This window comes from Stomoxys calcitrans, chromosome 5 (genome assembly GCF_963082655.1).
Source record: "Stomoxys calcitrans chromosome 5, idStoCalc2.1, whole genome shotgun sequence".
NCBI lineage: Eukaryota > Metazoa > Arthropoda > Insecta > Diptera > Muscidae > Stomoxys > Stomoxys calcitrans.
In genome coordinates this window covers 104,436,242-104,488,261 of record NC_081556.1, presented here as the reverse complement: position 1 = coordinate 104,488,261, position 52,020 = coordinate 104,436,242, and the positions used below count along the sequence as shown (strand labels likewise).

General features: G+C 40.8%; 3 protein-coding genes across 3 annotated transcripts; all 3 read right to left on the bottom strand.

Annotated features, from left to right (window-relative positions):
• Positions 1-971: 971 nt before the first annotated feature.
• Positions 972-11,705, bottom strand: LOC106094281 (probable peroxisomal acyl-coenzyme A oxidase 1). The gene is made up of 8 exons (XM_013261484.2): positions 11,544-11,705; positions 10,610-10,769; positions 8,557-8,849; positions 8,092-8,497; positions 1,785-2,291; positions 1,610-1,715; positions 1,292-1,447; positions 972-1,232 (listed from the first exon to the last, which is right to left on the bottom strand). Exons 1-8 carry the CDS (start codon positions 11,671-11,673, stop codon positions 972-974), a joined length of 2,019 nt encoding a protein of 672 aa, XP_013116938.2. The 5' UTR covers positions 11,674-11,705.
• Positions 11,706-15,415: 3,710 nt separating this feature from the next.
• Positions 15,416-29,569, bottom strand: LOC106086807 (probable peroxisomal acyl-coenzyme A oxidase 1). The gene is made up of 8 exons (XM_013251618.2): positions 29,376-29,569; positions 23,970-24,129; positions 20,652-20,944; positions 20,180-20,585; positions 19,610-20,116; positions 19,442-19,547; positions 15,803-15,958; positions 15,416-15,740 (listed from the first exon to the last, which is right to left on the bottom strand). The coding sequence occupies exons 1-8, from the start codon at positions 29,503-29,505 to the stop codon at positions 15,480-15,482; spliced, it is 2,019 nt and encodes a 672-aa protein (XP_013107072.2). The 5' UTR covers positions 29,506-29,569; the 3' UTR covers positions 15,416-15,479.
• A 1,199-nt stretch (positions 29,570-30,768) lies between these two features.
• LOC106086803 (probable peroxisomal acyl-coenzyme A oxidase 1) lies at positions 30,769-48,210 on the bottom strand. The gene is made up of 7 exons (XM_059368847.1): positions 48,018-48,210; positions 42,912-43,071; positions 39,076-39,368; positions 34,391-34,835; positions 34,212-34,317; positions 31,231-31,386; positions 30,769-31,173 (listed from the first exon to the last, which is right to left on the bottom strand). The coding sequence occupies exons 1-7, from the start codon at positions 48,196-48,198 to the stop codon at positions 30,913-30,915; spliced, it is 1,602 nt and encodes a 533-aa protein (XP_059224830.1). The 5' UTR covers positions 48,199-48,210; the 3' UTR covers positions 30,769-30,912.
• Positions 48,211-52,020: the final 3,810 nt, after the last annotated feature.

Here is a 52,020-nt window from a genome sequence, read left to right as displayed (position 1 = left end):
AATTTTCATTCGATTTGGCTGAAATTTTGCAAGACGTGTCTTATTTGAACTTCCAATAACTGTGTCAGGTGTGGCCTAAATCAGTCCATATCCTGATATAGCCCCCATTTAACCGATCTTCCGATTAGGCTTCTAGAGGACGCAATTCTTATTCGATTTGCCCGAAATTTTGCATGAAGTAAAAGTGCAATTTTACCCATGAACATTCCATTAATGGAAAAGAGACAAACTTCTCACAAATCAATAAGTACAGTCCGATTCAAGTTTAAGCTCAACGATATGGGACCTCCTTTTTATAGCCGAATCTGAACGGCGTGCCGCAGTGCGACACCTCTTTGGAGAGAAGTTTTATATGGCATATTACCTCACAAATGTTACTAGCATTAGAAGGGGAAAACCACCGCAGAAAATTTTTTCTAATGATCTCGGCAGGATTCGAACCCAGGAATATAACTTGATATAGCTACCATATAAACCTATCACCCAATTTGACTTTTTGAGCTTCTGGGAAGCGCAATTATTTCCCGATTTGCTTGAAATTTTGGAGGTTGTGTTTTTCTATGACTCCTAACACCCATGCAAGTACGGTCCATATCGGTCAATAACTTGATATATCTCATATGTATTTGAAAATTTTATTCAAAGAACTTGAAAAATGCGATCCGTGGTGCAGGGTATATAAGATTCGACCCGGCCGAACTTAGCACGCTTTTGCTTATTCTTGATTAGATTAGACTTCTGTGGCCTCACACACTTATCCTCAAACTAAGTCTTATCCTTCAACTAAGTCTAGTTGTAAAAATTTTTGCCAGAATCCATGGTGCTGGGCTTCCAAGATTCATCCCGACCGAACTAACCACGTTTTTGATTGTTTCTTGTAATTTTGTCTCCTTGATTGTTTCTTGTAATTTTGTCTCCTTGTGTAATTTTTATTAACAAAATAAAAAAAATTTTAAAAAATAGGTGTTTTCTTATAAATTCGATTTCATAAATGGCTTCAAATGTGTATGAATTACTTCCGGCACTGGCTTCTTATTCAATGGACTACGTTTAGCCTCCTCAAAGATACGTTCATAAACATTGCCATCATAGCAACCTAAAGTAGATTTCAAAGTTTTATCATGGTAATCGAAGCCATCACAAATGGCCACAGCATTTAGGCGTACAAATTTAAGAACATTCTCTAAGCGTTCCTGTAGAGAACGTAAATTGTCATCGGAAAGCTCAATCACCTGGAAATATGTAAAAATATTGAAATATGTCTTATGGGGGAAACTTGTCATTGACTTACCCTCAATATCTCATGCATATACTTCAAAGCAGTTGAGACCAAAAACAATTCCAAAAGATCTTCTAGAACTTTGTTCAGGGCAGGGCTACGTTTTTCCGAATTGGGTCCCTTTACTTCTTCAAAAAAGGTTGATACAACAAAACAAATGCCGTGTAGCTGGAAGGTAACAACGGGGAAGAAATTGAAATTTTATTGAAGATATGAATGGAATATAACAACTATAACTCTGAATGGCAGGATATTTGATTTTATTTGTGTTTGAAAAGAAATTCGTTCATTTTTTTTAAATTTTTAGTTTTTTAGTATTCAAAAACCTACCTCTGCTGCCTGTGTTAACTCAATGCCTGTATTGTTGGCAGCTTCTCCCTCTGTTTGCCCAGCCTTTCGACGTGCCGTTAGATTTTCATAGGCAATGCTAATTTTGCTGTAATCAACAAAAAGATAACCAATTATTGGCAAAATAAAGACAAATGCTCCTGTTTTATCCACCTACTTGGCTGCACTTATTTGTAAGGCCTTAATAATATCCTGCCATGATCCCGTCCATTTCTCTATGGTCCTATGCTTGATGGCCTCACTTAAATAGGCCACAGTTGGCACCAATTCCTTTCCCGCCATTGCCCTGGGGTATGACTTCATAAGAAATCTACCCACTTGCAAGAGCAAAACGGTATTTTCTCCTTCATAGGTGCAGGAGGCGGCAGCATCAGCATAAAGATTGGACATATTCGAAGAAACCAAATAACCATGGCCGCCGCAAGCCAAACGCAATGTTTCGATACCAGTCATTGAGGCGGTGGTACAAAGAACCTTCAAAATGCACGACAAGGCATGCATTTCCGGTAGGCGGCCAAACTCCCCACGTTTTATATCCTCTGAAGTTTGTCCATACAACTTTTTCACCTCAGTGGTAGCCAATTTATAAGCTATGCTGTTGGCTATTTCGGGAAAGAGTTTCTTTTGTTGGGTCACATGATCGATAATTTGAGGTTCGGGATCACTGAAAAATATTAATAAAAAAAAATATGAAGTTAACAATAAGTCATGGTAGTACAGACAGTGGTCCAAGCCCACAGAGATATTTGAAGTGGTTAACATAGCCTTGTTAACTGATATATGCTCAATGTGCTGGACTGGACATGGGATGGGAGAGTCAAAGTAGAACCAAGAGTATGTTTTGAGAAGCTTTTCAGCTAGTGCCTGCATCAGGCTCCAGACCCAGACACCTTGTTCGGATGTTTTTATAACGGTTTTTATATGGCTTGAGGGTCAGGGAGATGTGCAAAGTTGTTAAAGCAAAGAGCCCAGACAACTTTGTGGCAGCGGCACAATCATTGGAAGTTGCCGACTGCATTGTGCCAAATTAGGAGAGGCACACCGGTGCGGCCGGGCTCCAATCTTGGCGAGACCATCAGAAAAAGTGTTCAGCAGTGGTTTTCCGCTCCTTATGCTGGCAACATTTGTGAGGTACTATGCCATGTAAAACATCTCTCCAAAGAGGTGTCGCCATGCGGCACGCCGTTCTGACTCGACTATAAAAAGTAGGCCCCTTATCATTGAGCTTAAACTTGACTCGGACTGCACTCATTGATATGTGAGAAGTTTGCCTCTGTTCCTTAGTGGAATATTCATGGGCAAAATTTGCAATTACATCGGTGCGGCCAAGAGGTGTTCGGTAGGTAGATATATATCAAGGAGGAAAAAGCTAGCACATCATCAATATAACAGCTGTCTCAGAGATCATCCTCGTAGTCAATGCCGTTTTCGAAAAGCCATTTGCCACAGTTGCAAAAGAAAAGGGCACATTGCTAGGGTCTGCTAAGCACAAACATCTCATGTAGCTGAGAACGAAGCGTCGCCATCAGAAGGAGTGTCGATCAAGGAGTCATACAGCGTGAACTATATATAGAAGAGGAAATCGTCTAATACAGCAATATGAAAATTGTTGGAAAGTGAATACAGATGGAGCTAGACAAAAAAGCACCAATGAGCTTCGTGCAATTAAATCTAACCGAACAAGAATGATGGAGAGATCGGTTTATACGGGAGCATTATCAGGTTAAAGACTGATGGGGACCGTATTTGGCACAGCTGTTGGATGTCGAAACAGAACACTACATGCAAAATTTCTGCCAAATCGGATAAAACTTGCGGCTTGTAAGAACTCAAGAAGTCAAATCGGGAGATCGGTTTATATGGGTTATAGACCTACTTGGCACAAGTGCTAGAAGTTGTAACAGGACACCGCATGCAAAATTTAAGCCAAATCGGACACAAATTACGGCTTGTAAGGACTCAAGACTCAAGGACTTATGTGGGAGCTATATCAGATTATCAACCGATTTGGGCGGTACTTGGCACAGTTGTTGGAAATCATAACAAAATACCAATTGCAAAATTTCAGCCAAATCAGAAAACAATTTCGGCTTGTAAGAACTCAAAAAGTCAAATCAGGAGATCGATTTATATGGGAGCTGTATCAGCTTATAGACCGATTTTGGCAGTACTTGGCAAAGTCATAACGGAACCCCATGTGCAAAATTTCAGCGAAATCAGATGAAAACTGATGCTTCCAGGGGCTCAAGAAGTCAAATCGGCAGATCGGTTTATATGGGAGCTATATCAGGTTATAAACCGATTTGGACCGTACTTAGCACAGTTGTTGGAAGACATAACGGAACACTATGTGCATAATTTCAGTCAAATAGGACAAAAATTGAAGCTTTCAGGGACTCAAGAAGTAAAATCGGGATATCGGTTATATAGGAGCCGTTTAAATCGGTCAAGAACATCAGTTTCTTGACCGATTTAAACGGCTCCTATACCAAACCAATTTAGCAATCCCATGGCAGCCGGTTGTATGTACCGGATTGACCCGATGAATTCCTTCATCGGCAAGGGCTGCCGCCTCAGTGTACCACACACTGCTACTACAACAACAACAACAACCGATTTAAACGGTAAATGTCAGAGATGTTGGAAGTTATTACAGAACACTATATGCAAAAGTGAACATAAATCGGACAAAAACTGCGGCTTCCAGGGGCTCAAGAAATCAAATCGTGAGATCGGTTTATATGGGAGCTAAATCTAAATCTGAACCGATATGGTCCATTTGCAATTCCCAACAAACTACATCAATATTAAGTATCTGTGCAAAATTTCAAGCGGCTAGCTTTACGCGTTCGACCGCTATCGAGATATCGACAGACGGACGGAGGGGCATGGCTAGATTGACACAGGATGTCGAGACGATCAAGAATATATATACTTTAAGGGGTCTTAGATCAATATTTCGAGGAAACGGAATGACTAGATTAGTATGCCCCCATCCTATGGCGGTGGGTATAAAAACAATTAAAAGCGTGCAAAGTTCTTATATACCCTCCACCATGGATCACATTTGTCAAGTTTGTCAAGTACAAGCAAACAAAGGAAAATGGATAGGAATTTCTATGGTATTGGAGCTATACCAAGTTGTGAACCGACGGGGGCCATAGTTGGGTTGGCTGTTGGAGACAAAAGTGGAGTAATTGTGCAAAATTTCAGCCCAATCGGTTAATAACTGCGCCCTCTGGAGGCTCAAGAAGTATAATCCGGTTCGGTTTATATGGGAGCTATATCAGGTTTTGGACCACACTTGGAAGTCACAACAAAACACTTCATTCAAAATTTCATCTAATTCAGATAGGAATTGCGCCCTCTAGCGGCTCAAGTAGTCAAGATTCGAGATTGGTTTATATGGGAGCTATATCAAGGCTATGTACCGATTGAGACCATACATTCCACAGTTGTTGTAAGTTAAAACAAAACACTTCATGCAAAATTTCAGATAAGTCGGATAAGAATTGCGCCCCCTAGAAGCTCAAGAAGTCAAGATCCAGGATCGGTGTATATTGCAGCTATATCAAAACATAGACCGATATGGCCCATTTACAATCCCAACTGACTAATACTAAGGTAGATGGAAGATTAGAAGTAGAATATCTTGGGAAACTTTACAACTGGTATTGCACCAGGTTTCAAAGGTTCCTGACGAAGACACCTTGTTCGGGTTTCGAGGACAAGACTGATACAAAACGCTCGGGGAGAACGTTTCCTTGGATTTCCCTATGCCCTCAACCATTACTGGCAAAGACAAAGCTCCCCTAAAGAGATGCAAGAATAAATGTCGCCTTACCCTAAGAAGCTTTGTGCGACTGATACTAAGACTCTCACCAATAAAAGGAGCGAACAGTTGTATTGTGATTTCAAGAGTCTTCGCTAATGTCGCTAAAGACATCTTAGTGATGGGAGTTATTATCAAGAGAGAAGAAAAGGTCTGCATACCAAAGAATTTATAAAGCATGATAGTCGATGGACTGTCATCTGTATACTCCAATCCAGGGTCTTCTCTTACTTGAGGATTGATAGATAAGATGAAGCTAATGGGAACCGGAGAGGAACAAGAGATCTAGAGCCTGCGCTAACCGATTGCTACCGATGTCTCTCTGATTCACTTCCATGCCGAGTCACTATCCGTAGTTGAGAAAAGTAGTCTAACGGGATGGGGGAATGCGTTTGAACCCTGGTAGTCAACTGGCATATTAACTGCTATGGGACAGAAGGCAATACCGAATGCAATGCGGGTCCTTGAGATGATATTCAGGTTGCATTATGGCGGAAAGGACCTCGCAAAGGACAAAAGGCTAAAATGTCGTCCATTGAAGAGACCTCGGAGGCCACTATAGCGCATAGGTCCGCTTGGGTTCGAATCCTGTCGAGAACATTATAAAAAAATATTTTAGCGGTGGTTATTCCCTCCTAATGCTGTCGACGTATGTGAGGTACTATCCCATGTAAAAACTTCTCCCCAAAGAGGTGTCGCACTATGCCATGCCGTTCGAACTCGGCTATAAAAAGGAGACCCCCTATTATTGAGCTTAAACTTGAATCGTCAAGCACTCATTGATATGTGATAAGTTTGCCCCTGTTCCATAATAGAATGTTCATGGGCAAATTTGCAATTGAGGGCCTATATAAGACACCATCTCGAGGGGCACACAGCGACTGCCATGGTGGACCCCGGACGGAAAACTCCACCGCACCAAATATAAGGGCGAGCTGAAAGGGGCTCCGAACAATCACTGGGTGAAGTTCTACAGCTTAGTGGACGATACATCTGAGGCATCTAGGCTAAGGAAAATTCTATGCTCAAAACCTATTACGGTGGGATATATTCAGAAGTCAGAGAATTTTTGGACAATATCTAGTGAGGAACCACTTGAACTACTCATTAATAAACATTTCCCGTTGTTGAAACCGCGTGCTATGCACTGGGTATATACTGGTGTTGTCAGGGATATTATGGTATGTGGTGTTGTATTCTGGTGGACGGCGCTTCAAATTCCACCTACTTCACAATACTCAGCCGCAACCAAAGGATTGCTTGTGGGTGTATAGCAGCCGCACTGAGGATGACACCATCTAATGGTCAGAATTTAATTCTACCCACAATGATTCTGGACATTGTGGCTGGACAAATTGCTGCAACCACTGTGTTGAAGCTAACGAAACTTTCTCTTTGGTCATGCCGCGCCTACGGATGTACCAGGCAAAGTGGCCGCTTTTTGGTAAAAATTATTGTACCACTATTCCTGCTAGAACTAACTGAAACTAACTGGAACTACCATGTAACTTCTATTACCACCCTGGTAATAGAAGTGACATAGACTGCTATATGGATGGCTCCGTTCCGGACGACCTGATGGGCTTTGGCTATATTCAACAGAACTAGGACTGTTCATATCGAGAAGGCTACCCGACCACTGTAGTGTGCAGGGGCAAACTTCTCACACATCAAGGTGTTCTATCCGATTCCAGCCTAAGCTCAATGATAAGGGACCTCGTTTTTATGGCCCAGCACGAACTCCTTGCCGCAAGGCAACACCTCTTTGGCATAGTGCCTCATAAATGTCGCCAGCATTAAGAGAAATAACCAGCGCTTTTCTGATGTTCTCACCAGGATTTAAATACAGGGAATCGTAGCAATTAAAGAAGTTGTGGAATGGCTAAGTTAAAATTTCAGATCTCTCAACGAGATGAAGTGTGAACACTCCTAAAATGGACCAATCTGGACTTGAAGAGGTCCACCGCTTTGCTGTCGCTAGCTAGAACAGACGTCTCAGTCATTGTTCCATCGTGAAAAGTCAAGTTCTGATTGGAAAACATTCTGACAGACTGAAGATGGCATGTAATGCAAAAGCTGTAAGGACTTCGGGGATGAAAAGACTATAGACCATCTGCAATGTGTGTGTCGGAGGCCACCGTCCGCTAATGACGCTGAACGCCTGGGTTCGAATCCCGGCAGGAACGTCAGAAAATTTTTCAGGGATGGTTATCCCCTCCTTATTCTGGCGACATTTGTGAAGCACTTTGCCATGTTTTGTAAAAACGTCTCCCCAAAGAGGTGTCGCTATGCAGCATGCCGTTCGAACTCGCCTATAAAAAGGAGGTCTCATATCATATTATTGCGCTTAAAATTGAATCGGACAGCACTCATTGATTTGGGAGAAGATTGACCCAGTTCCTAAATGGAATGTTCATGGGCAAATTTGCATTTTGCTATGTGTGTGTCGCACTGGCAGTGAGAAGGAGTTCCACTTTTGGTTCTCATTTCTTTGAGGACTTGTCTCATTTAGGTGATGTGAACATTCTCAAGTTGTTGGATGGTTCAACGGTTCCTGCGGTATCACAATGAACGATAATATCTTATTGCCACTTAAAACTAACCTAACCTTTGTTTAAAATTCTTCTCTTACTTGGGATTAATGGGCGATTGGCGACGCACTGCTGAATATCTGGTCGCTATGGTGGCAGCTATTGACAACAATGTCGACATGTTGCGCACAATTAGACAACGTACAAAGACCATGGTAAAATAGGTCAACACCGGTACCGGACTCTGAACAAAGGTGCCGTCGCGATGTACTTGAGAGTGACGCATTAACATATTGGTGCGAGGTATGCGTACATCCTTTAGACCCAAGAAACCATTGTTGACACCAGCAAAACCCATACGCTTGCCTATATCGCCAACATCAATGCCAGGCAAAGGCATATGGGTCTCCATGTCACGCAAAGGCACCATGAACATGGCCAAACCTTTGGGTTCATTGTCAATGTAAAGATTGGCAGCCACTATGCAATAATTGGCGGAATGACCCACTGCAAAGCAAGACAAATAGGTGATAATTACATTGTTCAAGATTTAGGGGCATACTTACATCCTCCTGGCCACCATTTGTAGGCTGTTATCGTTGGTGTATTTAATACAAACTCATCAGTATCACGATCAAAATCGGCTCTGGTCTCCAAGCCACGCACAAACGTTCCATGACCCAATTCGGTTTGAGCATAGGCACCTCCTATTTGTAGTTTCTGACTGGGTACACCAAATTTTTGAAATTGCTCATCGGTACCCTGCTGACGAATGCAATCGACTACCATTTCTAGATGGACACTGAACATGTTTCCAGCTGGTATAGCACCCCATACCTCCGGTTCGCTATGATAGGCACTGTTGGGATAAAAAATTTGGGGGGTTAAGTATCTAAAGTAAGGTCATCATATAATCTTACAAATAGGACTTTTTATGCAAAGCAAAATTTGAGATATGAAAGAAAATAAGACCGCATTTATTTCTCTTGAAAGTTCTAAGCATTTTTAAAAGTCTTTGTATTTTTATACCCACCGCCGAAGGATGGGGATATATTAATTTTGTTATACCCATCACCGCAGGATGGGGGTATATTCATTTTGTCATTCCGTTTGCAACACATCGAAATATCTATTTCCGACCCTATAAAGTATATATATTCTTGATCAGCGTAAAAATCTAAGACGATCTAGACTTGTCCGTCCGCCTGTCCGTCTGTCTGTTGAAATCACGCTACAGTCTTTAAAAATAGAGATATTGAGCTGAAATTTTGCACAGATTCTTTTTTTGTCCATAAGCAGGTTAAGTTCGAAGATGGGCTATATCGGACTATATCTTGATATAGCCCCCATATAGACCGATCCGCCGATTTAGGGTCTTAGGCCCATAAATGCCACACTTATTATCCGATTTTGCTGAAATTTAGGACAGTGAGTTGTGTTAGGCTCCTCGACTTCCTTAGATAATTTGGCCCAGATCGGTTCAGATTTGGATATAGCTGCCATATATACCGATCCTCCGATTTATGGTCTTAGGCCCATAAAAGCCACATTTATTGTCCGATTTTGCTGAAATTCGGGACAGTGAGTTGTGTTAGGCCCTTCGACATATTCCTTCAGTTTGGTCCAGATCGGTTCAGATTTGGATATAGCTGCCATATAGACCGATCCTCTGATTTATGGTGTTAGGCCCATAAAAGCCACATTTATTGTCCGATTTTGCTGAAATTTGGGACAGTGAGTTGTGTTAGGCCCTTGGACATCTTTCTTCAATTTGGTCCAGATCGGTTCAGATTTGGATATAGCTGCCATATAGACCGATTTTTTGATTTATGGTTTTGGGCCGATAAAATGCTCATTTATTGTCCGATGTTGCCGAAATTCGGGACAGTGAGTTGCGTTAAGCCCCTTGACATACTTCTGCAACATCGCACAGATCGGTCCAGATGTGAATATAGCTGCCATATAGACCGATATCTAGGTTTTAGGTTTTGGTGCCATAAAAGACGCATTTATTGTCCGATGTCGCTGAAATTTGAGATAGTGAGTTTGGTTATGCTCTTCGACGTCCTTCTTCAATTTGGCCCAGATCGGTCCAGATTTGAACATAGCTGCCATATAGACCGATCTCTCGATTAAGGGTTTTGGGCCCATAAAAGAGGCATTTATTGTCCGATTTCGCCGAAATTTTGGATAGTGCTTTGTGTTAGGCTCTTCGACATTTTTATGCAACTTCGCCCAAATCGGTCCAGATTTGGATAGAGCTGCCATGTGGACCGATATCTCGATTTAAAGTCTTGGCCCCCTAAAAGGCGCATTTATAATCCGATTTCACTGAAATTTGACACAGTGACTTATGTTAGGCTTTTCGACATCCGTGTCGTATATAGTTCAGATCGGTTTATTTTTAGATGTAGCTAGTGTACTTAATAATATTTGGTCCAAATCGGAACATATTTTGATATACATAACTGATGTGGGACATAAGGTATGAAATTTTCACCGAATTTTGATGAAAGGTGGTTAAATTTATACCCGAGGTGGTGGGTATCCAAAGTTCGGCCCGGCCGAAATTAACGCCTTTTTACTTGTTTTATTTATTCCTATGTCATTCATACTTACGGCCAAATATCTGTGCCCCCTGGTTTGAGTTTCTCCTGCAGCTCTCGTAGTTTGGTTGCTAGCCTTATAAAATCATTTACAGCTGAATTGTAAATATCCTCATGAGACAGGTTTTGAAATCTAAACGCATTTTCATCCAAATCATCCAGAACATACGATTCTAAAAAAAATAATTTTGAATTTTAACACATTTTGTCCTTAACGATTGTGCAGTTTTCTTGAATAAAAAATCATCCAACATAATTGGGAATGGGATAAGTTACTTTGTATATGCATGTTTCCGGACTAAATGACAATATGGGCTCTGGGTATAATCAAAGGAACTGAGGTCTATCTGGAGAACCTATGCTAAAACTCAAAAACCGTCTTCGATTGTCATAAATCATTCTACCAGATGGCTCAACAGAGATGTTATTGTTGTAGCCACATTTTCATGTGAAGATGGCGATCCTCCTCATGCTCCTGTAGGTGAGCAAGCTCGTTCCGGTCCAAAGGACCGATCGCCGTGGGAAAATGTTGGCCATTAGTTATTTAAAGGTGCCAATAACTCGTCTTGTCATATCGAGCATCATAGGCACTCTGTATTTGTGCAAGAGCTGGTACAGCCCGACCTCTCACTGAGACTCTCCACTCGATACCGCCCATTGTTCGCGACTGCCGTTGCATCTACTCCGTATGCAGCACTCCACTGGAAATCTGGTTACATGATATAGTTGAGCTGAGGATATGTAAAGGACACTTTTTTCCAGCTGCTAGTGTCCTACAATGGCGGCAAAAAGGATACCGCAGAACCAATTCTATATGATGTTATAGATGGTTCTAGTAGAACAGCTATTCCAACGTCAGAACTTTCACTATCACCATTATTAGAACTAAACACTTAATCTGGTACTTGATATAAAATTGATAATATTAATTTACAATTTTAAATTACCCAAAAATCGTTTGAACTTTAATTTTTCTTCACCACCATGCCACCACATGGCAAACTCTTCCACATCGAATGAGGCATTATAACGCTCCTTCTGCAAATCGGGATGAACTGTTTTGGGAATAATACTCATTTTGGTAAAAAGTTGTTTTTTGTTGTGGATTTGTTCTTTCGTATTGCCAATATTTTATGTCTTTCACGCCGCAAACTTTAACAGAGACTGAGAGTCGAACAAGTGGTTGATTAAATAAAATATTCAATTTTTAAAAATGAAACTCTCTCTCACACTATCTACAATTGCGCGGCTTATCATATAACACTTGCGCCCAGAGAAGTTTTTAATAACTTGAAGTGCAACGATTATTTCTCGGCAATCAGTCAGTCAGCTGTTAATAGTTCTTATCAGCTACCTAATAATAGAGCACAGTCTGAGTCCAATTAACCGGGAAAAGAATAGAAAAAATTTGGCTAAACAGACAGTGTTTGGCAGTTACACAAAAAAAAAAATGGTGGTTAGTTTAATGAATTTTTAACTTATTTTAAAGAAAATTTTTCTTAAATGAAATATTTTTTACTTTGCAACATATAAGTGGTTATGGAAGTTAGTAAAGTCGAATCGGTATGATTTATTTTATTCATGAGTTGTAGTTAAAAATGCCTGATGTGAAAGGTAGGATTATTTACAGAGAAGAGAGAAAAGGAGGTGGGTATATGTAAGTAGAGTAGAGTAGAATAGAATAGAATAGAATAGAGTAGAGTAGAGTAGAGTAGAGTAGAGTAGAGTAGAGTAGAGTAGAGTAGAGTAGAGTAGAGTAGAGTAGAGTAGAGTAGAGTAGAGTAGAGTAGAGTAGAGTAGAGTAGAGTAGAGTAGAGTAGAGTAGAGTAGAGTAGAGTAGAGTAGAGTAGAGTAGAGTAGAGTAGAGTAGAGTAGAGTAGAGTAGAGTAGAGTAGAGTAGAGTAGAGTAGAGTAGAGTAGAGTAGAGTAGAGTAGAGTAGAGTAGAGTAGAGTAGAGTAGAGTAGAGTAGAGTAGAGTAGAGTAGAGTAGAGTAGAGTAGAGTAGAGTAGAGTAGAGTAGAGTAGAGTAGAGTAGAGTAGAGTAGAGTAGAGTAGAGTAGAGTAGAGTAGAGTAGAGTAGAGTAGAGTAGAGTAGAGTAGAGTAGAGTAGAGTAGAGTAGAGTAGAGTAGAGTAGAGTAGAGTAGAGTAGAGTAGAGTAGAGTAGAGTAGAGTAGAGTAGAGTAGAGTAGAGTAGAGTAGAGTAGAGTAGAGTAGAGTAGAGTAGAGTAGAGTAGAGTAGAGTAGAGTAGAGTAGAGTAGAGTAGAGTAGAGTAGAGTAGAGTAGAGTAGAGTAGAGTAGAGTAGAGTAGAGTAGAGTAGAGTAGAGTAGAGTAGAGTAGAGTAGAGTAGAGTAGAGTAGAGTAGAGTAGAGTAGAGTAGAGTAGAGTAGAGTAGAGTAGAGTAGAGTAGAGTAGAGTAGAGTAGAGTAGAGTAGAGTAGAGTAGAGTAGAGTAGAGTAGAGTAGAGTAGAGTAGAGTAGAGTAGAGTAGAGTAGAGTAGAGTAGAGTAGAGTAGAGTAGAGTAGAGTAGAGTAGAGTAGAGTAGAGTAGAGTAGAGTAGAGTAGAGTAGAGTAGAGTAGAGTAGAGTAGAGTAGAGTAGAGTAGAGTAGAGTAGAGTAGAGTAGAGTAGAGTAGAGTAGAGTAGAGTAGAGTAGAGTAGAGTAGAGTAGAGTAGAGTAGAGTAGAGTAGAGTAGAGTAGAGTAGAGTAGAGTAGAGTAGAGTAGAGTAGAGTAGAGTAGAGTAGAGTAGAGTAGAGTAGAGTAGAGTAGAGTAGAGTAGAGTAGAGTAGAGTAGAGTAGAGTAGAGTAGAGTAGAGTAGAGTAGAGTAGAGTAGAGTAGAGTAGAGTAGAGTAGAGTAGAGTAGAGTAGAGTAGAGTAGAGTAGAGTAGAGTAGAGTAGAGTAGAGTAGAGTAGAGTAGAGTAGAGTAGAGTAGAGTAGAGTAGAGTAGAGTAGAGTAGAGTAGAGTAGAGTAGAGTAGAGTAGAGTAGAGTAGAGTAGAGTAGAGTAGAGTAGAGTAGAGTAGAGTAGAGTAGAGTAGAGTAGAGTAGAGTAGAGTAGAGTAGAGTAGAGTAGAGTAGAGTAGAGTAGAGTAGAGTAGAGTAGAGTAGAGTAGAGTAGAGTAGAGTAGAGTAGAGTAGAGTAGAGTAGAGTAGAGTAGAGTAGAGTAGAGTAGAGTAGAGTAGAGTAGAGTAGAGTAGAGTAGAGTAGAGTAGAGTAGAGTAGAGTAGAGTAGAGTAGAGTGGAGTAGAGTAGAGTAGAGTAGAGTAGAGTAGAGTAGTTCCCATTCCCAGGGCCTTGCCCCTCTTTCTCAGACACTATCTGCACTTCGCTAGCTCTGTGTTACTTGTAAAGCCTTTCGCGCGATCTTTTCCCTCTCTCAGTGTTTTGTGGACCGTCGTTATAAAGGCGTACAACGAGTTCCAATTTTCCTCCGAATCTTCAGTCCGTACTGAAAACGATTTCTACGTACTAAACCACACCCTCATCTCCTACCCCCGATCCGAGGAACTGACAGATAGTATTACTTCGCGGGGGACCGGCTCAATAATGAGCCCAATTCTACTCCGATTCCTTACTATCTGATATTAACTGTTTGTTTATAAAGGACTCAGAGTTATCATGTTCGAAGCGATACAGGTAGCTGTAGCAACCATCACCGGCTAAAAATTGGGTTACGTTGAAGTTGAGCTCCCCATGCTCTCACGTTAAAAACTTATTTATGTTTGGCAATAGTTAATACCACCAACGGCCATTTGTGGAATTTTCCCAAATGGGAGAGTAGAATAGAGTAGAGTAGCGTAGGCCTGGAAGGTCTCCACACCGAGAGGTGACGCCCTATATTATAGCTGCCATGAAACCTGGCATGAATTTGGCAGTGGATTTGTTGTTAGTCGAAGACTGAAACACCATGTCTCTAGGTTTACTCCGGTGGATGAAAGCCTAGCCACAATCCGCATAAAGGCCACATTCTTTAACATCAGCTATATTTGCGCCCATACCCCGACGGAAGACAAGGACGAACAGACCAAGGATATTTCTATTAGCGCCTAGAAAGAGAATATGACCGATCTCCCGCCCGTGATAATAAAATCATTCTGGCAGATTTTAATGCGAAAATAAGGAGAGAAAATATATTTTGCCCAACAATCGAAAAATTAAGCCTACTCGAAGTAACTTCCGATAAACTTCGCTGCGGCAAAGAACATTAGTAGTTGGGTCGCAGCACCAGATTCCAATATCGAAGGATTCACACGGCCACATGGCTGTCAGCCGATCAAAACACCAGCAGCAAACACAACTGGTGGCCACGGCATACTCCAGTCGGCTGACCCAATTGCTTAAAGAAATCACTCCCTGTCCCGATACTATAGCAGCACAATGGCAAACCATTGCCCACTCCATGAAAAGAGCCGCAACATCCGTACTTGGGTACCAAAAGCCTCCCCCTAGGAACCCATGGTACGACCAGGAGCGGCAAAAAGCTACTGAGGCCAAGAATGCGACATACAGGACAACATTACAGTCAGTAGCTCGTTAGGCGAAGGAAAGGTAATGGTGGAAAAGGAGAGAGAAGAACGTCTCTTCAGCAGGAGACGTTTCTCCTCTTCACACGCTGTCACTTACCACTTACCACCTCTCTTGGATAAATGCGCCTATAGTTCGTTTTATTGATTTCCGGATTCAGTACCCTAATTCTAGGGTCAATAGCGAGTTCCGCTGCCTGTGACCGGAAATTGGGCCTCACCTGACCTTTTAAATGCTTAAAGTCTCGTGTATAATAAACTCATTTATAAAAATAAATAATTACTAATTTATAAAAAAAAGTATATACAAATTTATTAACAAAACATGAAATTCATTAACAAAACACCTACACGTATCTACATTTTAGACTTCATGAAAGGCTTCAAATGCGTATAAAATACATCTGGCACTGGTTGTTTGTTCAAAGGACTTGCCTTGGCTTCGGCAAAGATACGCTCATAAGCATTGCCATCATATGAGCCCAAGGTCGATTTCAGATTTCTATCATGGAAATCAAAACCATCACAGATAGCAACTGCATTGGGACGAATGGCTTTAAGAACATCTTCCAAACGATTTTGCAAGGAACGCAAATCAGCATCAGAGAGGTTAATAACCTGAAGGTGAAAGACAGAAGAAAAATTGGAATCGAAAAATGGTTGTGTGAAAAACGACTTACTCTAAGCAATTCGTTCATGTGCCTCATAGCTGTGGATACCAAGAATAATTCCAAAAGATTTTCCAAGACTTGGTTCAAGGCTGGATTACGGCCTCTGGCAGCAGGACCGGTAACTTCTTCCAAAAATGTGGCGGCAACAAAACAGTTTCCATGTAGCTAAAAGAAAAGAAGTAAAAGAAAACCTCAGAGAAAAGCCTTTAAAAAGATAAGTATATTGTATATAAGTAAATTTCGGCCAGGGAGAATCGTATATGTACATGTATCTTCTAACCAAAAAGCGCAAAATTGTTCAACTTATGGGCTTTGCTTTTGAGGGATTTGTTTGCAGAGTGACATTTTGAATGTGTTTTTTGTGCGTGCGAGTTACATACTATGCAACTCCACCTTTAAAGAATTTTCTACTTTGACGATTGAACTCGAGCGTCATTTTGTGTTGCCATACGGATTTGTTCGTAGAGTTGCATTTTTAATGCGTTCTTAATGCACGCGCATTGTGTGTTACTCCACCTTAAACCTTTATCTTCGCGCCAATGCTTGTGTGTGTAGCTTCCCAGGCTATGCATGACATAAACTTGGCGACGCCGTTATGTCCACGCTGTGTACCGGCTTGAACTTGACGCTTCGTGAACCTTAAATCTTGTCCAACAGCTCATGTTTGCTTTCGCAGGCCACGCGAACTGTGACCCGTCGTGCACCTTTATCCGCGCACAACCGCTCGTGTGTGCTTACGTAGGGCACGAATGACCGTAACCGTTATTACTGCGCTTCCGCCCGTGTGTGTGCATATACGTGCCCGTGACTTGTCGTAGACAGTTATTTTCGCGCTACTACTTGCACATACGTAGACCATGCGTTACCGTGATCAGTTTTGAACTTTTAAACTCGCGCAACCGCTCGTATGTGTTTACGCAGGAATCACGCAATTCCCTAGTTGCCAGAGTATGTCTATACAGCCCATAAACACCGTGACCATAACCACGCACATAAACCACGTGTTTGCTTGTTCCGGCCATGAATTCAAGCATAAACCGTGACTCGTCTCGCCCTCTAAGCAAGTACCCGACCATTTCCGTTCCCCTTCCTGCTCGCTAAAGTAAGACCCATACAACTGCCTCACCCCGCATTACCACCCGATCTGAGACTTTAGTCGCTAGAGCCTGTCACTGTACTGGGACCACTCCCGGAAACGGTGTACAGATCCAGGTATACGCCGGGATCACAAAGCCGAAGCGGAGTTTGAACCCCTGCAGATAACAGAGTACTAATTCAGGGCAGACAGCGGAGTCCGTACACCCATAGAAAACGGAGTACTGATACAGGACTCCTTCAGAATCACAAAGCAGACGACGAAACCAGAGATTCTGTAGTAAATGGAGTACCGATACAGGTCTCCTTCGATCGTGCCCGGAGTGGAACCTCGTCACCGTGTTTGCGTATCCTCAAGACTCCTCCGGGATCACAAGGCCGACGGCGAAACCAGAGATTCCGTCGTAAACGGAGTACCGATACAGGTCTCCTTCGATTGTGCGGATCCTCGTCTCTGTGTTTGCGTATGCCGTCCGTGAATTCAATCGCGACTCGCTGAAAACCGTAAGCACTACGTCGGTAATTTCCGTTCCCCTTCCTGTTCGATGAAGTGGGTTTCTTGGCCGGACTGGCCTTGCCGCCTGATCGGGGACGTCAGTCGCTGGGCCTGATATCAGAAATGGGCCCTTCACCCGGAACTGGCCTCACCAGTGGATCTAAGTACTAATCCGTTTCTCCCCAGGGATCGCATTCGAAGCAGAGTCTGAACCCCCGCAGGTACAAGAATTTCGGTCACGAGTCACGCGAGTCCCTAAACAGGGACTCGCCCGGAACTATAAGCAACTTGCGGTATAGGCAGCTAGCCGACAGTTTTCGTTCCCTTTCCCGCTCGTTAAAGTGAGTCTCGTCATTGCACTGACCCCAGCCTTGTCCCTGATCGGAGACCTCAGTCGCTGAGGCCGATTACTGAGCTGGGACCACTCCCAGAACTGGCAGCACCAGTGCACCGGATTACTGATCCAGACCTCCGCGAGATCACAAAGCCGGAGCATAGTCTCAATCCCCACAGATACCAAAGAACTGGTTCAAGTCCAAGCCGGGACCATAGGGCAAAAAGAGGAGCCCAAAACCTCCGTACAAACCGGAACATTGATCTAGACCGAAGCCGAAGCGAAGTCTGAACCCACATAGATATCGAAGTCTGATCCATGTCTCTGAAGAGAACATAGGACAGTCAGTGGAGTCCGAACCCCTGTTGAAACGGGAATACTGATCGAGGACCCCGCTAGGATCACAGAGCCTAAGAGAAGTCCGAACCCCCATAGATACCGGAGTACTCCGCCAAGACTCGACCGGGATCACAAAGCCGAAGCTGATTTAGGCCCCCATAGATACCGGAATACTGACCCACCGGGATCGGAAAGCCGCAGCAGAGTCTGAGCCTCCACAAATACCAAAGCACTGATCCTTGTCACCGCTGGGAAGTCCGAACCTCGGTACAAACCGGAATACTGATCGAGGACCGCACCGCAGAGTCTGAGCCCCCATAAATACCAAAGCACCGACACAGGTCTCCGCCGGGAGGATAGGCAGACAGATGAATCCGAACCCCTATAGAAACCGGAATACTGATCCAGGTCTCCGTGGGGATCACAGAACCGAAGCGGAGTCTGAACCCCCATAGATACCGATGTACTGATCCAGGTCTCCGCCGTGAGCATAGGGTAGATAGAGGAGTCCGAACCTCCGTACAAACCGGAATACTGAACCTGAACTTCGTCGGGATCACAAAGCCGAATCCGAATCTGAGCCTCCATTGAGACCAAAGCACTAATCCAAATCCCCGCCACGAGCATAGGGCATATAGAGGAGTTTGAATCTAAGTACAAACTGGAATGCTGATCCAGGATTCCGCCGGCGCCACAGAGCCTAAGCGTAGTCTGAACTCCCATATATACCTGAATACGGTCGAACACCTTTGTGATCAACCGGGATCACAAAGCCGAAGACGAAAATAGAGTTTCCGTTGTCACTGGAGTACCGACCCAGGTCTCCGTCGATTGTGCCTCTCACGTCGCCAACCCGTGGGTTACCGTCCCAAGTCTCCAAGCAAGCGTTAACACACCCTACCCTTACTTGCTGTACACTTTGTAACTCTCATCATTGTCGCCTACCCAGGAGTACCCTCCCAGGTATCCAAGCAGGCGTTACTTGCTGTACATTTTGTAACTCTGAGGTGACAAATCAAACCCTTTACCCTAAACTTCACCAAACATCTTTCATTCTCTCTCTCTCTCCTTGTCTCGGCAAGTTATAAGTTTTTTCAACGGGCACCTTCCCCGCGAGCTTTACCCTAGCTAAGGGAGGAAACTTATCTTTACAGTAATTATCCGGGTCTCAGGGACTCATATCCTAAAAATCCTTGTAATCCATGAACGTAGCTTTTCTGGGAATTCATGCTTGAACACTTATTAAGAGTTATGGCTGTAGCAACCTTCAGTATCCTGGCTTGAGTACTTATTAAGGTCTCTCACTGGGACATAACCGAGTTCCTTTAGTTTTTCCCAGCCAGCAAAACATGTCTAAGATTATGCCCCCATTAGAAATACTTACCTCAGCAGCTTGAGTATATTCAATGCCTGAATTATTGGCAGCTTCAGCTTCTGTTTGGCCAGCCTTCAAGCGAGCTGACAAATTTTCATAGGTAATACGAATTTTGCTGAAATAAATATGGCAACATTAAATTATTGCCTTGCCAATTCTATGTTACCCTCAACTCACTTGGCGGCAGCAATTTGCAATGCCTTGATAATGTTATTCCAAGATCCAGTCCACTGGCCCACAGACTTCTCCTTAATGGCATCCTGAAGATAAGCTATAGTGGGCACCAAAGGTTTGCCAGTCAAAGCAAAGCGATAGGATTTCATCAGAAAACGACCAACTTGCAGCAAAAGCACAGTGTTTTCGCCCTCATAGGTACAGGCTGCAGTGGCTGCCGAATACAAATTGGGCAGATTGGAGGAAGCCAAATAGCCATGACCACCACAGGCCAAACGTAAACGCTCCACCCCTGAAGCAGAATAGCTAGAGCAAAGAGCCTTTAGAGAACAGGCCATGGCATGCAGTTCGGGCATGCGACTAAATTCTCCACGCTTTATACCCTCAGCGGTTTGATCATAGATTTGCCACAACTTTGTAGAGGCCAATTTGAAGGCTAAACTGATGGCAATTTCGGGGAACAGCTTCATTTGTTGCGTCAAATGGTCCATAATTTGGGGTTCAGGTTCACTGGATATAAGACAAATTGGTATTTAATATGAAGGGAATTTTTTAGTTTTCTAATGACCATACTTGGGATTAATGGGACTTTGTCTGCGTACCGCCGAATATCTGGTGGCAATAGTGGCAGCCATTGCCAGCGCGATCGAATTGTTGCGTACTATCATGCAGCGTACATAGACCATGGAAAAATAGGCCAATGCCGAAGCGGGGCTCTTAACAAAGGTACCATCGCGATGCACTTGGGAATGACGCATCAACATATTGGTGCGTGGAATGCGAACATTTTTCAGACCTAAAAAGCCATTGTTGACACCGGCAAAGCCCAACTTCTTACCAATATCTCCAATATCAACGCCTGGCAAGGGCATATGAGTCTGCTCATCACGTACTTGAACCACAAACATGGCCACACCCTTGGGGTCATTATCAATATAGAGATTGGCCACCACAACACAATAATTGGCCGAATGACCCACTGCAAAAGAAACAGCATGACATTTCTGATCATATTCTGTTGTTTAGGGCCATTTTCATTACTTACATCCTCCAGGCCACCATTTATAGGCACTTATAGTCGGGGTATTCAAAACAAACTCATCATTTTGACGATCAAAATCTGCTCTGGTTTCTAAACCCCTTAAAAAGGTGCCATGACCCAATTCAGTTTGAGCATAAGCTCCGGTAATCTCAAAGTTCTGAGCTCTTTTGCCAAATTTTTCAAATTGTTCATCGGTTCCTTGCTCTCGTATGCAACCAACCATCATGGAAAAATGAACAGAAAAAGGATTGCCAGATGGTACGGCACCCCATAGTTCTGGAGAACCATACAGAGTACTGAAAATCCAAAGGAATAAAAATAATTTTAAATTTTATATAAAAAAAATAACAAAATTTTTATTATAAAAAAATAAATTTTACGGAATGTATTTCTAATAGTATTTGAAGTAATCGACAAATAATTCCTCCGGAAAAATGCGCGATAGACAAAAATTTACGATAGCTTAAGAACCGCCAAACACAGTATCTCATTTTATGCAAGGATAAGGATAAAAGAAAAGAGTTGCTTTGCTATTGGAGCTATATCAAGTTATGGTCCGATTCGGATAATGCCAATACTGAACTGCTGCGCAGGCAGGCAAGATTTTCGTGTGTCAATGTGCTTAGGCGCAAAACATTTACAAACAACGCCTGTGTACTAAAGTTCTTGCTTCTACACGAGGAAATAAGAGCATTTGGTCGTTAGTAAAAAGAGTAAAGGGTAATTCTTTATATATTCCAACTCTTGTTAAGGATGAGCAAACGTTCACTGACCCGGTTGATAAGGATAACCAATTGGCTTATATATTTGCAGGGAACTCTTCCTTGCAGGATGGCAATCAACCACTCCCCTCAATCGAAAATGTATCTGGCGTAGTAGTTTATAGTTCTTTATATATTCCAACTCTTGTTAAGGATGAGCAAACGTTCACTGACCCGGTTGATAAGGATAACCAATTGGCTTATATATTTGCAGGAAACTCTTCCCTGCAGGATAGCAATCAACCACTCCCCTTAATCGAAAATGTATCTGGTGTCATGCCCCCGATATTTTTTCGAACTTGGGGAGTTAAAAGGGTTCTTGAGAATCTAGACGTAAATTAATCCCCGGGCCCGGATGGCATATCAACACTTGTCATGCGCAGGTGTTCTTTGACACTTGCTCGTCCATTACGCAACCTTTTCAACATTGCCTAGCGTGCGGGAGTCTTCCCGGCGCGTTGAACGTTTGCGAACGTTCAGCTTATATCCAAGAGGACAAACAACCCTGCGAATTATCGGCCAATTGCGATATGCTCCGCTCTCTCCAAGGTTGTGGAGAGCATGGCTAATCACCCGCTTGTGAGGTATTTAGAGTCTAATGGTCTTCTTAGCGACTAACAGTATGGGTTCCGCAGCAATCGCTCTACGGGCGACCTCATGGCACTTCTGTTGGAGCGTTGGAGTCGCTCCATCCACCAGTTTGGTGAGAGAAGGGCCAAAAATGGAGTACAACTCACATGTATGGGCTGGAGCTTCAAATTCATCCCTGGAGCTACTGGGTCGTGTACAGAGAAGAGCGATGACGTTGATTGGGGGCAGTAGGGTATCCAACTCTACTGCCCCCTGGAAAATCGTCGCAATGTGGGTTGTTTGGCGCTGTTCTATCGGTACTTTCATGATATGTCTTCGTCTGATATTCTTCTTCTTATTCCTAATGTAAGGGTGTTAGTCAAAGATACTAGACATTCCAGGAACTCACATCTGTTTATAATTGATTGGCCAGCGGACCGCACTAATGCATAGGGATAATTCTTATTTCGCCCGAACCATTCGTATGTGGTTTCTAGAAGCTTTAATCTTTGTTGGTTTGATTGAATTTTGGTCTATAGAATAAAATAATGCAATTCAACTAAATTTATTTTGTATAAATTTTTAGCAGAATCCATAGTGGTGGGTTCCTGAGATTCGGCCCGGCCGGAAGGACGTGTCATTTGAATACAAAATATATCCTCGGTCGTCCTACATATCAGTTTGGTGTTGTTTTTATTGAGAGGAGAGGGTCGGTCCGTCCCGACGCTAAGATCCAAAAGACAATTTATTTGATTCCTTTAATGTTGAGATCTACATGTCTGGCTAAATGGCAGAATGTGACCCAAAAACTTAAATCCTTATATCAACATTAGATTCAAACTCTACTGTCATAGACCTTTCGTTAATTCCCATATTATCCCGATCGTATTACACGTCTTATTGAAGCGTATTAGGTGGGTGGGCCGGTCCCAGGCTCTGTCCCAAATATGTATGTATATCAGATGCCTGGGCAACTCTCAAAGACCCATTTGGTGACGTTGGGCATTCATGCCCGTTTTGGTGGTTCTTGGGGTTTTAGAAGCACCGTAGACACCTTGGAACAAAATCTAATAACAGATGTGTACTCAACTTCGAAACACCTTTCATTTTAGACCCATATTTTCCCAATCGGTACATTTGTCCTGTTGAGGAGTTTTTTGGGCAGTGGGGGGAAGGAAGCCCCTCAGACACCAAGGAAAACATTTTTATATCAGCGTTTTATTATACTTTCATTTGATGTCCATATTGTCCCAATCTGTAAATAAATCTTGATGGCGCGTTTTGGGTCGAGAGGCCCCTCAGACACCAAGGAACAAATTTTTATGTCAGATTTCTACTCTACTTTTAAATACCTTTCATTGCCCAAAGCAGTAAAAGTGTCTTGTTGGGTGGTGTTTTTGGGGGTGGGGATTTTGTTGTCAAGTTTGTACTCTACTCTTAAATATCTTTCATTTAATACCTATATTGTCCCAGTCCGTTCGGGTGGGGTTTGAGATGGGGCGTCCCCCCATGTTAGTTGACCCCCAAATTTTATACCGATTTCGTGTTTTTGGGGTACCATAAAAATTTCGCTTAAATAGGTGTACCCATCTCCGAGATCTGGCGTTTTTGAAACTGGAGGTATGGGGTCCGATCTGTCGATAAATGGTCAGAAGCCCATAAAAGCTTTATTTATTACCCGATTTCGCTGAAATTTGAAAGAGTGAGATGTTTTCCTCGCGACATCCGACCCAAATATTATTGAGATTGGACTATATTTAGATATTGCTGCCATATAGACCGATCTGCCGATAAACGGTCTAAAGCCCATAAAAGAAATTGTTATTGAATTTTCGAAAATTAATCAACAGTTCAACGAAAATTTTGACCGACATCGCTACCATTGGTGTGATGTCTGCTTTCATAAATTTACGAAAAAGAATGAACATTATTTCGAATAGCATTTTCTAATCGATTGGCTCGTCATTTTCATCATTCATCATTTACTTACGGCCAAATTTCGGTACCACCGGGATTAAGCTCTGTTTGTAGTTTACGCAATTTCTTTGCCAAGATTATTGAATTCTTTGTGGCATCCGCGAAGATATCTTCATGTGATAAATCCTGAAATCTGGTAATTCCTTCATCCAAATCGTCGTAGACATACGATTCTGGAAAAGATGTAAAATACAAAGTTTGGGGTTAGGAATATTTTTAGTGATCAATAAAGTGATTAATATAGATGAAGTAGGGAATATCATATACCAAACAAAGAAATTCATGTCTCAAACATATTTTGAATAAATATAGAGCTGCCAAATTATCAATGGCACTATCGATATTTTATTTTTTGTCTAAATATCAATTGATATTTTTCCTATCGATTCTCCCCTCAAATTTCATTATGATTTGCGGATCTGCACCTGGAATATTCGCACTCTCTATAGAGAAGGTGTAGTATACGCGCTGGTGGATGTAATGGAGAAGTAATAGGCAGATATTACCGCCTTACAAGAAGTGCGACGGACCGGTAATGGCTAAAGATGAGTTTCTGTCGGGTAAGTACCCAATAAATATCTTTTTGGGTTTTTATTTGGGTATTTATAATTTTGCAGTTATCTTGGGTATAAAAACATATTCCAAACAATTTTGATGATTTCATATTCTTTGTATATAAACCTGACTTTCTGATCTCATAAAATCGGATTTTAGTTACATATAGCCGCTTTATAGACCGATATCCGGACATAAAATCTTGAGGCAATAAACTGGTCATGTTTCATCCGATTTCGACGAAATTTGCCACGTTGAGTTCTGTGCCACCACACTGTGAAGAGTGGTTCAGATCGGATTATATTTGGATATAGGTGCCCTATAGACCGGCGGCCCAATCTCCCGATAATCTGACAAATCTAATACAAACCTCTGCAAGTAACAAAGAAAAACATAAAAACTAGTTGCTATTCCCACCCAATACCAATATGAGACAAAAGTCAGGTATGCAATTCTTCTACTGCATGCCTACATTTCAAACTTTGGAGTTTGGCAGAGCAGACAAAAATAAATTCGAAATAATTACGCCAAGCGACATTTTTAACTGAAGACTATCATGTCTGAGGTGTTCGGTCCTTTCGATAAAGTTCACAATCAAATCTTATCAAAACTTCAGTCCTTATCAAGAAAGTCATATAAATGTGAAAAACAAATAAAATCGCTCGAAACGATTAGCATAAACCAGCAACGATAAGAAATGTTCTCATGTAAATACATGCAATATACGAAAATATTAAAAATCTTAACATTTTAAATACTTTCACATATTTTGTGCGATAAAGGTACGAACTTATACTCTATGGTAATGAACGAGCAGATATTTGGATTAAAAAAAGTTTCTTATTTCGCTTGGCGGTAGCCCCTCAATGCTATGAATAACAGTTTTTGCTTGCCCATTTTTAATGGAAACAAAAAACAATTGGGTCTTAAGCTAGACTGTATCGAGTAAGGAATTAAAAGTGTCTAAGATCCGTGTGTAGATTCTCATAATGATACCGAAAGTCGTATGGATTTCTTTCCCACTTTCCCTCAATATGAACCCCATTTTGATACGACTCTGTTATCCACCTATGATCCGTATGTAGATTCACATAATGATACCGTAAGGATTTAATTCCCATTTACCCCCAATATGAACCCCGTTTTGCTACGTCTCTGATTAAAGGATTTTCATCGTCCTTCCGATCGTTTCATTGTTTCAAAGTCCTGCATGTGCGTTCATTGCCCTCCCCTTTAGCTAACCATTTACCAGGTAAACCATTGATAATTATCTGGCTCATAAAGCAGCCATCTTGCTCCTCTTGCCATCTTTCTCCTCGTTACTTTGCTATTCAGAGAAGGCGTGGATATCCGGGATCTTCACTGACCCTACTGTCCCAATGGCCAAATTATTGTCCGTACAGATATTCACACTTGAAATCCTCGAATTTTCCCATTTACATTTAAATGCATTATGAGATCGCTCTGAGTTCCGTTTAGAGGCAGAACTGGGTCTCTGAGAACTTAATCCAAGACTGCTGGCAGTGTGCGCACCTGACTTTATGAGTCGTCTCAGATATCCTTTTCCAATGCAGTCAGGTTTTCTATTTTAGTTTCGTTTATCCCGGGGGGAAGCCATTTTTGATATATCTCGTCAGCAAGCTTTGCTGATTCATGATGGAAAGATATATGAGCCAACAACGAGTCGAAATTATTAAAATTTACTACCGAAATTCGAAGTCAGTGGCCTCAACGGTAAGAGCGCAACGTCCAATTCAGCGATGAGGCTCATATCTGGCTGAATGGCTTCGTCAATAGGCAAAATATCCGTTAACCCACACGTACTCCATGAGTCGTCCTTGCATCCCAAAACATTACGGTTTGGTGCGGTTTATGTGCCGACGGCATCATTGGGTCGTACTTCTTCCGTGATGATCAAGACTGGCACTTTACTCTGAATGGGATTCGCCGCCGTTCAACGATAACAGAATAGTTTTAGCCCTAATTGGATGATATGGACTTGGTCAATATGAACTCGTGGTCAAATTGCACTACCACCAAACAGTCCTATTAAGAACAAATGTGCAGTAAGTTTTCATTAAAAAAACTGTTCAAGCCATGTGTAATACACACTGCCTAGACCATCAGGCATTGTATTAAGTATAAAACAGTGTCCGTAGACGCCGCAAAAACCAAGCTCCCTTAGGCGCACACTAGTGGTCGCAGCAAGTGTTGTAGCATTAAGATGGTGTCGTCCTCAGTGTGGCTGTGATGTACAAAAAAGCCATTCTTTTGGATTCAGATGAATTTTGTGCAGTAGATGGGCTTTTGAAGCGCCGTCCACCAGACTACAACACCATATAGTATTATAGGTCTAACAACTGCAGCATATACCCAGTGCATGACTCGCGGTTTAGGTTAGGTTAGTTTAGGTTCAAAAGAGGGAGCGGATATTAATCCACTCCATGCTATTATGGACATACACCTAAGCCAGTAATCGGTATGTCATGCGCACTAAATACTAAAAGTTAACCTCGAAAAAGAGAATCTAAGTTAGGAATTCCATTCTACTTATCCAAAATCCTTCATTATTTTCCATACCACGCCCTTAAGTTGGTTCATGTCTGGTATTGTGTCCCCTCCTAAGTGCCGGCATCTGTCGCGAAAGCCCGGCAATGACACAGCAAATGCTCCAACGTCTTATCATCTTCCCCGCATGCACGTGCTATCACTTGCAGCACCAATTATGCATAAGTGTCCTCGTAGTCCTAAGTGTACTGTTATGATACCGAAAGCTACACTGACCTCCTTCCTTTCAGTAATAGCTTCGGCTTTTCAAGATTCGGATTTTCTATAGGATTTTCATCATCCTACCGATCGTCTTACCGAGTTAAGAGTGTGGGCGACGAACGCCCAGGCCCACTATGACCTCTAGCTTATATCCATTTGTGAAGTATGGCAGCACCAGGATTCCGTCAATTCATGATTGTGCCGCTGCCAGCAGTGCCTCGCACTTGACCTCAAGTGTCGTCTTATGTATCCGATCGCAAACCTCTTCCCTTCCTTCCAGGTTTCCTATGGTCGCCTCGATTATACCGCGAAGGTATGACCTGCTCCTATCCTCTATCCATTCTCACATCGCCTTAAATCAATGGGTTGGATGTCTAGAATAGTCTCCAGGCCCTAGTGGGTGTAGTCCTCATCGCTCCGTCCAGTCCACCAAACTTTTAAGGGGTAATTTAGTATTGGTCCAATCATGCTCATGTAGAGCCAGTGGACTATCCTCGGATTAAGGCCACATTTCGAGCTTACATAGTGCCCAGCACCTGTGAGCCTTCTCGAAACGTGATTGTGACTCTTCCAATTCAGTTTCCTGTCAAAGATCACTCTTAAGTAAAGGGTGATTTCATAGCTATTATCTTTTTGGCAGCACTGGTTTAAACAGCAGGAGGCCACCGTAGCGCAGATGTTTGCATGTCCGCATATGACGCTGAACGCTTGGGTTCGAATCCTGGCGAAACTATCAGAAAAAATTTTCAGCGGTGGTTTTCCCCTCCTAATGCTGGCACCATTTGTGAGGTTCTATGCCATGTAAAACTTCTCTCCTTAGAGGTGTCGTACTGCGGCACGCCGTTCGGACTCGGCTATAAAGGAGGCCCCTTATCATTGAGCTTAAACTTGAATCTGACTACACTCATTGATATATGAGAAGTTTGCCCCTGGTGGGACCGTGGACTGTTCATGGGCAAAATTTGCATTTGATTTAAACAGCTCACGCACGTTTCGTGTTTTGTTTCACTGTCAAACATCTTTAGTATGGTCCATAATTTAACCATGAATCGTTTTACAAACGAATGACGCTTGAAAATTATTGAATTTCATTATCAAAATGGGTGCTCTGTTAAGAAAGTTCAAATTGTGTTCAGCGACGAAGCTCATTTTTGGCTCAATGGGTACGTAAGCATAAGCAGAATTGTCGATTTTGGAGTGAAGATCAGCCAGAAGCATTGCAAGAGCTACTAATTCATCCAGAAAAAGTCACAGTTTGGTGCGGTTTATGGACTGGTGGCATCATTGGCCCATACTTCATCAAAGATGATGCGAATCGTAACGTAACTGTGAATGGTGAGCGCTATCGTGAGATGATATCCAACTTTTTTTACCCAAAGAGCTTGACTTGCATGACATGTGTTTTTAACAAGAGTCAAGTTCGGTGAACATATTACTTCACGTTCTGTACCGGCCAATTGCCCGCCTTGATCGTGTGATTTAATGCCTTTAACTATTTTTTGTGAGACTATGTAAAAGCTCATATCTATACAGACAAGCCCGCTTCAATTGACGCATTGGAAGATAACATTGAAGTATTTATTCGTGAAATACCAACAGAAATGTTGGAAAGAGTATGCCAAAATTGGACTAAGCGGATGGACCATTCACGGTCAACATTTGTATGAAATAATCTTCAAACTTTAAATTATAAGGACCGTACTATCGATTCAAATAAAGATTTCTGAATTTTATGTGTGTTTTTTTTTACTTTCCTATAGCTCTTAAAAAATCACCCATTACTTACATAAGATTATATGCTCTTATATTGAACTGTTTATTTTTGTTACTCTTTATTATCTTTATCAGATATTTCACTTTATGAGATAGTTTTCATATCTAGACTCATTCAAATATTGCTCTCCTCGGTTTTTTTAACGAGTCTAGGTCAGTTACATTCCATGTGTAAAAATCTCACAAATCATAACAATCCTCTACATATGGCAGCCCTGTATATCGTATAATTTATTTGCGTTCTCTTTAAAAAACCAGTAGTTTGTAGCATTGTTTCATTTCTTCTTTTTGGATGTCAAAAACTAGCTTTGTTTCAACTTACCCAAAAACCTTTTGAATTTTAATTTCTCTTCTCCGCCATGGTACCACAGTGCAAAATCTTCGGAATTGAATGTTGCATTTTTGCGCTCTTTTTGCAGATCCGGATTAACAGTCTTCGGTACAATGCTCATATCGTAGCTCCGACGAATGCGTCTTTCAATTAAAAGTTGTAGAAATAAACTAAAGCTATTCGTAAAATGTTTGGCCACGATCCATCGCTAGCGACCCGTTTACTCTTTGCACTGAGTAAACAAGTGGATTGTTCATAATCTCTTGCGAAGATAACACGAAAGCTTTGGTGCTTTCCATGTCTATTGCAATATGTGCCAATTCATGTTTGCCGATGTGCGTACACGCCGCAAAAGCGTTTTAACAAAATAAAGAGCAGAGAAGCAGAAGTGATCGTTTGAAAGAGATATAGGTGGGTGCTCTTAAAAACTTATCAGTTTAAGTGATGGTACGACTTGTTCATGCCAGAGATGAGATGGGATGACAGAGTCCGAAGAGGGCAAATTTCGCATACTCAATGTTATCTCTTACTTGTTTTTATAGATTTCTACCCTACTTAAAATATCTTTTATTTACCATATTGGAACGGTCGTTCTATATCCCCTATATCTATCCCCTAACTAAACTGTATTTTTGGGTTCATAAATCGACCCTATGATGTATCTTTTTTGGTTAAGTTTATATATAAAGGGCCTTGAAAAAAGATATTCCAGAGAACTCGCAATCCAAATATCATCACCCAAACTTGAAATTCCCCTCTAGCGGTTCAAGAAGTAAAGATTCGAGATCGGTTTATATGGGAGCTATATCAGGTTAACAGCTGATTTAGACCTTCATTGGTAAAGTGGTTGAAAGTTATAATAAAATATTTCATGCAGATTTTCAGCCAAATCGGATAAGAATTGCGTCCTCTAGCGGCTCAAAAAATCAAGATCCGAAATCAGTTTATATGGGAGCTGTATAAGGATTTTAACCATACTTAGCACAATTATTTGTGGTCAAACTAAAACACTTCATGCTAAATTTCAGCCAAATCGGATAAGAATTGCGCCCTCTAGAGGCTGATATGATCCGATATCGCATCATATGGCAGCTATACCAAAACATAGACCGATTTGGCCCATTTAAAATCCCAACCGACCTGTACTAATAAGAAGTATTTTTGCATAACATCAAGCACCTAGCTTTACTCCCTCGAAAGTTAGCGTGGCTTCGACAGACAGACAGTCGAACGGACATACATAGCAAAATCGACTAAGAATGTCCAGACGACCAAGAATATATATAATTTGTTGGGTCTCAGGTCAATATTTCGGAGTGTTGCAAACGGAATAACGAAATAAGTACAACACTATCCTATTTTGGAAGGTATAAAAAAAATAAAATAATAAAATAATCGCTTTATTATATAATAATTAAAAAATTCATTTAAAATCATTAACAATGTTCAAGTAAAAAATTTCCATTTTCTTTTCCCACCGGCTATCAATCCTAAATTTAGTTTAACTCTTCGCAAAGCAAAGTTAGTGCTAAATTTTTGATTTTAAAAAGGGCCTCAAATCAGTGTGAAATACTTCAGGCACCGGTTGTTTATTTAGAGGATTACTTTTGGCTGCTTCGAAAATACGTTCGTAGACATTGCCATCGTAGCAACCTAGAGTGGAGACAAGATTTCGATTATGCCAATCAAAACCATCACAAATTGCCACAGCTTCTGGTCGAATTTTCTTTAGAGCATTTTCCAAACGCTTTTGCAAGGAACACAAGTCTTCAGCACTCATATTAATGATCTAAGAAGAGTAAAAGAGGTCAAATGGGTGTTCTAAAAAGACAACTCCCAGACTTACCCTCAATACGTGGGACAATTGTTGGCCCACAGTATTCAGCAAAAATAACTCCAAAAGATTTTCCATAACTTGATTTAAATGTGGGCTGCGTATTTTGCTTTGAGGTCCTGTAATTTCCTCGAAAAATGTAGAGGCCACAAAACAGCGGGCATGAAGCTGAAAAGAAGGTTAAATATGAATATTATACATCCTTTATCTAAGCCGAAGGTAATGGAAGCTTAGAAGCAATTGGCAGAAAAAAGCAACGTTTGCAAAAATGAAATGAACGAAAATAGGAGCTATGATTTCGATTTCAAGAGGAGGGTCCCAGTGAGGAGTCAGGTGGCACTGACTCTTAATTAAAGTCGTTGTAAATGCTGAGTGCCAAAGATACTCGAGATGACAAGGCGAGTTATTGGCGCTTTCAAATAACCAACGGCCGACATCAGCGTCTGTTCCCAGATTAGGGCGGCTGGAGGTGGCATACATGTGCGATGCGCCTCTGGAAAACTATAAGAATCACTATGAGAAACAAAGGAATAGTAAAAAACGGGCATGGGGGTCCTCGACGACCCATGCAAACGAAAAAGGAACCATGATTTGCGTATCTAGGAGGCCACCGTAGAGCAGAGGTTAGCATGGCCGCCTATGCGCTGAACATCTGGATTCGAATCCTGGCGAAACCATCAGAAATAAATTTCAACGGTGGTTTACCCCTCCTAATGCTAGCAACATTTGTGAGGTACTGTGCCATGTAAAACTTCTCTCCAAAGAGGTGTCGCACTGCGGCACGCCTTAAGGACTCGGCTATAAAAAGGAGGCCCATTATCTTTGAGCTTAAAACTTGAATCGGACTGCACTCACTGATATGTGAGAAGTTTGCCCCTTTTCCTTAATGGATGTCCATGGGCAAAATTTGGAAAATTTTTGATTTGGATTTGCGGATCAACACCAGGAACGTCCGCACTCTCTATAGGGAAGGTGCAGTATATGGGTTGACGGATGTATTGGAGAAGTACAAGGCAGATATTACCGCCTTAATGGAAGTGCGATGGACCGGGAATGGCGTTACAACAACACCAAACAGAGACGAACATTACTAAAGCTGCCATAACACGAGGCATGAATTTGGCTGTGGATTTGTGGTTAGTCGGAGACCTAGTATCAAGCTTTACTCCGGCGCATGAGAGGCTAACCACAATCCGCATAAAAGCCAAATTCTTCAACATAAGCCTTATTTGTGCCAATGCCCCGACGGAAGACAATTACAAGCAGACCAAGGATATTTTTTACAAGCGCCTAGAGAGAGAATATGATCTCTATCCCGCCCATGATATTAAAATTGTTCTGGGAGATATTAATGCGAAGCTAGGGAAAGAAAGTCGGAAAGTTAAGCCTCCCAGAGATAACGCCCGATAATGGATTGAGGCTAACAGATGTTGCCGCGGCAAAAAACTTGGTAGTTAGCAGCACCAGATTTCAACATAAAAATATTCACAAGGCCACATGTCGCCCAAAAAGCCGCATGTCGCCCGACCAAAACATGAGGAACCAAATTGATCATTTTGTGATAGATAGAAGGTATTCATCCAGCGTGTTAGATGTTCGATCGATCCATGGGGCGAATAGAGTGTCGAGGTGCTACTGAAGCCAAGAATACGGCATACAGAGCAACCCTGCAATCAGTAGTAACACGCCAGATGAAGGAGAGGTATCGAAAGAAAAGAAGAGAGCAGAAACGCCTATTCCGCAGAAGTAAAAAGAAAAAGAAAAACGTGAGTGTGAGCGAATTGAGATGTACAGGAGATAGAATGAAGTCCGGAAATACTAACAAAGAATTATACGTCAAACAGATGGCTTTGGTGCAGGCACATCCTCCTGCAGAGACAAAGAAGGAAATCTGGTAACTGACACAGATTACATGCTGAGGATATGGAAGGAACATTTTACCCAACTGCTAGTGTCCGGTAATGGTGGCGAAGAGGATACCGCAGAACCAATCTCTGAAGATGGTATAGAACGTTTACCTCCTAGTCAAAATGAGGTTCAAGTAGTAGTGACCCGACTGAAGAACAACAAGGCAGCAGGAGCCGACGGTTCAACTGTTTAAAACTGGAGGCGACACGATCATAAGGCGTATGCATCAGCTTGTCTGCGTAATCTGGCCAAAAGAACGCATACCAGATGATTGAAACCTTAGCATACATGTCTCGTATACAAGAAAGGAGACAAGACAGAATGTGCCAACTACAGAGGAAAAAGTCTCCTACCCCGTACTGAGTGAAAGATTAAAACCTAACGTCAATGAGATAATTGGGCCCCATCAATGCGGCTTAAGACCTGGAAAATCCACCCTATACCAGATATTCACACTGCGCCAAATCCTTAAAAAGACCCTAGAAAGACAAATCAACACCTATTATCTCTTTGTTGACTACAAAGCCGCTTTCGATACCCCTATACGTTCAAAGGTATTTCAAGCCATGTCTCAGTTTGGTGTCCCTGCAAAATAAATAAGACTCTGCAGGATGACACTTTATGATACACGTTCGTCAGTAAGAGAATAGGACCCCATAAAGTACATATATTCTTGATCGTCTCTCCATTCTGAGTCGAACTAGCCATATCCGTCTGTCGAAAACACGATAGCGGTCGAACGCCTAAAGTTAGCCGCTTTTAATTTTGCACAGATACTTAATATTGATGTAGGTCATTGGGGATAGCAAATGGCCGATATCGGTTGAGATTTGGATATAGCTCCCATATAAACTGATCTCCCGATTTGACTTCTTGACCCCCAGGAAGCCGCATTTTTTGTCCGATTTGGCTGAAATTTTTCATATAGTGTTCTGTTATGAGTCTTAGCAACTGTGCCAAGTACGGTCCAAATCGATCAACAACCAGATATAGCTCCTATATTTTAGCAGAATCCAGGGTGGTGGATTTCCTATATTCGGCCCGGCCGAACTTAGTACGCTTTGACTTGTTTTTCATTTATCTACCTCTGCAGCTTGAGTCACACCAATTCCCGCATTACTTAGGGCATCACTTTCAGATAGACCATCGTTGCGTCCGTCCAAATAATTTTCAAAAGCCAAGCGAAGTTTGCTAAAAATTTAGGAGAATAAAAAAAAGATCAACACTTTTTCAAAACAATTTATTTTGATGTTTTCCCTCTCACCTTGCTGCTGTTGTTTGCAGAATTTTCAACATATTCGTCCAAGATCCTGTCCACTTTACACTTTCCCCTGCTCTAAGAGCTTCACACAAGTACTCTGCTGAAGGGGGCAACATTTTACCATCGCACGCAAATCTATACATCTTCATAAGATATCGTCCAACGGTCATTAGGAGTACTGTATTTTCACCTTCGTAAGTACAGGCCGCAGTGGCATCCAGATAAATACTCGCCAATCCCGAAGAATTTAAATATCCATGACCTCCACAGGCCAAGCGCAAACGTTCTGCACCTGCTGCTGCATCCTTTGAACTTAATACTTTCATGCAACAGGAAACAGCATGTAATTCAGGTACTCTCTCATATTTGCCTTGCTTAAGCTCCAGGGAAATTTCATTAAATAACTGCCTTAATTTTACTGCCGTCAATTTGTAGGCTATGCTGGAGGCTATTTCGGGAAAAAGTTTCATTTATTGTGTGGTATGGTCAATAATTTGTCTTTCTTGACCACTGAAAAGGAAAAAGAGGATACAATTTATTTAAAGTTTTTGAACATTTTTTAAAGTTTATTTGCCTGTTAGGATGAAGATCATTTATTTTCAGAATTTTTCGTATTTTCTCTTTCGATATGAGCTCAATGATCGAAGATTTTTGCAATGGAAAAGTAAAGCCAGAGATCGCAACACACATCAACCACTAAGGAATGCGTTTCGGCATTTGGTTAGAATAACTCATCGGCCATATTAGGTGTGAAGGCCATACATTGGTAGGTCGTACTTATACCGAATATACCGCGAAAACGTGTCTACAATGTAAGCACGGCACTAACACAAGCCTGACACCTTTCACCCTAGCTGTTCTTTTCCATAGTACGCCATGCCATCTTTCCATAGAAGTCTTACCCAAAAGTGTCACGGAGATCAATGCCCAACAAAAGGATAGTTTCTTCGCCCTCTCCACCCTGTGGAAGACCTCCCATTTCCCCACGACCAACTCTTGGTTTTGCTTATTTAAGACCCTCATCCTTGATGACGACCGTCGGCTTTGTGAGCTGGGGCGTGTCGATCTTTCTCGCAAGGTCGAGCTTTACGCCCCAGGGAGTGTGGATATTTCTAACAAGCTTTTTGACGGTATCAACACATTCCGCTGGCTCAAAGTGCAGCGTTAAGATATCCCCTCTATACTCGAAGTTCATAATCTGTATGGGTGGATCCTCTTCAGAGTTTAACACACGATCGAAACTCCGTTCGTTTACCAGATGCTTCAGACCGATGCACTGTGGTCTGAAATTCAGAACGGTTAGTTGTACTATGCCTACCGTTGTCCGAACCGAATATGGGCCATATAGACCGATCTGCCGATTTTTAGTCTTAAGACCATAATTGTCGCATTTATTACCCGATTTCGCTGAAATTCAGAGCGGTACCGTTGTCCGAACCGAATATGGTCCAAATCGGACTATGTTTCGATATAGCTGCCATATACACCGGTCTGCCGATTTTTAGTCTTAAGCCCATAAATCTTAAGCCCGCATTTATTACCCGAATTCACTGATATTTGGAACCGTGAGTTGTACTATGCCTACCGATGTTCGCACTGAATATGGTTCAAATCGGACTAAATTTTGATATAGCGGACATGTAGACCGATCTGCCGATTTTAAGCCTTAAGACCATAATTGCCGCATTTATTGTTCGAACCGAATATGGTTCAAATCGGACTATGTTTTGATATAGCTGCCATATAGACCGATCTGCCTATTTTTAATCTTAAGCCCATAATTGCCGCATTTATTACCTGTTTTCGATAAAATTTGGAACGGTGAGTTGCCTACCCATGTTCAAACCAAATAGGGTCCAAATCGGACTATGTTTTGATATAGCTGACATATAGACCCATTTGCCGGTTTTTAGACTTAAGCCCATAATTGTGGCATTTATTACACGATTTCGCTGAAATTTAGAACGGTGAGTTGTACTGTGCCTACCGATATTCGAACCGAATATGGTTCAAATCGGACTATATTTCGATGTAGCTGCCATATAGACTGCCGATTTGCCGATCTGCCATATACATATATGACAGCTATATCTAAATCTGGGCCGATTTCTATAAGATTCACCAGTTATATTGAAAGTCACAAGAAAATCCTTCTTGCGAAATTTCGACAGAATCGTTTAACTATACCTAAATCTGAACCGATTTCGAGCAAACTCCTCAAATACTGTGGCAGTCATCGAGGAAAGCGTTTTGCAAAATTTTGGCAAGATGGGTCAATAAATACGCTTGCTGTGACTCTAGAAGTTAAAATAGGGCGATATATATATATATATATGAGCTATATCTAAATCTGAACCAATTTCCATGAAATTCATCAGTAATATTGAGAGTCAAGAGAAAATCTCTCCTGCCGAATTTCGAGAAAATCGGTTAACAAAAGACCATTTTATAGCAATATCACTGGAAATCGGACGAACATATATATGGGAGCTATATCTAAATCTGAACCGATTTTGACTGAAGTCCATGTATATTGTGGTAGTCGTCGAGAAAAGCGTCGTGCAATATTTTGGCCAGATTGGTCAATAAATGTGCTTGCAGTGGCTCTAGGAGTGAAAATCGGGCGATATATATATATGAGAGCTATATCTAAATCTGAACCGATTTCCATGAAGTTCACCGGTAATGTCGAGAGTCCTAAAAGAATCCTTCCTGCCAAATTACGAGAGAATCGGTTAACAAATGACCATTTTATAGCATTATTACTGAAAATCGGACGAATATATGCATGGGAGCTATATCCAGATCTGAACCGATTTTTTCCAATTTCAATAGGCTTCGTCTCTAGGCCGAAAAACATGCCCATACCAAATTTGAAGACGATCGGATGAAAACTGCGACCTGTACTTTGTACACAAATTAACAGGGACAGACGGACAAACAGACGGACGGACAGACAGACAGACGGACATAGCTAAATCGAATCAGAAAGTGATTCTGAGTCGATCGGTACACTTATCAATGAATCTATTTCTCATCCTTCTGGGTGTTACAAACTAATTCACTAAGTTATAATACCCTGTACCACAGTAGTGGTGTAGGGTATAAAAACGTGTCAAAAGTCTGAGAAATCAAAACCTTAAGGCTCGGTTTTCACCCTAGACGTATGGTCTAGCGGACTTTTTTTACTCAGTACAATCCCTTTTTCTTCCATACTAATCGGCCCACTCTAGTAGGTCTCTCCAGTATTTTGACACTCCCAAAGGCTTTAATTTTTTTTTTATTTTTCGTAATAGGTAGTACCTGTTCCAAGATTCGGATATTTTCCTTTGAGGAGCGAAATGAAAACACTCCACTCGACTCGGCGGTTACTACACTAATCCAATTTGTTCTAAGTGGACTGGTGCTCATCTCTGGGTCTGACCACCTTTTAAACTTTCTCACCTACACTTATTTTTTCACCTTGGTATCGCAATGGGCCAAACTGGCCATTCAAAATCGAATTAGACATACAGTCTTTTAAATGAATTTCGCTAGCTCCTTATTTATTGAAGGTTGGTTAAGATTGTAAACTGGCCAATCGGTATACTTTTTGGTATAGCTCCCTTATAAAAGATCCAAAGATCGTAACTAAAACCATTTCGTAGTCGGCTTTTCTAAGAACTTTGTCTTTAAAACCCGGAAGCTTAATTTCGATTTTAGAACTATACTTAGAATTCTTTGCAAATTTCGATTTTAATAATCGTTTGGACATTTTTTATCCATACAAATTAACCCCATCTAATGGATGTACTTCATTGGTTCGTGGATCATTTTACTTACTTTTCGTTTATGGCACCTTGTCTTCGCACAGCCGAATATCTGGTGGCAATTGTTGCGGCCATCGATAGCAAAGCCGCACTGCTCTCATTTACCACAACTCGTCCTATGACCATGGGGAAAAAAGTTAAGGCTGTTAATGGACTTTTCTCGAAACTACCATCACGATGAACTTGGGCATGACGCATCAACATATTGGTGCGAGGTATACGAACATTCTTCATTCCCTAATATCCATTATTCGAAGCATTAAAGCTCATTTTGATTCCAATGTCTCCAATATCGATGCCCGGCATTGGCATGTGAGTATTTTCATCGCGCAATTGAACTATAAAAAGGGCGACGTCTTTGGCCACGTTGTCAATATATAGATTGGCTACCACAATGGCGTAGTTAGCAGATTGCCCCACTTTAAGCAAGGAATAGAGGAGGGGAAAGGAATGTTATAACAATGGACTTTCTATAAATAATGAATATTTTATATAAATTGTTTGAAGTAGAAACCGAACTAAACGGAAAAATCGATTGAAATTTGATTCCAGTCATAGTTTTAGGTAAACAAAATCGGAACTAGTTCTAAGGAACCATTGCTGTTTTTGTATAATCCAAATTATAATTGATTTTTTATAAATATTCCTCATAGTCCACTTCAGACTCATCTGTTGAAATTTCAGTGCTCCAAATTTCGACGGACATTACTAAATCGAATCAGAAAGTGAGTCTGTCCGTATACTTAATAATGGGTCAATCTCTCTTCCGTCTGGGTGTTACAAACAAATGCACTAAATTATGATACCCTGCACCACAGTGGTGGTGTAGGGTACAAAAAATTGATCTTATTAAACCTAAATGTTCTTGTTTATACTCACATCCACCTGGCCACCATTTGTAGGATGATATAGTAGGGGTATTCATTACAAACTCATCCGTAGCCCGTTCAAAATCAGCTCTAGTCTCCAGCCCACGCAGATATGTTCCATGACCCAATTCTGTCTGGGCAAAGGCAAAGCATATTTCCAAATTTTCCGCACGTTTACCATACATCTCAAACTGTTCATCGGTACCCTGTTTACGTATGGCATCGAGCGCTATGGCAAAGTGTACGGAAAATGGATTGGCGCGTGGCAAAGCACCCCATAACTGGGAACTTAGATAAAGACCACTGGAAACAAAACAAAAATATATAATATAACAAATATCATATTATATATAACAAGTAAAAAAGGCATTAAGTTCGACCGCGCCGAACTTTGGATACCCACCACCTCGGGTATATATGTAAACCCCTTTTCGTCACAATTCGGTGAAAATTGGATAACTTAAGCATCCAAATTCGGCACAGACATTGAATGGTCCGATATAAATAAGTCACTATTCAATTTGGTAGAAAAAAAATATTGGTCTTTTTGGTAGCTATATCCAAATATAAACCGATCTGAAACATATAAAGATTAGATATCGGGAGGCTCAGAAAAACTCGGTGTTTCAAATTTCAGCGAAATCGGGTAATAAATAAAGCTTTTATGGGCTTCAGTCCACTTATCGGCAGATCGGTCTATATGGCAGCTATATCTAAATATAGTTCGATCAGAACCATAATAAGGTCGGATATTGGGAGGCCTTTACCTTCTCACTGTTTCAAATTTCAGCGAAATCGGATAATAAATAAAGCTTTTATTGGCTTCAGACCCTTTATCGGCAGATCGGTCTATATGATAGCTATATCTGAATATAGTCCGATCAGAACCATATTTGGTTCCTATGTTAGGAGGCCTTAAATTACCCAATGTTTCAAATTTCAGCGAAATCGAATAAAAAATAAAACTTTTATGGGCTTCAGAACCTTTATCGGGAGATCGGTCTATATGGCAGCTGTATATAAATATAGTCCGATCCGAATCATATTTGGGTCAGATGTCGGGAAGCCTGAAACTACTCACTGTTTCAAATTTCAGCGAAATCGCATAAAAAAAATAAAGCTTTTATGGGCTTTAGATCCTTTATCCGGAGATCGGTCTATATGGCAGCTATATCTAAATATAGTCCGATCTGAACCATATATCGTTCAGATGTCAGGAGGCTTAAAATAACTCACTGTTTCAAATTTCAGCGAAATCGGTTCAAAAATCAAGCTTTTATGGGCTTCAGACCCATTATCGGCAGATCAGTATATATGGCAGCTATATATAAAAATAGTCCGATCTGTACCATATTTAGGTCGGATATTGTGAGGCTTAAAACTACGCTCTGTTCCAAATTTCAGCGATATCGGATGAAAAATAAAGTATTTGTGGGCATTAGACCCTTTATCGGCAGATCGGTCTATATGGCAGCTATATCTAAATATAGTCCAATCTGAACCATATGTAGGTCAAATGTCGGTAGGCTTAAATAACCGATTGTTTCAAATTTCAGCGTAATCGGGTAATAAATAAAGCTTTTATGGGCTTTAGACCCTTTATCTGTCTATCGGTATACATGTCAGCTATATATAAATATAGTACGATCTAAACCATATTTGGATCAGATGTCGGGAAGCCTTAAACTACTCACTGTTTCAAATTTCAGCGAAATCGGACAAAAAATAAAGCATTTATGGGCATTAGACCCTTTATCGGCAGATCGGTCTATATAGCAGCTATATCAAAATACGGTCCAATTTGGCCCGTTGAAGAACTTAACCAGCGTGCATCAAAAAGACGTATCTGTGCCAAATTTCAGCTCTATATCTCAATTTTTACAGGCTGTAGAGTAATTCGACTGACGGACAGACAGACACACGGACATCGTTAAATCCTCTTAGAATTTTACGACGATCCGAAATATATTGGGTTGCCCAAAAAGTAATTGCGCATTTTTTAAAAGAAAGTAAATGCATTTTTATCAAAACTTAGAATGAACTTTAGTTAAATATATTTTTTTTACACTTTTTTTCTAAAGCAAGCTAAAAGTAACAGCTGATAACTGACAGAAGAAAGAATGCAATTACAGAGTCACAAGCTGTGAAAAAAATTTGTCAACGCCGACTATATGAAAAATCCGCAATTACTTTTTGGGCAACCCAATATATACTTTGTAGGATCGGAAATTAATATTTCGATGTGTTGCAAACGAAATGACTCATATACGGCAAAACCGATTTTCTTAAACTTTTCACAGGTGGTACATAATGATCCCATGTTGAAAACAGGGTAGTACATTTTTCTGATATCTGAAGGGGGCGTACCCTTCCCCTTACCCTAATTTTCAGAAACACCAAATCTCGGAGATGGGCAGTCCGAATTAAGCGAAATTTTGTGTGCTCTCTTTAAGTAACCTAAAATAAAAAAAATTCCTATCCAAAATTCGGCTGGGGTACCTATGGAGGCCTCCCCACCCTCAAAACCCACCAAATATATTTATAGACCAATCACTCAAATGAAAGGTATTTGAGAGTGATGATAATCAAAAATGGAGTCAATCGTTTGGGCGGCCGACCCACACCCAAAACACCCCTAAGTCCGGCATATTTACCGACCATGGCAATAGAGCTCAAATAAAAGGTATTTGGGAGTAGATCTCGAAATTGATTTACACCTTTGGGACTAAGTTCCTGGGGTACCTCTCCTTTCCCAAAACAACCCCCAAACAGCACTTATTTACTGACCATGATAATGTGGGGCTCAAATAAAAGGTATTTGAGAGTGGATTACGAATCTGATATCCAAATGTGGAACCAAATGTTTGTGGGGGTACCCCTCCCCCAAAACAGCCACCAAAGAGGATAAATTTACTTACCAACCACCGAAACACCCCACGTGTTTGCCGAAATATGGGGCTCAAGGATATTTGGGAGTAGAGTACAAACCTAATATCAGCATTCCGGCTTAAGTGTATAATAATATCCGAACCATATTTTCAACCTAAGCATACATAACAACAACCCCAAGCGGCGTGTTGCGCGAACTGGTAATACGGGGTCTCCAATGGAAAACAGAATGAACCTGACATAAAAATATCATTTAGTAAGTGTTAGGGGGTCATATTTTCCTTAAACCACCTATCATGACAATAAGGGTTTCACAAGTAGAGTACGAACCTTATTTTGAAATATGAATTCAACTTCCAGAGAGTTTTTCTCCAAAAGGCACCAACGAACATATAGCCTTACTATACCAAATGGTGCTCAAATTCAAGTGATTTGAACCCATACTGACATGGCTAGAAAGAATCAAAAAGTGATTCTGGAAAGTAATTGTGAGACGATCGGTATATTTATTAATGGGTCTATCACTCTTTCTGTATGTTACAAATAAATGCACTAAGTTCTAATACCCTATACACCCAAAGAATAATGGATACCATAGGGTATCAATAGTACTGATTGTAAAGCAACACCGCCAATTAATACCAAAACATACCGTGTGGTATTTAAAGTGTTTCACATCATCCATACCATACGGTATTGTTTTGGTACACAACAACCCTGTCTATTAGCTGTACTTTTCCCAATGCATGTGTTTTCGTGTAATGGCAGATTTTTTGTCTACAACAATTACACTACTTCCATGGTATGCACATGATTATGTGCATCTGTTGGAAGTTGTGTTGATGGCTTCGAATGCCAGACAACGGCTCTCGCTGTTGCTCCACGTACCCAGGCTCTTTAAAATTGTTTAATTTGGAATTTCTTATTATATTCTTTCAATATTTCTCAAAAACTTACGGCCAGATATCAACTCCTCCAGGATTTCGTATTTCTTGTAGTTTCCTCAACTTTGTTGCCACTTTTATAGAGGCTTTAATACCTGAAGCATATATCTCATCATGGGCAGAGTGTTGTAAACGATATGGATCTTCAGTAGTGCCTTCCAGAATGTAGGAGTCTGTAATTGAAATGTAAGCAAATTAATTAGGCAAAACAAAAAAATCAAAAGAAGAAAAAGCACATTAAGTATGGGGCAATATCAAGTTATAGACCGTACTGGTCATACAAAAATACCACGTTTATATCTTCAGCCATATCGGATAAAAGCTCGAGAAGTCTAATCGAAAGATCGATTTATATGGTGGCTATATCAGGATATGTACTGATTTAGACCATACTTGACACAATTGTTGGAAATCGTAACGAAACACTTCATGCAAAATGTCAGCCAAACGGCATAAGATTTCGCCCTCTAGAAGCTCAAAAAGTCAAGTCCCAAGATCGGTGTATATGGCATCTATATCAGGATGAACCGCTTTAAATGTTTGATGTCATAAAGAAACACATCATGCTAAATTTCAGACAAATCGGATAGGAATTGCGCTCTCTAGAGGCTCAAGAAGTCTAATCGGGAGATCTGTTTAGACTATACTTTGCACAGTTATTGGGAGTCATATCAGAACACTTCATGCAAAATTTCAGCCAAATCGGATAAAAATTAAGCTCTCTGGAAGCTCAAGAAGTCATGACCTAAGGTCTGATTATATGGCAGCTTCATCAGGTTATCAACCGATTTAGACCATACATGGCACAATTGTCGGAAGTGATACCAATTGCCGGAAGACCCAAGATCGGTTTATATGGCAGGTACATCAAAACATGGATCGATTTGGCCCATTTACAATCCGAACCGACCTACACTAATAAGAAGTATTTGTGCAAATTTCCAGCGCCTAGCTTTACTCCTTCGAAAGTTAGGGTGCTTTCGACAGACGGACGGACATGGCTAGATCGACTTTAAATGTCATGACGATCAAGAATATATATACTTTATGACGTCTTAGACGCATATTTCGAGGTGTCACAAACGGAATGAAGAAATTAGTATACCCCCATTCTATGGTGGAGGGTATAAAAACGTATCATTTGAACCAATAAAACAAAACAAGTAAAAGCGTGCTAAGTTTGGCCTGGTCAAATCTTGGGAACCCACCACCATGGATTCTTCTAAAATATGGGACCTATATCTGCTTATAAACTGATTTTAACCATACTTGGCACATAAGTTCTGCCAAATCGGATGAAAATTGAGGCTTCCAGGGGCTCAAGAAGTCAAGTCGGGAGATCGGTTTATATGGGAGCTAGACCGATTTGACCGATTTGAACCGTACTTAGCATAGATGTTGAAAGTCATAACAGAACAATATGTGCAAAATTAAAGCCAAATCGGACAAAAATTGCGGCTTGTAAGCTCAAGAAGTCAAATCGGGGGATTAGTTTATATGGGAACTAAGTCAAGTTATCGACCGATTTAAACCCTACTTGGCACAGTTGGTGAAAGCCTTAATGAAACACCACGTACGAAATTTTAGCCAAATCGGATGAAAATTGTAGCTATCAGGGGCTCAAGAAATTAAATCGGGAGATCGGTTGATATGGAAGCTATATGAGGTTATAGACCGATTTGGACCGTACTTGACACAATTGGTAGAATTCATAACAGAACACTATGTGCAAAATTTCAGCCAAATCGGATGAAAATTGAGGCTCAAGAGGTCAAATCGGGTGGTCGGTTTATATGGGAGCTATATCCAACTCTGAACCGATATTGCCCATTTGCAATCCTCAATGACCCACATAAATAGTAACTATCTGTGCAAAATTTGAAGCGGCTAGCTTTACGCGTTCGATCGCTATCGTCATTTCGACACACCTAGATCGACTCAGACACATCTAGATCGACTCAGAAGAGCGAGACAATCAAGAATATATATACTTTATCGGGTCCTAGATCAATATTTCGATATGTTACAAACGGAGTGACTAGATTAGTATACCCCTATCCGATGGTGGTGGATATAAAAAAAACAATTATCAAAAAAACTTGATACAGAATTTAATAGAATTTATTAGAGGCTTTAATTTACACAAAGGTCGTCCAACTAATTACAACGAAGGCGGCACCATTAACATAGAGTTTTTTTGTAGATTTGTCAGCGCAAAGGTTATTATTTTGTATATAAATACGCACTGATAATTAATATGTTGGAGCAACATGTTGTAGCAATTTTGTTCACAAATCTCGATACTATTTGCGTAAAAAGGTTGAGCACTGAAGCCGTTAACCTTTTTAAGCCCCAACATAACTGCGGCAAGGAGATGTAGATTTAGACCCGTTGTTAAGAAAACCAAAGAACTACAATAATAACCACTTGCTGACTTGAGTCAAGTGAGCAAGCGGCCCATCTTTTCAGTTGCCCAAGTATTTTAATATCCTCCTTCATACCATAGAGGTAAACAAACTTTGTCATTCTTGATTGTCATGACATTTAAAGGCGATCTAGCCGATCTAGAAGCCGTTAACCTTTCTAACCCCCCAACATAACTGCGGCAAAGAGATGTAGAAATAAATCTGTTGTTAAGTAAACCAATGAACTAATAACCGCTTGTTGATTTGAGTTAATCAAGTCCAAAGTACGATTAAAATTTGCATCTCGAAATTTTGTACACCTACTTCTTATTAGTGTAGGTCGTCTGGGTTTGTAAATGGGCGAAATCGATCTGTCTTTAGATATAGGTTAGGTTAGGTTGGAAAGAGGGTGCAAATATTAATCCACCCCATGTCACTATGGGCATATACCTTAGCCCGTAGTCGGCTTGTTGTGCGCTCTAAAAACTAAAAGCAACCTCGAAAAAGAAAATTTTAAGTAAGGAATTCCGTGTTACTTACAAAATCCTTAATTGTTTTCCATACCACTCCCCTAAGTAGGTTCATGTCCCCGCCTAATAACCGGTGTCTGTTAACCGTGAAAGACGGGTAATGAAATAGGAAATGCTCCAACGTCTCATCATCTTCCCCACATGCTTTCACTTGCCGCAACAATTTTGCATAAATGAGCTCGTAGTCCTATGTGTCCCGTTATGATACCAAAAGCTATATTGACCTCCTTCTTACTTGCTTTCACTAATAGCCCATCCCATAGGATTTTCGCCGTCTTACCGACTGTTTCGCTGTTTCACAGTGTTACATGCGCGTTTGCCGCCCACGCCGTAAAATCGGACTGCGTCGACCCGAAAGACTTCGGGTTAGCCAAGTTTATCGACGGCAGTTCTCTGACCTTCACTGCCAAATCGGCTGCCCTTTCATTTCCACTTACTTCGTTATGGCCCGGCACCCAAACGATGCTGATTATGTCATCCTCACAGAAGCCGTTAATCTCCTTCTTGCACTGCAAGACTGTTCGTGATCTTACCCTCCCGGTTTTTATTGCCCATATGGCCATTTTACTGTCCGTAAGGACTTGACGTCCTCGCGTGAACACCACACCACCTCACGCATTCCGTGATCGTCCACATCTCCCCCTGCAGGACCGTATTATGGTCATGCAGTCTAAAACAGATCTCAGTCCCTGGGTTCTCAACGTAGACTCCCAGGCCCACTGTGTCCCCTAGCTTTGATCCATCCGTGTAACATGATGGCAATACTAGGGTTCCGTCAATCCAAGACTGTGCCTTGCACTCGACCTCAAGTGCTCAATCCATGCATGCTCCTATGCTCAATCCATAACCTCTTAAGTCTCTTTAGATTTAGCTGCCAATTGACCGGTTCCGAAATAAAATGTTCACAGAACGCGCCTCCCAATAACTCCATTGTTACGCATGCTATGTGGCATGTGGCACCGTCATATTGAAACCACACGCCATCCACGCCTTGCATTTTGGGCAAAAAAAAAGTTGGATATAATCTTATGGTAGCACTCACCATTCACAGTTACGTTATGGTTCGCATCATCTTTGAAGAAGTACGGTCCAATGATACCACCAGCCCATAAACCGCACCAAACTGTGACATTTTCTGGATACGTTGGTAGCTCTTGCAATGCTTCTGGCTGATATTCACTCCAAAATCGACAATTCTGCTTATTTACTTACCCATTCAGCCAAAAATGAGCTCTGACCATAAAATGGAAGAAGCGCACGATGAACTTCTTAACAGAGCACGTATTTTGATAATAAAATTCAATAATTTGCAAGCGTTGTTTATTAGTGAAACGATTCATGGTTAAATTATAGACCAAGATGTTTGACAGTGAAGCAAAACACGAAAAGTGAGCTGTCGCCAAAAAGGTAATAGCTTAAAAATCGACCTTAACTTCTTGAGCCTCTAGTGGGTGCAAATCTTATTCGATTTGGTACTTTCTAAGGAATTCATTTGAGGACTTTATGTTGTAGCATGAAATATGTAAGTAAAGTTCATACTTATAAAGAATCTATGGTTGAAACATCAACTGAACCCTGTGCCGCTACTGAGGCTATTATAAAATGTGTGGTTTCATTCAGAACATCTTCTTGATTTGATTTAGCCATGTCCGTCTGTCCGCTTATCCTTTCTGCACCGTTTTTCCGTCTGGTCTATAACCCCTTTTTGTAATCAAGCGGAGATCGCATTTGTTACCCAATGATCACGAAATTTTAGCCCAAAGATAAGTGCCATAAATTTTGGTCAAAAATCGGTTCAGATTTAGATATATATACACCTATGAGGACGTAGTTCCTACAATATTCCATCGAACTGCATGAGATTGTGTATGGATTATATTAATAAATACCCATCTTATCCAGCCGTCTTGACATTCTGAGTCGATAAAGCCATGATCGTACATATGTCTGTATTTCGGGTTGCTGCAAACAGCTAAAATTTCTCAGGGGTAAGGTATTTGGTCTCAGCAAACTTTTTTTAAACCAAATTTTAATTGTATTCTCTGAATTTCAATAATTTTTATTCAATAGAACGTATATAAATATTTAAATAGCGCACATACTCATGCAAACGTTATTAAAATATTTCTCGTTTTATTGTGTGCTTTGAGTTTGCCTTATCAAATCGAGTCGATACAAACTTACCCACGAATCTTTTAAACTTTAATTTCTCAACACCACCATGCCACCATTCGGCAAATTCTTCCACATTAAAAGTAGCATTTTGTCTTTCCTTTTGAATATCAGTATTAATACTTGTAGGGATAATGCTGTCACTAATGCTCATATTCTTGAACACTTGTTTTTTGATCTTAGCAAGCGACATACACCTTTCACGAACGAGCTCTAAAAATCGACTCCATAAATATAAATGTGTAAGTCGAAGTTTACGTTAAGCGCTGTCATATTAGCCTACTACTACTATTCAGCAGAGGAAGCTGACTACAAAGCGTAGCAGTGACGAATTATAGACTAATTATTTGTATAGGTAATACTAAAATGAATTTACAGGTGAGGGTGAGTGATTATTTGGTCTTAAAAAGCTGCTGCGTAAACAGGCAAGATCTACACTAAAAACATGTTTATCCATATTTTAAAGATTCGAGCCAAAGATTAGAAAACTTAATTTTACAGATGATCAAATTTTCAACTTTTTAAGGAAACATTCACTTTGGTGAAAAATATTTTCTATCAGATTAAGAATTTTTTATTTTAAATGGCAGAATAAACAAGTAAAAGTGCCTTAAGTTCCAAAACTTCTGTCAAACCAGCAAAAATTAAAGCTTCTAGGAACCGAACAAGGATGATAAATAGGCCGGTTTACATGGGAGCTATATCAGGTTATAGACTGATTTGGACCGTATTTGACACAGTTGTTGGAAATCGTAACACACCACCGCGTGCAAAGTTTCAGCCAAATCGAACAAAAATTGCAGCTTCCACGGGCTCAAAAAGTCAAATCGAGAGATCGATTTATATGGCAGTTATATCAGGTTCTTGGCCGATTTAGACCGTACTTGGCACAGCTGTTGAAAACAGAAAACCGCGTGCAAAATTTCAGCCAAATCGGACAAAAATTGCAGCTTCCAGGGGCTCAAGAAGTCAAATCGGGAAATCGGTTTATATGGGAGCTATAACAGGTTATATACCGATTTAGGGAGGGAAACTTGATCCCACGTTTGGATATCAGATTCGTATTCTACTCTCAAACACCTTCCATTTGAGTCCCATATTGTCATGGTCGGTAAATATGTCCGATTTAGGGGTGTTTTAGGGATTGGGGTGGTCCCCCAAACACTTGGTCCGACAATAAGAAATCAAATACGTATTCTAATCATAAATACCTTTCATTTGAGTCCCATATTGTCATGATTGGTCCCTCCTATTTACCCCTCCCGAAATTTTTGGTTACAATAAGAGAGCACACAAAATTTCGCTTAAATCGCACCACCCATTTCCGAGATCTGGTGTTTCTGAAAATTAGGTTAAGGGGGAGGGTACACCCCCCACCCCACGGATATCAAAAAATGTAGTACTACTTTCACCACGGGATCATAATCAAGAAAATCGGTTCAGTTGTTTTTGAGTTTATAAGGGACACACAAACAAACAAACAAACACAAATTGATTTTTATACCCACCACCATAAGATGGGGGTACACTCTAGTCTAGTCATTCCGTTTGTAACACCTCGAAATATTCGTCTAAGACCCCATAAATTATATATTCTCGATCGTCTCGATGTTCTGATTCGAAATAGCCATGTCCTCCCGTCCGTCCATCCGTCTGTCGAAATCACGATTGCGGTCGAACGCGTAAAGCTAGCAGCTTGAAATTTCGCACAGATACTTTATATTGATGTAGGTCATAGGGGATTGCAAATGGGCCATATTGGTTTGATTTTTATGTAGCTGCCAGATAAACCGATCTCCCGCTTTGACTTCTTGAGCCCCTGGAAACCGCAATTTTTGTCCGATTTGGCAGAAATTTCGCATGCGGTGTTCCGTTATGACCTCAAACAACTATGTTAAGTAAGGTCCTAATCGGTCTATACCCTGATATAGCTCCCACATAAACCGATCTCCCGCTTTGACTTCTTGAGCCCCTGGAAGCCACAATTTTTGTCCGATTTGACAGAAATTTTGCGTGTAGTGTTCCGTTATGACTTCCAACAACTGTGTTAAATACGGTTCGAATCGGTTTATAATCTGATATAGCTCCTATATAAACCGATCTCCCGATTTGACTTCTTGAGTCCTTACAAGCCGCAATTTGTATCCGATATGGCTGAAATTTTCCATGCGGTGTTCTAATACAACTTCCAACAACTGTGCCAAATACGGTCCAAATCAATCTATAATCTGATATATCTGCCATAAAAACCGATCTCCCGATTTGACATCTTTATTCAGCTGTGTTGATTATAACAACAAACAAAAACCTGTCAACCAATTCATTAGGCTTTAAGTAATTTAGGATAGATATCATTTAATTTCGTTAATCAGTGAAAAATAGAAAAATAATGTTGTACTTACTTTAATGATTAGATCCAAATATGGCGAACCTGATTTTAAGATGTTAAATTTTCCAATTATTGAAGAAAACACGGTATTTGATGAACATTGTAGACGAGGAAACGAAAGTGTGGGCGACAAGCACTTTTCAGGCATTCCAATAATTTTTGCACAGCCGCTCCTTGAAACCCTATCATGGCTAGATTGAATTTTTAGGCCATGCCTAACATGGTCGTTAATCCCGAGGGCCTGGAGAGAGATCAGGGTGATCTTAAATAGCGGGAAAATAAACTACATTGAATAAAGGAAAACTAAGGCGAATAATAGTACTACCCATCAAAGAACCTTTGCTAATGTCGCTAGGAACAGCTTGATGATGGTAGTTATCAACAAGGGTGAAGAACAAGGCTGCATACCTAGGAATAATTGGAGTGGGATAGTCAACGGACTGTCATCTGTATAAGTAGTAGCAGCCAGCAGCAAAGTAGTAGTAGCCAGAACAAAGGAGAACTAAGGTGAATAATAGTATAACCCATCCGAGAACCTTCGCTGTTGTTACTAGGGACCAACTTGGTGATGGTAATAGTCGACAAGGGTGAAGAATAAGAATGCATACCTAGGAACAATTGGAGTGAGATAGTCAATGGACTGTCATCTGTATAAGTACTCCGATATCCTTGCGGAAATACCTGGGCCTCCTCCAGCGGGAAACCCTCTATATAGGCGACAAGGTCGTGAAGAGCTGTTTGTTACGATGCAGGCTGGTATCGGGGCCGATACAAACTAATTGCTTTCGGGGATCAACGCTCAATTTAAATGTATCGTTGCGCCCTAAGGAAGATTGGCGAGATCTGGGATCCAAGGAATCCCTCGGATCCTGAATCCATACTTGGGATTAGAATGTAATACCAATCTTTCAACCACCGACTGGAAGATTGGTAGATTGGATGAATCTGATGGCTATCGGAGATAAGCAGTATTCGTACTAAACTCAGCTATTCAGATTGTTCTTGGTCCAAACAAATTTTATTAAACTCTATTTTAAGCCCTTAGACTTAAGTTCCGTAAAGAAAAATTCCTTTTTATTTCATTTGTCCCAACGTTTCGTCAACTTTTGTTGACATCTTCAGGGGATACGTCTATATAATTAAAACATTAATTTCGAATCTTCATGAAAATATATATAACTTACAATAAATGAAGAAATATTTATTAACAACTCGACATTTATTATATATGTAAGTGACAATGTAAATCTAATATCACATATCTTTATATTGCAGCACGGTAACTATTTATGACCTCTTTCAAGTTCACTGTCCTATCTATTTTCTATTGTATTCTTAAGTTTTCTATTGTGTATCTCTTTCTCTCTCTGTTTTCTTTATCTAATATTTTGATAAAGACGTTTCCTCTATGTTGTTCTCTGTGTTCCTTTTTCGATGCTAGCTCCATGTTTTCCCCTTCTCGGGATGTCTCGCAGACCTCAACAAGTCTGAAGGAGTTATATCCTACGGATTCACGAAGTTTAGACTGAAGGTGAATTAAAGCGATGGGTTTGAGAAATCAGAAAATGTCTCAGCAGTTATTGCGGAACACTTGTCTGAGGAACTATCGACAACATCTCCAAAGTC

Coding starts and splice junctions, on each gene's coding strand:
- LOC106094281 (XM_013261484.2), bottom strand. CDS start 11,673: ATGAGTATTATTCCCAAAACAGTTCATCCCGATTTGCAGAAGGAGCGT. Junction 8,850..10,609: donor GGGGGCACAGATATTTGGCC/GTAAGTATGAAT, acceptor TTATCCCAACAG/TGCCTATCATAGCGAACCGG. Junction 1,716..1,784: donor TTACAAATAAGTGCAGCCAA/GTAGGTGGATAA, acceptor TGTTGATTACAG/CAAAATTAGCATTGCCTATG.
- LOC106086807 (XM_013251618.2), bottom strand. CDS start 29,505: ATGAGCATTGTACCGAAGACTGTTAATCCGGATCTGCAAAAAGAGCGC. Junction 20,945..23,969: donor GGTGGTACCGAAATTTGGCC/GTAAGTAAATGA, acceptor TTGGATTTTCAG/TACTCTGTATGGTTCTCCAG. Junction 20,117..20,179: donor CAAAGTCCCATTAATCCCAA/GTATGGTCATTA, acceptor TCTTATATCCAG/TGAACCTGAACCCCAAATTA.
- LOC106086803 (XM_059368847.1), bottom strand. CDS start 48,198: ATGTCGCTTGCTAAGATCAAAAAACAAGTGTTCAAGAATATGAGCATT. Junction 43,072..48,017: donor AAAGTTTAAAAGATTCGTGG/GTAAGTTTGTAT, acceptor TTTCAATTACAG/ACTCCTACATTCTGGAAGGC. Junction 34,836..39,075: donor CAAATGGTGGCCAGGTGGAT/GTGAGTATAAAC, acceptor TTCCCGAAATAG/CCTCCAGCATAGCCTACAAA.